General features: G+C 40.5%; 1 protein-coding gene across 2 annotated transcripts; it reads right to left on the bottom strand.

Annotated features, from left to right (window-relative positions):
- Positions 1-1,046: 1,046 nt before the first annotated feature.
- G2E3 (G2/M-phase specific E3 ubiquitin protein ligase) lies at positions 1,047-37,627 on the bottom strand. 2 transcript variants are annotated; one of them, XM_020788450.3, is made up of 17 exons: positions 37,478-37,627; positions 32,239-32,391; positions 29,034-29,086; positions 26,234-26,331; positions 23,292-23,393; positions 18,799-18,923; positions 17,360-17,522; positions 14,593-14,699; positions 14,332-14,448; positions 13,030-13,157; positions 12,813-12,945; positions 11,278-11,409; positions 9,199-9,506; positions 7,683-7,864; positions 7,248-7,420; positions 4,520-4,719; positions 1,047-4,273 (listed from the first exon to the last, which is right to left on the bottom strand). In XM_020788450.3, the coding sequence occupies exons 3-17, from the start codon at positions 29,068-29,070 to the stop codon at positions 4,032-4,034; spliced, it is 2,247 nt and encodes a 748-aa protein (XP_020644109.3). In that variant the 5' UTR covers positions 29,071-29,086; positions 32,239-32,391; positions 37,478-37,627; the 3' UTR covers positions 1,047-4,031. The 2 variants fall into 2 exon arrangements, with proteins under 2 accessions (XP_020644109.3, XP_020644111.3); XM_020788452.3 differs by lacking the exon at positions 32,239-32,391 and having other exon boundaries at positions 37,478-37,605.
- Positions 37,628-60,948: the final 23,321 nt, after the last annotated feature.

The following is a 60,948-nucleotide window of genomic DNA, read 5'->3' as shown; positions in this document are numbered from 1 at the left end:
ATGACCCCAGATCCAACAGTTTTATTGTTTAGTCATGTCTGACTCTTTGTGACCCCATGGACCAGAGCACGCCAGGCCCTCCTGTCTTCCACTGCCTCCCAGAGTTGGGTCAAATTCATGTTGGTAGCTTCGATGACACTGTCCAACCATCTCGTCATCTGTCGTCCCCTTCTCCTCTTCCCTACACACTTTCCCAACATCAGGGTCTTTTCCAGGGAGTCTTCTCATGAGATGGCCAAAGTATTGGAGCCTCAGCTTCAGGATCTGTCCTTCCAGTGAGCACTCAGGGTTGATTTCCTTCAAAATGCATAGGTTTGTTCTCTTTGCAGTCCAGGGGACTCTCCTCCAGCACCACAATTCAAAAGCATCAGTTCTTCAGTGATCAGCCTTATTTCACCCACCATAATTTTTCTGGTTGTGATACTGAACAGTGTAGGATGACCCCAGATCAAACAATGCAACACCAGAACTCAGTATATTCAGAACATTTGCTAAAGAATGAAGTCTAGCTGTGTTTGAATGCATATATATTTAATACTGTTAACTAATAGAACCTTGATTTATTGCACTTTACATAAACACATGACAGTTCTCCCATAATGTAATGCTACAAGTAACATAAGAACAATATGTATAACAGGCTTCAGGAAATAAGAAAAACTTGATATTTACAAATTTGTCACTGTACATGCAATATTTATTCCACACTAGTATAACAATGCCAAGTTTAATTTTCCCACCCATATAAAATGTTTGTTTTTTGTGACTAGTTTGTTCAGAAGTGTGCATTTTTGATTGGTTTGATTAAGGCATCCAGTGAAGTCCCCTTCAAATACCTGAGCTACTTAAAGAATACTGTTGTCTTGAAGTGACATATATGTATGCACGCTCTTTAATTAACAGCATTCATTTTCTGTACTATATAAACTATTAGTCTAGTAAAGATTTACAGATAGCTTATTACATAGTCTAGTAAAGATTCAAGTAATCACAACAAGAACATAAGCTTCCTATATCTTGTGCACACAAGTTTTAAGACAAGAACAGTGGTCTAACAGAATTTTTTATTTTGAATGGGCCAGTTCAACAAAATATACTGTACATATACTGATTCTACTGACAAAAATCTTATTACGTTTTTTAGAATGAGGAAATGTGAAAGAATGGGATGCTGAAGAACAAACTGTGGTTTTCTTATCAGACATATAGTCCAGTGTTATGGTACTGCTTTTTTCCAAAACAAATGAATATCGGACAGTGATAATTTAGCAGAGTTCAGTAATAGTATTTTAGACTAATTATTTTCTACAGACAGGCATGATCCTCTCACAGAAAAAAGGGGGTTACAGGACTTAAGACCACACAGCTAGTCCTGAATTTACAACAAGGCTTTGTGCTATTGTTTCTTAGGCAGCAGTTTGCCATATTTCATGGTAGATCAATAAATGGAACATAAAACCTTCAAAAGATGCTTGCACTAAGGCATGTCAATTTGCTATTAAGAAAGAATAAACATTCTTACTTTGTCACATGTAACTGAGAATGTATTGCCAAAATAAGCTCAGGAGGTTTTAGACATGTGAGAAATTATTCACTTTAACAGTGGATGTCTGAGTGCAGAGGCTTTCTTCTTACAACATATCAAAATCAATAGCGAAACACAGTTGCCTCAGATAAAATATAGTCTTACTAGGTCACCTTAGAGAAAAATATATTTTATCAAGCCTAAGTTTTGTGACTTAAAGTTATATTTACACCTTGTAAAGCATCTCAAAAGAGATTAGTTTGTGTTTCCAAAAATATTTTTTCAAACGGGCACTTGACAGCAATCATTCTTCCTCTCCCTAAGTTGTTTCTTTTCTAACTGAACAATATAGGAACTATAATTTTGTTTTCAAGAATTAATATCTGAGTTGTTTTCCCCCTTTCCTCCCCCTACCCATAAGGCAAGTAATTACTCGTAACATTGCCATTTTCTTTCTTGTGATGCATGCACTTTGTTCTAGTTTTGACATAATAGAAACAAATATGTGCTCTGCCTCTTGTGTCTGAGTTTTTCCCCTTATATGACTAACACGTCTATGCATATCTGGGAGGAAGCATCAACCAAGAAAGTGTATCTGCTTCTGAGTAAACATGCATAAAACTGTTCTGCAAATTGAGTAAGCATTTCAATTAGCAAAATGTTACATGCCAAGTTATAGATACAGTATTTGAACTATTAATACAATAATTTTAGATTTGATTTTAAAAAGTGTACATGTTAAATTTCTCCCAAATGTTGGCTAATAGAAAGATCATTTCCCCTACAGACTGAAAACTTTTGAAACATTTACACCTCTAAGTGCAACACTAAGTAGCTCAAGCTCTCTTCATGAGACACAGAATTGGAAGAGTCCTATGTACTGTTTCTCACCGGAATAAGTTTGTGCACAATTAATTATATTAATATTAAATCAAGCCTAACACTTTAGAATGTTATACTTTAGGGAAATAGAGATGAGTATATTATGTCTACCAGATTTTAGAAGGGCTAACAGGTTATCATTGAGGTGCTGGGCATGTGCTCTGATTTGTTTACTAGAACCAGTCATTCAGATCCTAGCATAATTATTTAGATTTGGCATAAGTAACATGTCTTAGTAATCATTGGAGATAGTGATGAGTATCTTTAAAAGCTGATGTCCAGGAAATGAAGGGTGTTCTTTGGCTGCAGCTGGATATGTGCTTTGCAGTTCCACAGCTGCAGATCCCAGGACTTGCTCCTGGCCTTTCTCTTTGAAGCTTGATAAATTGTTGCTTATGCATGAACCTCGTGACTGCTTTATCTTGATATATCTTATTCTTTTTTCTTTTGAGCAGTTTTACTTAAATACTTTCTGGTGTGGTGGTGTCTATTTTCTCAAAGGTTGAACTTAAGAATTGCTGTTGTCATTAATTGAGGAGTATGTAATGGTGGCTCCTGCTTTCATAGTTGATTGGGGTGCTTACTATCATAATCTTATCTTTAAAATAAAATAGTAATTAAAAATCCAGTGGAACTGTCACCACAAATTATTTGCAGTACGAAATGTTTAAACATGGACAAAACCCAGCTCTCTCTATTCTCATGGGAGGGATCTCTATCATTGTGATTAAATTCAAGGGCCAAACTATGTTTTGGGTACTGACTCACGCTACTCAAGAAGTGACACCAGAGAGTGCCAAGCTCTGTAAGGAACTTTGTTGTTCTCCAGGGGAGGGGAAGCATAAAAGCTCTAGTTGGAGCAGAAGCAACCTTCTGCTACTTTGGATCCAAGTCATTGCCACTTGTTTTATATGATTCTGTTTCATACCTGAGATACTATAAACAGGCAAATTATCCCATCACCTTGTTTATAGAGTTTAATACTCTTTTTGGCCTATGTATGAAGTATCTGCAGGGGAGCTTTAGAAATCAAATTAATTGCACATGTTTTCAAACAAAGCACTGACTGAATAATAGTCTTTAAGCTTGGAATAGTTGTAGAATGGGAACATAACCAGCGTAGCTGGGCATCATACCACAGCTATACTAAACACTGTAAAATTCTAGGTTAAAAATGAGGTAATATCTTTAGCTTCCTGATTCCACATACACAATAGCTAAATACTTGAAATTATTTTAATATGCAAAATAATCTACTCAGCAGTGTACTACATCAACAGGTCAAAATCATAAAAGTATGATTTCCTGGAAATACTAAACGAATTAGAAAGCATTCCTAATTTAGTTGTCAGTAATTTTGATTTATAATTGTTAATAAGGTAAAATGGAATGTACAGTACATACACTAGTGAATGTTACAGAATTGAATGAAAAATTAGATTAGAACCAAGTATCAAAAAATACAGCAATACAAAACTGTTTTAAAAGCTTTGTTTGCTCACCATTTTCAAACATGTTCAAAATGTAAAGACTGAAGTCATGTCCATGATCAACTTTAGACCTGTGAGGATGAATGCTTGTGTTATCCAGTAGCAGCTAGCATGCTTCATACGTGCTTCATTGTTCAACTTTTAGTGTCTGTTGTATTGACAAACCTATTTCTGATGGAGAAATCAAGAATTCTTTTAAACTTCTTATAAGACTCTGTTATTGGAAGCTCTAAACAGTTAATGTGTCTCTTTCCAATGGGGCACTTTATGTGCAGAAAATTAACTGAAGGCTCTGGATCAAAACCAATAGGTGGAATATTACGGACGCCAGTTGCAAACACTAAGATGTCCTCCAGAGTTACAGCTGACTCGCCAACTAGGATCAAGAAAAAAGGACTGGTTAGCTGCAGAAAGCTTTTACAAGAGATTCCACATTACTTCAGAAGATAACTAATGATAAATTGACTGGCTAACCGTAACTACAATAGAAAAATGAAACAAATAAAAAAAGTAGATTTAGTAGTTCCATAATGTGAACTTGAAAACTTTTGAAAAAAACCCATATCCAATCCAGATTCTTGTCTCAAATTCACTGAACTAAGTTAATGTCCTTTTTTCTTACCTTCTGTCTCCTGCAAGTAACCCATCCAGAAATCAAGACTTCTGGCTTTGTCTGTTCCTGGCAAACAGTGAATTGTAAAGAGATCACCAAGAAGTTTTGCGGAAAGCTTTTCAGGCTTGTAACATAATATGCTACAAAATGCATCAGGATTCATCTGAATTTTTTCCAAAATACCAAGTGTTTTCAAACCTTGCTGAAAGCTGGAAGGGGAAAAGACAGGGAAACAACAAAAAAATAAAGTGAGACTTTTGATTTGTGTTTTTTTTTTTTGGGGGGGGGGGCAGAAAAATAAAACTTTCCCACAGATACTGCCAAATTAATTTTTCATATTATAATTATGACTTAAAATTTCTAAAAGCATGAATGGCTTGATATGCATTTGCTATAATAACATACATTTTAGATATAATACATATGGGTAGACTATAGCAAGGGTCCCCAACCCCCCGGTCTGTGGCCTGGTGCCAGTCCATGGCCTTGGCTGGACCAGGCCGTGGACACAGATCTTCTCCCCCCCCCCACAGCCCCTTTGTGCATGTGAGAGTGTGCCATGAGAGCACCCCTCACCCCTTCATGCATGCATAAGTGCATGCGTACAAGCGAACACCACCCCTTCATGCATGCGCGGGGATGCCCCCTCCACAGACCCCCCGTTCCCCCCCAACTGGTCTGTGGTGTCAAAAAGGTTGGGGACCACTGGACTACAGGATACACTTAGTGGATTCCTCATCCTTCTAACTGGTTGTTTAAACTTACAAAATTCTCCTGGATGCTATGCCCAACAATACAGAATACTTTCTGTTGTGCCATTTTTCATGGGCTATTTAAACTCTTACAGTTGAAACCAGGGAGATGAGCTGGCTTCAGATAGCTGTGTATAGGTAAAGGTTCCCTTTGACATTTAGTCCAGTTGTGTCCGACTCTAGAGTGCGGTGCTCATCCCCGTTTCAAAGCCATAGAGCCAGTGTTTGTCCGAAGACAGTTTCTGTGGTCATGTGGCCAGCGCGACGACATGGAATGCCATTACCTTCCCACCGAGGTGGTAACCTATTTATCTACTCGCATTTTTACATGCTTTCGAACTGCTAGGTTGGCAGGAGCTGGGACAAACGATAGGAGCTCACTCCATCGTGTGGATTCATGTATACATGAACCAAATCAGGAATATTTTGCATTTCAAGAACAAACATGGGGTGCAGCAAAGAGCCCAAACGTACTGATGGGACATAGCATTAACTCCCACAGATCCCTTGTGTTATATCTGGCATTCATGTATATAAAAAAAGTCTACCAAAAACTCCTTCATAGTAGAATTACTAGTGGGGGGGGGGAAGAAAAGAGAAACTAAATTGGAGCCAGTGGAAAAGGAGAGCATGCTTTTTTACTTCTGAAACAAAATTTCTTTGCCTTTCCTGCTGCAAAGTCATGGATTAAATAATCAAAGTCCGTATTAGTCACGTAACAACCTGCATCACTGCACAAAGAGCTGCAGGCAGAAGGCACCACCACTACTAATTTCAGTTGTGGGGGAAGAGAAAGGAAATAAAGTACGGAGACTGCACTGGAAGGTTTCTTCTACCATTCTTTCCCAAGATAAATTATTCTCCCCCCTCCCTTGAATAAACCTGCTTGCTGTGTTGATAGATGGCAGAATCCAGGGCTGAGGGACAGGATGAAGTAAAATTCCAGTTAGTGTGAAGGAAGAACATGTTCCATGAATTTCTCTTTTAGACTCAAAGATAACTTATGTCAATTGCCCGTTTTAAAAAAATGCACATGGGATTACAAGGGGAGGGGCAGAAGATAGTAATCTCTCCCCCACCCACTTTATAGTTGCCTTAAGGAGTTGCTCTCTTTACTATAAGGTTTGGAATTTTCTTTGGCTGATGAAAGAAGGAAGAAAAAAGAAACAGAAGGCCCGGCTCTGCAGACAGCTGTTGCCATGCCAAAAGCTTTTGTAGCCTGGATGCATCTCAGGGACCCTAAAAAATTATGGGGCCTGCCGCAGCTACATTATTTGCTGAGACAGCCTTGCCATTTGCACTTATTGCAGGAAGTTTTTCCCCCTGGAGATCTACAAACAGAGAAATACCACTATAACGATGGACAAAGGTTGTGCCGGATTGGCCAGTATGCTGTTACATAGCTCCACTTATGCGATGGGAGTGACATCATGGGTCATGGCAGTTTGCGGCTAATTAAGGAGTTACTTTTTACAATTTTAGAGTGCACAGAAGTCATGCTCAATGATCCAAAGTTGCATACATCCTAAAATTTTAAAAAAGATCTCTTTAAGCTGTCATGGCAGGTGACATCAATCCCATTGTGCAGGTATAGCTATGCAACAGGATACTGGCCAGTGTCTCCAAAAGAGCACTTGATATTTAGGCACAGGCTTTTGTAGTGGGTTCAGTATACATCCCAGATTGAAACTGTATTTCAGTCCTCGTTTAGCAACTCTATTATTCAGAATAGGTTCCAGTACTCCTTAAGAAGTTTCAGACATTAGCATGTCACTCAACGATACTTGATTTTGTTTTTGATACTGATAAATTCAGAGGAGAAAGCAATTTGGTGAAAACTGCCACTAGGACTTCCTAACAAATGAAACATAATATGAAAACTTTTAAATAATACAGGCAGAACATAATTTGCACAATTTCCTTGTGAAATTGTTCTCAATTATAAACTGAAAAGGTTATAACAATGAGTTCCACAGCCAACAAACCTTTCCAAAGGTAAGTGAGTTCTCTTGATGACATGGTAATTCAGTATCTCATTCACCAGCACATCCTTATCATATAAGGCTGCTACAGGCTTTAAACATCCAGCAGTGTTGAGATAGTCAGAGCAATCACTTAATGCTGATTCTAAACTGCTCACAGTTGTTGCAGATTTTATCTAAAGAACAAAACAAAACATTAACACTGGATGAGGAAGGAATTAATTTCAAACTAATTGTGTACTAAACTATCTCCCATTCCTTCTGAATTTTGTGCTTAATTAGCTTTGGATTTACCAAGAATGTGCAAATGTATTCCACCAGTTAATTACTGATTTTGGGGAGCAGAGACACCCAGCTGTGTTTAAAATAAAGATGTTAGAAGATATCTGGAAATTTCTGACACCACCCACCATACTTCACAAGTGTACAGCAGTGTACCTTCTCTATAGTCTGCAAAACATTAACATCTGCAACATCTTCTATGGTTGGTTTCACATTCTCTGTGCCGTAAGCAAGGAGGTTAAACAAGGTTTTGGAGAAGAAGCTAGGAGATGGACCTCCATGAACCAGAGAAACTGCAATAATTCTTCCAGCTTCATAGTATAAATTATCTTGAAGAGCTGCAAACAAATAATGCAAAATAACCTGTTTTTATCAAATAAAGCTGAGATGAGCCTGAATTGAGCGAACCAGAGTTCAGTGTTCTGTCTCATTGGCTTTGGAAATAAGATACCATTGGAAATCCACTAGCAGGCCATAAATGCAATTGTGCTATTTTTTCTCCACCAGCTGATTGCAGTTGTTCAGCTAGCATGGTATATAGCTACTAATGAACTCATCCTCCATGAATCTGTGTGCCCTTTAAATATATATGAGATAATGGACACCACATCTCATCAATGTACTTATAAGATACAGGGATTGTGCTGTCTGTACATTTCTGATTGAGCACCAAAATTCCATTGGTGTGCTTTTACATTATGCCCCCCTCCACATAGTCATGAAAATTGGTTTTTGAAAGTTTGGAAATTGTATGGAGAAGTTTCTGACGTAGCATGAAGAAGACTTGCACAATGAAATACCTCCCCTATTCTCTCTCCTCAAATTAAGATTTCTGAACCATTTAGAACAGGTTTTAAGAGTATGTATGTGGAAAGCAGAACTGATCCACTATTTCTGATGGACATTTGCTTTCTAATGCTGTATGAAGCTGAGAATAGAAGCTCATCTTCCTATTATCATCTGTGTTTACTATCTGGATGGAGCCAATACAAACTCAAACACCACCACCCCACACAATTTTGTTCTTCATCTGGATAATTTTAAATGCTATAGCCAACAGAGCATCTGTACATCAAAGGGCTAGACTTAGTAGTAGACCTCTGCCAGAGTAATAGTAGAATCCAGTGGGACTGGAATGAAGAATTTACCACTCCCCAATGCAACCTCCCAGGTGCCCCTAGTCTGGCTCTAGGAAGCTGGGAAACCACTCAGAACTAGCTTTCGGGCAGTGTGGAGAGCTGCAGAAAGAGAAAAGGCATGTTATCCCAGTCAAATGCTGGACTTAGCCTAGCTTTTCTGTAAGGGTCCATAACATATTGGAATAGTCAGCGAATAGAACTTTTATTTAATGAAAGTATTGGTAGCCAGATCAGAATACAGGTGAATCTCACATCAGACGTATCAGATAGAAATCCTGCAGCTGCTTTAAAAGCTAAACTCATTATAACTGGTGTGTTTGAGTTAGGCTGCAAAGACCTGGATTGAAGTTCATGCTGTTATGCATTTTACTGGATGATGATAATCAAGTGTTCATCAGCTTGGGTTCACAAGTTTGCTGTGCAAATAAAATGGAACATGACAGGTATATTTTCCTGAACTCATTAGAGAAGGGAAAAGAAACAGATCTGTATCAATCAAAAATATATGGCATATATTTATAGATTTGGCTTACCTTGAGAATCAAAAGACAAATTCTTTGAAAAATTGCCTTCAAAGAGTGATGAGTTCTGAAGGTGACACATTAATAATTGAAAAAAATCCTCCTTTGATGAATAACTGTCCATCTCTATTTTAGTCCTTTTGTTCACATACTTTACTTCAATAGTATTGGCTGGATTGAAGTTCCGTTTCTGAAATCCCTTTAAGGCACTTTCCCAGATGTTTTGTCTATTAATATTTAATCTGGTTGGTTTGGTATTAATTTGTAATCTTAACTCCCTCAGAATATTGGAGACTTCTCTTTTCTGCACTCCAAGTTGCCTACACAATATAAAACAACTATTTTATTTACCAATCCTATTAAAGAAAAAACAGCAATAATTCTTAATCTGTATTTCTGCCTGTAGTATAACTTACAGATGCTGAAGTTTTAGACTGAATTAGTACTAGGAACATGATTCAGTTCAGTAAAATTTTAAACTGACTAAGAATTCAAAGAGTTTGGAATATTTATAGTAATTCACAAATATTTAAGTGAGAAAAGACTATGATTATTTTGCAGCATAACAAAATTTCAGAACAGGTCAGATAGCGTATAGATTAAGTACTTTATGTTGTTGTCATATTTTTCAGATACATTAAATACCTTGATACCTGAAGGACTGCCTCCTTCCATATGAACCTACCCGGCAGTTAAGATCTAGCCAGGGGGCCCTTTTGAAAGAGCCATCCCTTAAGGAGATAAGATGGAGGGCTTGTAGAGAAAGGGCCTTTTTGGCAGCTGCCACCAGACTATGGAATGCCCTCCCGACTGAGATTTGTCTGGCGCTGACGCTGATGACATTTCGGCGCCAGGTAAAAACCTTCCTGTTCCAGGAGGCTTTTTTTAATTTTTATTTATTTATTTATTTATTTATTTATTTATTTATTTATTTATTTATTTATTTATTTATTCATTCATTCATTCATTCATTCATTCATACCCCGCCTATCTGGCCCACCGGACCACTCTAGGCGGCTTCCAAATATAAAATCAAATAATAAAACATAATAATCAAACAAGAACAGCAGTAAAAATAAAAAGGAAAAGTAAGAAAAAATCAAGAGTTGGCTGGAGGGAAGGCCTGAATAAACAGCCATGTTTTAAATTGGGTTTTAAAGGTGCCCAGCGTGGGGGCCATGCGAATCGCCAGAGGGAGATTGTCAGATTATCAGATGTGGATCCGATGGCAATTTTTAGAGTATATATTTTAATTGCATTTTAATTATTTTGTCTTTTATTGTATTTTAAATGTTGTAAGCCACTCAGAGACCTTTGGGTAGTGTGGGCAGCATATAAGTTTAAATAAATAAATAAATAAATAAATAAATAAATAAATAAACAAACAAATACTATGCTCTCTATTGCAAAATCAATAGGGCCAAGGATTCCCAATTTGCTTCTGCTGGTGGTAATGCTATTTCCATGTAGAGTTCTACCCAAAGACACTCTCATGAGTAGCATGGGACATCATGACTTTACTGATAAGGATTTCACTACGTAGCTGCTGTTGTACTATGAAAAACTGTCTAGAGTACTGGGAGAACCCTCTGAAACTGGTGAATGGAAAAAAATTGCATCACCCCTGAGGATTCTCCTGTGGATCACAGTCCCACTATGAGTAGACAAAACCCTTCTGTTTGTGGAAAACCAGCTGGGATCTACTTTAGTAGTAGTAGTAGTAGTAGTAGTACTACTACTACTACTACTACTACTTTATTACGGTCAACGACCAGTAAATGGGATCTACTTTAGTATCACTATTCTTGAAACGGATAGAAAAATCCAAAGAACCACAGAACTAGTTCCACAATCTTAATGTTAGTTTACCTGTGGTATCCATTGTCTCATCTTGTAAAATGTCCCCAGTGCTACATAGCAAATTGTTGTTGAAGTAGAGAGGTGGAGAAGCAGTCTGAGATGTGATATTGATGCCAACTACTCCAAGTCAACAGTTTCACAGGACCATTAAACATAAACTAAATTCAATCTCAATTTTAAATTCAAACATTTTTCTTTAAATAGACACTGGTAGATTGCTTATTAACTTACGTTTTTCTTAGCGACAGATTCCTCACTGAAGGACTGATCAAGGAGGGTGGGGATAACAGTCTGTTTTCAGAAGAGGGAAGATCCAGTTGAGAACCCTGAGTAAAGGCACTGGGGTATATAATCTTTGGGGGCCTGAGGAAAGCAGGAACAAGAATAGTTTGGGTTTCTCCTTGGGAGAGAGTTAAGGGACATGTATTTATGAATCAAAAATCACAAGTAAACAAAGTTTAGGGTTCCAAAAACACTCTTCTAATTTGATGTAAATTCTTCTGTCTCTAATATACAATGCATAAGGATGTACTGTGTTTTCCCCAAAATAAGACAGGGTCTTATATTAATTTTTGCTCCAAAAATGCATTGGGGCTTATTTTCAGAGGATGTTTTATTTTACAGTCGTGTCATCTTCTGGTTGCCGCACAATAGCGAAGGGCGGCGGTTCACTTAACTGGGGCTTATTTGGGGCTATGGCTCATATTACGAGCACCCTGAAAAATCATACTAGGGTTTATTTTCAGGTTAGGTCTTATTTTCAGGGAAATAAGGTAGTTAGTAATGGGATTTTACCAAACGGGGAACTATTACTAAAAATTTTAAAAAATAGACAAACCATCTACTCATGAGTTAAAATTTGTTGTGCAAAGAATTATCAGAAAGCAATTGAAGCAATGAACCTAATGGGATTTGCATAGTGGCAAACAAAATTACATGTGAGCATACTTATTAAGTAATTTTATCGGACTATACTTTGATTATTCTTTAGAAAAGGTACAAGGGTTTGTTTTACCCACGCCAACCCAGTCATTTCTGAGTTCCCCATCACAGATGACATAAGGAGTTTCTTCGGGAAGACACTACAGAATGAGGAATTCTCAACGTAGCTTGTGGATAAAAGTTTCTATTTTAGGCTCAAAATATAATTTTGCTATATTTGAATATCAGGCGAAGTCACAGTTCAGCAAAATATAAAAGCCAGAAGGAACTGGAAATATTCACTGAAACGGAATATGAAACAGAGACATCTCCTCAAGATGTGGAAGAAATGGGTTTATTATACTTCAAAAACTGCTCAACATGCTTTGGTCAAATCAATCTGTGGCCTTCTTCCTGGGCAATTATTTAGCAATACATAATGAAAATCTCTATCACTCTGCTGCCCACCTCCAAAAACCTGTGAATGACTGGACAGTTTTAAAAGGATAATAAAACTCATTTCTTCAACATCTCGAGTCACCAGCAAGGAGGCGGAAAGACAAGTCTCCCTGATCAGCTGCTGAACAAATTGGCTGAGGAGAGAGGCAGGGAAGCACCAGTGGGATTATGTCCACAATTGGCGTGATGTTGCTGCTGCTGGGTAAGCACGTTGAGGAGCCCAGTAAGTGGACCAAGACCACTGACGGGCCTCATATTTGTTTCTCTGGAAAACAAGTATGAAACTCCCATGTCTAGTCACTTTTGTGCTCCCTGCAGAACAGAAAGGAGGTGGAGTAAATACAGCAATTGTGTTTGTAGGTGAAAAACAAAAAGAAACTACATACCTAACAAGGTAGCCAAGATGAGATCCAGGAGATAATCTTGGACATTTAGGGGATGGATCTTCCAGTAAATTGTCTGCAATATCTGTTTTTTCTGATATACGCAAAGAACGCTTTCGCCTTTTGTGACAATTCCCTGTGTAATGAAATAAACAGATTATCTTCGTAAAATGTTGCTAAGTTTCAGTTAAACCATCTATTATTACCAGTACCTTCTTACCATGTGACTTGGCAAGGATGGTTCTACATTCAATGCATTCCCAATTTTGCTCCCAGCTTGCTAGTGAGGAACACGCCAAATGTGTCCCACTGGAACCACAGTACTGACAGCGCTTTATTTCCCATTTACTGAAAGGAGACACAATAAATTTTAGATTGACTATTACTACATTTAAGTTAGTATAACTTTGTTGTATAATTTTAATCTGCCATTAGTTTAGCACCCAAACAGAAAAAGTCAAGTGAAGACATTTGTTGTGCACAGAATGGAAAAGAGAAATAATACTAGCATCTATTATCCCAGATTTGTTACCTTCCTTTTCTATCACAAAGGCTATGCAAAGTGCCTCGTAATAAAATTTAACAACATTCTCCCTCTCAAACACACACATACAAATAAAAGAATCAAACAAAACTGAGTAATAAATACAACCAGAAAACTCTATAGGAACAATATTGGGTTGTTCTCAAAGGTTCATTAACAGAAGGGCCCCTTACATTCAAAGAATCTTTCAGCCAAAACCACTGGTAACTATAGTCTAAAATAGCTCCTGAAGTGTCTAAGGAAAGCCATATTTTAATAGGAAACAAATAATGAGAGAAAGCTCTGTCTATACGCTCATGCACTGAATATCAGAAAGCAGATATAGGCAAAGGCTTCTACTGTTGATCTACGGGTATGAATAGAGATATGCTTGTCTGTTTCTCTTTAGTTTTACAATTTTAAAATTAAAGTTTTATCAATGCCATTATGAGATCTTATCATGGAAAACTATTTACTTGGCACAAATGTCTCCAGTGCCTAAAACTGTAGTGGCAAATGCTCAACGTGATACCATTCTCTTATTAATAGAAAACAAAACCATTAATTTTTTTAAAATGTTGTTTCGGTTTGGTTTAGCATGTCTAATAAATAGAAAGTTTGGAGTACTATTGCACTTTTAAGATGAATAGCATTTATGATCTATATTCAAATTCTTCAAATTCACAGAAGCTCATACCTGAGCAAATCTGTTCTTAAAGATGCTACATGTCTTGTGTGGATGTATGTGGATGATTATGGTGTGATATCGAAGATCCATTACGAAGCTGAAGTTTTTTCTTCTTCTTAAACTTAGAATGTGGCATCACTGTGTCTAGAGGACTCTTATGGGGAGGGGCAAATATGTTGTGTGTGAATATATAGCTTTCCCTCTATTTCCCGTTGCATAATGAATTGTGGATAGAAACATATCTAGGTAACATTTCTAAAAGTGACAAGCATATTCATTATTTTCTCTCACAGAAGAGCTTTTATTACTACCTATCAGGTTCACTGAAATCTCTTCCATTTTTGCAGAGGCATCTTTTGACATCACAGTGTTGGTAACATTGAAGAAGGTCCTGGTATGCATTCTCTTCTAATTCCCAGGAGGCGTCTCTAGAAATATTTAAATGCTTATTAGAACATTTTAAAGATCTGTAATTTAGCTTTTTTGTTAAAATAGTCATTTGTAACCAGAGCAGCATATGCATAAACCACACAGCATAATTATAACATAATAACATTCTAAGAAGTGCTTACTTTTCTGGAATATGAATGCCCATTCTTAACATTTCATTCTGAAATTTCTCTTTATTATTGCACACTGGACATCTGAAGAAGAATACTCCTGCACTCAGAGCTTGACACTGGATCCAACAACAGAAAGAGAAAAGACTGATTAGCAAAACCTATTTATTCTCTGAAGATTAGAGTGCAAGTCCTGTAATACGTACAGGGACAAAGATTTCTCTAGTTTTCAAGCTTGTAAAGCTGGGAAGCAGCTGGCATACTTCTTCACTTTTGCAAATACCTGCTAGATCAGAGCCCATGGAAACAAATCTCCTCTCTTTAGCACAATTCCACATTGTCAATACCCACAGGTAAAATCTAAACAATGCCATACGGCAATGATGGTAAATATTTTTGAGCCTGAGTGCCCAAACTGCAACAAAAAATCAACTTCTTTATTTCAAAGTGCCAACACTGCAATCAAAACTTGAATACAGTGGTGCCTCGCACAACGATTGCTTCATACAACGATGAATTCACACAGTGATGGGTTTCTTTGAGGAATTTCCCCCATCGTTTAACGATGTTCTCTATGGGGGAATTTCACTTAACGATGTCCCTTTTTCGCTCCTGTAAAAGTGTCTTAAACTGTTAGAAACCTGTTTTAAATGCTTGCAATCATTAGCCCACCTCCTGAACCCTATGCAAACTTAATTTGGTGTTGTTCTGAGTTGTTGTTAATTTTTGGTGATTTTTTAAATTCTCCATTGAAAGCCTTTGAATGGTCCGTTCAAAGGCTTTCAATGGAGAAAACAAAAAATCACCAAAAATTAATGACGAGCATTTAAAACAGGTTCCAAACATTGTAAGACACTTAAAAATGAGCGAAAACGGACATCGGAAAGTACTTCAAAAGCACTGAAGCCGGCTTCAGTGCTTTTGAAGCTCTTCCGTTTTCCCCTCATTGAACTCTATTGAACTGTCCGTCCAATGCATTTCAATGAGAGAGAAAACAAAAAATCACCAAAAATTAACGAAGACTCAGAACAACACCAAATTAAGTTTGCATAGGTTTCAGGAGGTGGGCTAACGATTGCAAGCATTTAAAACAGGCTTCAAAAAGTTTAAGACACTTTTGCAGGAGCGAAAAGGGAGATCGGAAAGGGCTCTTTGATCTCCGTTTCGCTTTTAAAGATCTTTCCGATCTCCCTTTTCGCTCCTATAAAAGTGTCTTAAACTGTTTGAAGCCTGTTTTAAATGGTTGCAATCGTTAGCCCACCTCCTCAAACCTATGCAAACTTAATTTGGTGTTGTTCTGAGTCTTAATTAATTTTTGGTGATTTTTTTCCTCTCTCATTGAAAAGCATTGGACCAAATTACAGTGGGGTCTTGACTTAAGAACGGCTTGAGTTAAGAACATTTTGACTTAAGAACCACTCTCATAGGAAAATATTGACTTGACTTACATACTTAGATTTGAGTTAAGAACTGAAAAAAACCACGTGGGAGGCAGGGAACGTGCAAAATTTGAACTTTCAGTTAACTGTTGGCCAGTGAAAAGGGTGCCTGTCTGCTTCCTCACTCCTCCCAGCATTTAGAGAGTGGATTGGGAGTCTTCAGACTGCCTGGTACTGCCTGGACTGTATTTTCCCTGCCTTCCCTGAACCTTTCTTGACCTAAGAAAAAAAGAAACAAAATATCCCCCTCTAGTGGTCGAAGGCAGAATAGCAGCTTCCCATTAGTTTCTATGGACGGAAAAGAGCAGATACGGATCAAATGGTTTTCAATGCATTCCTATGGGAAATGCAGATTTGACCTGAGAACTTTTTAACTTGAGAACCGCCTTCCAATACGGATTAAGTTCTCAAGTCAAGACCCCACTTGTAAGTTTGCATAGGTTTCAGGAGGTGGGCTAATGATTGCAAGCATTAATCTGTTCCAATTGGAACGGGTTAACCGGTTTTCAATGCATTCCTATGAGAAATGGTGTTTCACTTAACGATGTTTTCACATAACGATTTTTTAATGGAACCAATTAACATCATTAAGCAAGGCACCACTGTACTGAGGTTTTAGTTTAGAAAAAACTGCTCCTGTACTGCAAGGGTTAAATGCTTGCTTGCTTCCCCCCCCATGGGCGGTATTAACAAAGAAATACTGGTCCTCCAATCCCCCATTGGGCTAGACTGGTAATGATCACCATTGCACCCCTCCGCTGGACCATTGCACCAGCAGAGGGGAGTGCCAAAATCCGGGATCAGAAGATGGGTAAGTATTTCTCAATGGTGACTTATGGCTCGGGTGCCCACAGAGAGGGCTCTGTGAGCCAGCTGTGGCACGCGTGTCATAGGCTCGCCATCGCTGCCATACAGCATAAAGTGAAACTTAAAACAGCACTCATACCCAGGTTGCAGACCTCTATTCGTTTAAATTATTTCCATACTGGATCTGGTTTATCCTGCATAATTTTATACAACAGGTTTTTGCACAGAATAATTGCTAGAATAATATTGTATTATCAGTAATGTTATAAAGTATTATATAGCCAAAACAGGCACCCAATGGTTACAGAAACATAAAACATTATTAGAAAAAACTGTCAGCGAAAAGCCCTTCCAAAATATTAATTAGATATCGATAATAATGCTCACTGAAAGCGCAGATTGGACTAATATCCTAAACAGGACCTCTCTGAACTCCAATAGTTTCTTAGATGCTCCATTTACATTAATCTGTATATTGACTATTTCATCACATGACAGCACATTTCTAGTCCCAGTATTAAAGTATTCCATACCTGCAAGCAGTCTCTGTGAAACCAAGCATTTTTACAGCATGGACTGGTCAAATTGTTGTACGATGGTGCATGTTCAACCAGCTCCAAACATATTGTACATTGTGACAACCCGTTACTATTAGAAGGACGTTTCTGAGTGGGACGATGCTTCCAACAATATGATCTTAAATATACAGAATTAGAATGGAATATAATCACACTTCTTTCATGCTATTCATGTATAAACTCATTTAAGTACTTAAAGTTAAAAATTAAAGCACTATATCATAATACAGTGGTGCCTCGCTTAACAGGCACTCCGTTTAGCGACGAAACCGCATAGCGACGAAGATTTTGTGATCGCAAAAGCGATCGCATTGTGATGTTTTAAATGTTTTTTTTCGCTTTGCGATGATCGGTTCCCTGTTTCGCTTACCGATCATCATAAAGCGATGATTTTTTAACAGCTGATCGACGGTTCCAAAATGGCCGCCAGGTTAAAAAAAAAGGCCGCCCGCTGTGTTTAGGGACGGATTCCTCCCTTAAGAGGCAGCAAAAATGGCTGCCATATGGAGGATCTTTGCTTTAAGGTGAGTTTTAAGCCCATAAAACGCAGGTTTTAATGTATTTCTATGGGCTTTTAAAAATCGCATAGCAACGAAATCGCTTAGCAGCGATTTTTGCTCCACAGATTAACGTCGCTATGCGAGGCACCACTGTATTGAAAAACTACAGCCTTTTAAAACAATGAATAAACTTTTGGAAAATTAAGGCAAACAAATTTATGGTGGTATAAGCCTTCAAGTGCCAGATTCCATTTCATCAGATGCATGAAGTAAAAAATTTTTTTGCTAGATATATGAAATATTGGTATAGAAAGAAGGTTTTAACTAAAGCATGAACATATCTTTCACGAAGTACAAACACAAAGAAAAATTTATTTGCTGACCAGATTTACTATACAGTGAGTAAATACAGTGATACCTTGCTAAACGACGAATCTGCAAAAGGATGACTTTTTGCGATCGCTATAGCGATTCACAAAACAGTCATTCCTATGGGGGATTTTCACTGGACGTCAATTAGGTCCATGCTTCGCGAACTGTTTGTTCAAAAGACGACAATTTTTTGGCTCCGCAAAATGGCTGCCCTGTGTTTTCCGGACCCGTGCTTCGCAGAGCAGCCATTTTTACAGCTGATCAGCGCTCGCAAAATGGCTCCCCTATGGGGGATCTTTACTGGATGACGAGGTACTTTCCCCATTGCAACACATTAAACTGGGTTTCAATGCATTCCAATGGGGAAAGGGTTTCCGCATGATGACGATTTCGCTAAACAGCGATTTTCATGGGAGGGATTATCGTCGTCATGCGGGGCACCACTGTACATAGATAGGCCATTTATAGTTTTCTGAATTAAACCATCCCCAATTCAGTTTACCAAATGTATTAAGAACTTACGGGAAATTGCCCCTGTATTGGAAAATGCATCCGTTCTCTACCCCACAAGGAAAGTGGTAGCTTCGTTTGCACTTGGATACCACACAACCAATTGAGGCACCTTTTTTCTTACAGATAGTACATTTCTAAAAAGAAAGGATGAAATATATTAAACCAAAACACCCCATATACTTACTAATCCATTTCTCTGTAGCTATTTTTTTTAAAAAATAATGGTTACTTTAAGGTTTCATATTGAACAAGGTTTAAATGCAAAGAGTTATATCTCACCTAAAGTTGTTGTAAAGGAAAAGCGGACTTTGATGTGTTGGAAAACTGACCAAAAAAACATTAATTAAAAAATCAAATATTTTATTTTGTCAGAAAAATAATAAAATTAGCAATCATCTAAAGGAGGGGTGGGCAACAAGCAGCCTCCCCAGGGACATATTTGCATTCTACATGTCACCTCACATCCATCCCAAATTTTAAAGTTGTTTTGGAAAAAAGTGTTTTTCTGAGAACTTCTGGGTCTGTGGAGGACTGAGGAATCAGTGTTATGAGGGGCCCCCAAACTATGGCCTCCCAGATCACCTAATTTTCTTTCTTCTGCCGGAACAAGGGATCTTTTTTTTTTTAGCTTAAACAACTTTTTTGAAGGTAACCTCAAATTTCAATTAATAAAAATCCATCTCCCTTTGGAGTGTGAGCTGCTGGCAAATCAGAAAAATGTCCTTTGGTCCTACAATCACCCATCTAATTTCCATTAAAATTTCCTGTTTGCTGTAGCGACTATCTTTTATCATTTGACTATGAAATCAAACAATCCCTTAGTTTACCTATTATACTGTCATTCTATATTTAAGACTGAGAACTCTACTGTGATCATATGTTACCTTCTAGCTTATTTATATAACTCAATCCCAATCGTAATTATTTAATCTTGAAATAAAACTCAATTTTGCTATGCATCTTAAATGCTTTCGTCATTTGTAAAAGTGTATTTAAGTCTAGAGCACTAATTTAATTTATCACTCAGTAATTATTTCTATACTGTACAGCTAGCCATACAAGTCAGTTGGGAAGTATAGTGTGGCAAAAAAATTGAGCAAAATTATAACTGGAATCTTTAGCTTACTACAACTGTTTAGTTTTTTTTAATACACTGGAGTTTCACCTGTTAATATCATCAAAAATATTAAACAGAAGACACTGCTGAACTATAAATTCCTCAACCCAAAGCAAGTTTATTATAACCTGCTTATAATGCTCAATACTGCATTTATATGCATGGCATTTTTTGTTGTATCATATGCTGTCAAGTCAGAACTGACTTAAAGCAGCAATAATATGACTTTCAAGGTAAGTGGGATATATTAAAGTGTGGCTTTACCAGTGCTACTCAGGGTGGATTAAAATTGATAATTTATAAAAAATAAAAATTTGGGGTGATTTTTAAAATTTAAAACCCATTTTTTATTTTAACCAAATTTTAATGAAATGCTTTTGGAGAAAAAATATAACTAAAGAGTTTTCTAATTAGGATACATTATAATTCAAAGTTTATTCAGCATGAAATAGAACTTAGTTATGCAGCATGAGGCTGTATATTCATGCAATATTTACATTTTTAGTAAAGTAATTCAGTTAATCTAAATTATCCAAGCTGAGATAACATGCACTTTTTCACAGTAAAAATGGTATAAAATAAACAAGATTCAGGAGAAGACCTTAATTCCACTACTGTTCTGCAAATCTATGTACAAACAATGAACACATTACTTTAAATGCTAGGTTTGAAGTTCATTTAGAATTAAATACATCTGTACCATGCTAAGTGTGAGGAGGGAGGGGCAAGCAGTAAGAATGAAGGTGAAACCTGAGCAGCTTACAAACCTTGGGATCTTTGTGCACATAGTTTAAATGTTTCTGTTTTTTAAAACATATTTTGTTGAACCACTTCAGTTAATAAACATTGATGTTAAAGCAAATACAATAATGTGTAAGCTATATAATGTTATTGTTTTAGTTAAATAAAACAATTTAAGTTGTTCTCCAAATATGAGTGATTAACCTATTAAATTAACATCAGTTCTGATACAGCTGTTTTACTAATATGACAGGTCATTATTCTAAATATGAAATCTTCATCTGGTTGCAAATATTAAAGAGTGTAACTACCAGCAAGAATCAGTCTTTACTTTTAAAAATCATGATATAAATCAAGTCTTACTGACTAATGATTTAAATCCTTATTTAACTCATGGTTTAAATTGATTTAAATCAAATCCACTCTGGTTCTACTCTCTCGGTGAACGTCCGTGACTCAGTGGAGATTTGAATCCAGGTCTCCGGAGTCCCAGTCTATAACTCTATCCACTAAACAGCACTTGGTATTTAAAAGGTATTTAGCAGACTGATATTCAATTATAGCAGCTGGAATCCTACTTACGTACACTGGCATAACTCATATAGCTTAAATCATGGTAATATATACTGCTAGTTAAGAAGCCAGTGGCATTCCTTGCCCTGTGCCAAGTCACATGACTGTTGGGCAATAAGTAATATAAGTGCTATCTTCTTAATGATTAACTAGTTCACTGATGTAATTTATGCTATTTGACTTACTGCTGGCATATGTAAATCATTGGATTTTATTCAATATCTTTTAGCATACAATGCCCACCTCTAATGAATATGCTTGCACAATGGCAATGGCATAACTGAATTCCTACTTACAGTATATCACAAGAGTGAGTACACCCCCTCACATTCCATAAATATTTTAGTATATCTTTTCATGTGACAACACTGAAGAAATGACACTTGGTTACAATGTAAAGCAGTGAGTATACAGCTTGTAGAACATTGTAAATGTGTTGTCCCCTCAAAATAACGCAACACACAGCCATTAATGTCTAAACCACTGGCAACAAAAGTGAGTACACCTCTAAGCGACAATGTCCAAAAAGGACACAAAGTGTCAATGTTTTGTGTGGCCACCATTATTTTCCAGCACTGCCTTAACCCTCTTGGGCGTAAGAGTTCACCAGTTTCACAGGTTGCCACTGGAGTCCTCCTCCACTCCTCCATGACGACATCACAGAGCTAGACATCACAGAGACCTTGTGCACCTCCACCTTCCATTTCAGGTTGCCCCACAGATGCTCAATAGGGTTTAGGTCTGGAGACATGCTTGGCCAATCCATCACCTTTACCCTCAGCTTCTTTAACAAGGCAGTGATTGTTTTGGAGGTGTGCCTGGGGTCGTTGTCATATTGGAATACTGCCCTGAGGCCCAGTCTCCGAAGAGAGGGGATCATGCTCTGCTTCAGTATGTCACAGTACGTTGCCATTCACTGTTCCCTCAATGAACTGTAGCTCCCCAGAGCCGGCAGCACTCCTGCAGCCCCAGACCATGACACTCCCACCACGCTTGACTGTAGGCACAAAACACTTGTCTTTGTACTCCTCACCTGGTTGTCGCCACACACGCCTGACACCATCTAAACCAAATAAGTTTATTTTGATCTCACCAGATAACAGGACGTGGTTCCAGAAATCCATGTCCTTAGTCTGCTTGTTTACAGCTAACTGTATGAGGGCTTTCTGCTGCATCACATTTAGAAGAGGCTTCCTTCTGGGACAGCCGTGGAGACCAATTTGATGCAGTGTGTGGCGTATGGTCTGAGCACTGAGAAGCTGATCCCCCAGCCCTTCAAGCTCTGCACCAATGCTGGCAGCACTCATGCGTCTATTTCTCAAAGTCAACCTCTGGATATGACGTTGAGCATGGGCACCATGGAGAGGCATGTCCTGAGTGGAAATTGTCCTCTTAAACCACTGTATAGTCTTGGCCACCATGCTGCAGCTCAGTTTCAGGGTTTTGGTAATTTTCTTATAAACTAGCCCTAGGCCATCTTTATGTAGAACAACTACTCATTTTTTTCAGATCCTCAGATAGTTCATTACCATGAGGTGCCATGTGGAATTTCCAGTGAGAGTAGTTAACACCTGCTCCCCCTTCACACCTGAGACTTGTGACACTAATGGGTCGCATGACACCAGGGAGGGAAAACGGCTACTTGGGGCCAATTTGGATATTGTCACTTATGGATGTACTCACTTTTGTTGCCAGCAGTTTAGATATTAATGGCTGTATTTTGAGGGGACAGCATATTTACACTGTTATACTCACTGCTTTACATTGTAGCCGAGTGTCATTTTTTTCAGTGTTGTCACATGAAAAGATATACTAAAATATTTATTGAAATGTGAGGGGGTGTACTCACTTCTGTGATATATTGTATATGCCAGTTGTGTGACTCAATGCATGACGGAGAATTCCACCAGGAACTTGTTAATTAGTGGATATTGGGTAATCCAAGTTATACCACTGCACTAACACAGGCCTAATATTCAGATGGATTCTGGCACTTATTAATATACCATAGGCAACATTCCCTGACTAAACAAGTTTTAAAGCAGATACAACATTCAAGTGATATCCTTACCAGCCTTGCAGCACGATTAACTTCTTTTTGGATGTCTTCAGGTAAAAACCCATAAAAACCTTCTTCATCTTCACCCCTCTGCCAAATCCCACTGGACATTAACTATAATAAAGATAATGGCTTACTGACAACTGATAGAAACATATATTTGCATTGATTGCATAGCAGCTTCCATGTGCACTAATCTGTATTTTTGTGAACAGTTGGTTCACATCATTTACTCAGAACAGAGCTACAGCGGCGCCTTGTTTAGCGACGTTAATCCGTGCAGGAAAAAACGTCGCTAAACGATTTAATCGCTAAGAGATTTTTAAAAGCCCATAGGAACACATTAAAGCGCGTTTAATGCGTTCCTATGGGCTAAAAAGTTACCTGTAAGTGAAAATCCTCCATAGCGGTGGCCATCTTGGGTGCCTCTAAAGCGAGGCAAAACAGCGGTCATCATTTTGTTTTTACGGTGGCCATTTTGGAACTGCCAATCAGCTGTTAAAAAATGGGCGCTTTGCCATGATCGGGTCCCCGCGATCATCGCAAAGCGATTTTTACCCATAGGGGCCATCGCTAAGCGATCGCTCTGGCAATGGCAAAAAGTCCACTGCTAAGCGATTTCGTCACTGCACGGAGCGATCGCTAAGAGAGGCACCACTGTATATCTGGTCATTTGTTCTGCAGATCTTTGACACTGCATATCCTATGTCTAACTAGGTGTTTGCTGGGATGGGAGAACATTTGATTTTTAGTTATGATCAAGAGGATGCACTGCAAACTCCTTTATCATAGAATCATTTGTACAGGAAGTACTTTGTACAACAGCCTTTGGTTTATTTTGCTTCTCATTTATCTCTCTGTTATCCTTTTTTATGAAATTAATTTTTAAAGGAATTCCTTATACAGTAACAGTGCCATTTGTGGCCTGCTCCCTTGCACATCTTCTCAGAAGTAATACTTATTTGATTCTGCTAAGGTTAATTCATAATTAATTGAACAAAAGGTTGCACTTTTGCTATGTATAATAACTTAAGGATAGATCAATACTCAAATATATTGCCAATTTAATTATATAATCTTTCTTTTGAACCTTTATATCCAAAAAGTCTGTCTTCAATTTCAGCATCATATCTGTTGCCAGAAAGGACTTCCACTTTATCTCCATATACATTTTATTTCTCAAACTCTTTATTTTCTGTAATGGCTAGGTGGCAAGAGATGGCTATCCAGGATCAGATATCGTAAAAAATTTTCTGTGCCTATGACTATGGACCTCTCAGATGTAAACACGTCTGTGATATTTTAAGTTTTAACCTATAAAGCACCCATAGTGCTTGCACTAATGCGGTAGTATGTCAATCAGTTAATCAATCAGTCAATCAAACAAACAAATGCAGGTCTGTTTTATTAGCAATATAGGATCATACGACTAAATTGTTGAATGCTGAAACGAAGACTAAAAAGAACAAACAGAAAAATAATAATTTACCTTAAGCTGTCATTCTAGCATAATGGTTTCCGGATTAAAGATACTAGAATTTAGCTTGAAGGAGGGTGAGCGTTTAGACTAATTGCATTAGGAATACAGTATCCTTAAATTTGTTCAGCACTTAAGAAAAAGAAGAATGGACTATCTTACTCTGATTTAGAATTTCCTAAAACTCATGGCTAGAATTTTGTGGGGGTTTATGTTTTAATCTGTAAATAGCCCCCAATAGCACTTGAACTAAAGGGGCAGTATATAGAATCATAGAATAATGAAGTTGGGAGGGGCCTATAAGGCCATCAAGTCCAACCCCCTACTCGATGCAGGAACACAAATCAAAGGGTATCTGCCAGGTGGTTGTCTAAATTTCTCTTGAAAGCCCCCAGTATTGAAGCACTCATGACCTCTCGGGTAATTTCCATTACTGTACTGCCCCAACAGTTAGGAAGTCTTTCCTGATACTCAGCTGAAATCTGGCTTCCTGTAACCTGAGCCCACTGTTGTGTGTCCTGCATTCTGGGATGATTTAGAACAGATCCTGACCCTCCTCTGAATGACTGCCTTTCAAGTATTTGAAAAGTGCTGTCATATCTCCCCTAAGTCTTCTTTTCTCAAGGCTGAATGTGCCCAGCTCTTTCAGTCTTTCCTCATAGGGCTTTGTTTTAGCCTTGCTGCCCTCATCTAAGCTTGTCCCAATTTGTTGACATCCTTCTTGAAGTGTGGTGTCCAGAACTGGAGACAGTACTCAATATCAGGTCTAACTACCGTGTTTTCCCCGAAAATAAAAGAGGGTCTTATATTAATTTTGCTCCAAAAGCGCATTAGGGCTTATTTTCATGGGATGTTTTATTTTACAGTCATGTCACCTTCTTCTGGTTGCTGCACAATAGTGGAGGGTGGGGTTTCATTTAACTGGGGCTTATTTTGTGGGTAGGGCTTATATTACGAGCATCCTTAAAAAATCATACTAGGCTTACTTGCAGTTTAGATCTTAATTTTTGGGGAAACAGGGTAATGCCGAATAGAGAAAACTAGTATTTCACAGGATTTGGAGACAGTACTTTTGTTAATGAATCTAAAATAGTATTTGCCTTTTTATAGCCACATCAACACTGTTGGCTCATATTCAACTTGTATTCTATAAATAAATAGGGAGGCAAGCAAGCAAACTTGGTTCTAGCTTGCTTCAACAGATTAAATGATCAGTAGTCATCTCATTTAAAAAGCAATAGTAAACTCCAGTTGCATAACACCAACAGCAAAGTAATGTCAGATATCTTCTCTATATATGTTGAAACCATATATGGTATCACATTTTTCTTACAAATTATTAGAAGTTAAGAAACATTTGCAGCATAACCTACAGGAATACACTGGAGCCATGTGCAGGTTACAACTGATCCAAAAGCTCCCAATAATTAATCATTGGATTATGTACAACTTTATAGATCCACCAGGAATTACTTACCACACAGTAATAATGAACAGTGATATTATAATCCTTGTAAGTCCTCCTTTCCCCATATTTTTCAGGACAGTCATCAGCCCGTTGACAGAATTCACAGGCTAAAATTTTTTAAAAAATGATATTTGAAGTGTTATAACATATCATTTTATGGTTAAATATTTAGCCAGGCAGCATATAACCTCTATTTAAAAAAGAACAGACACACAATAAACAGATCAGGTAACTTTGCCTAGTATGGGGCCTAATCCTATCCCCAGGATCTGTTGTGGGTCACCTCTGCTATAAATGCATTTTCCACAGTTTTTTTAAAGTAGAAATAACCAGAAGACCACCTCCTTTTTAAAGCCTAAAAAAAGCAGATAATATTCCCACAGCCCGTTTGCTTTACCAAGGAAATGCACTTCCTGGAATAGGAACAGGCTTCCCATTCAATCTGAACTATAAAACTTTCTCAATGGTGGTAATTGGTATGTGTGTGTATGTGCGTGATACAATCTCTGCTGTTCCCTTCTCCTACTATACCCAATGAGCTATAGAGCTAATACAGCTGCTGTTATTTCCACCTTAAAAACAGCAATGTCTGCCAGCTGCAGGACAAAAAGTTGCTGAATTTGTAGTAAACCACTTTTACATTTTTGTCTAAAAACAGGATGCATTTGCACAGGTAGTGAAAACTCCTGTGTAAATGTAGCAATCATTAACAATCCTTGCGTCAAACAAGGTGGCAAGATTTTTCTTCCTTTGGCAGCATATAAAAATCAGTTTGGACACACAGGCACAAAATTTTAAGGGACTTACCTACACTCTGCTTAAAGTACAGTAGTGCCTCGACTTAGGAACGCCCCTACATATGAACACTTCAACTTACGAACAGCTCTGGTTGTAAAATTTTGCTTCGACTTGCAAATGGAGCTTCGACTTAACGAACAGAAAAAACCCCCACAACACGGGGAAAGCGGGAAATTTGAACTTTCAGTGAAGAGGCTACTTGTCTGCTACCTTGCTCAACCCAGCGGTTAGAGTATGGATACGGAGAGAGACTTTAGACTGCCTGGTACATACTGTACTGCCTGGTACTGTACTGTATTTTTTTGGCTTTTTAAATTTTTTTTAAATTTTTGCCTTTCTTTTTTAAAACAGAGAGAGTGCCTGTTTTGGGTGGGTACACTGTATTTACTGTACAGGGGTTTTGCAACTTGGGTTTGGGCTAGGTGGGGGGGGTTATGTTTCTGTGCTCTGATGGGTCTCACAGACCCTTTGTCCAAGGGTCTGTGCTAACTGGTGTGCTTTAAAATGGAATTTAGTATTTTGGTTTTAAAATCAGAATTTTTTTGCAAGGGTCTGTGCTGGCTGGTGTGCTTTAAAATGGCGTTTAGACTCAAGTATCCTCCCCCCCCCCATTGTCTTATCTCTCTCTCTATGCTCCCCAGGTGCTTGGTTTGGTTTAAAATGTGTTTGGTTTAAAAGGTGCTTGGTTTGGTTTAAAATGTGTTGGTGTAAAATGTGTGGGTTTAAAATGTGTTTTAGACTCCAAACTCTCCCTCTCCCCCATTGTCTTCCCTCTCTGTCTGTTCTCTTTTTGTGATTAAAAGCACAAACCTTTGTCTGAGGGGGTCTGTGTGCCCCAGTGATGACCATCTTTCTTTCCTCTTTTCCCCATTGTTCCCTCCCTCCCTCCTTTCCTGCTCTTTTTTAAACCTAAGTCATCTTAGGTTAAACCCCCCCCCCGTGGTAGATGACGGATTAACTCGTTTTGCATTCGTTCCTATGGGAACGAATGCTTCGACTTACAACCGGCGCCTCTAGATAAGAACGAAAAACAGCTGGAATGGATTAAACGGGATTCAATGCATTTCAATGGGAAATGCTGATTTGACTTAAGAACATTTCGACTTGCGAACATCTTCTGGGACGGATTAAGTTCATAAATCGAGGCACCACTGTAATGGGTAAAACTAATGATGTTAGTGCTGCTATATGTAAAATAAACTATACTTAATGGAGAATGTCAGTAACACCAAGACAAGCTAAGAATGTAGGATATGAAGATTTAAACATACTTTATTCTGGCCTTTTACAAATATTTTAATGAAGTTGATCAAAACAGTTTCCAAATTGAAAAAAATCTGAAAGCCAACCTTTATAGAATACTAAACATACTGTAACATCACAATAAAACTCTGAAAATTCCAACTCATTTTCTCCTCCAATGACAAATAGTTTTTTTTCATCCTTATAGCAAACTGTGGTGTACAAGAACATGTACTATCATTCACCTCAAATGAGTTTTTAAATGTGGCAGTTTCTGAGTTTTGCATGACAAAGTTAACTCTAGGAGTTCAAAGATATTCCTAGAGAAAAGGATTGCACTGAAATGCAAATGATGCAGTCATATATACAGGGATGTGTATTCCATTCATTGGACAGGACTTCTAGACAACTTAAATTCCAAATATGTGGATATGGATTATCAGTTTGAACTGTCCATTCCCTCCTCCTGAGCCTGACATACAGGCCTTCTATAGCAATATGAGAGCTCACATGTGTGGTCTTTAGGAGGAACAAGGAGGAACAAGGAACAACTTTAACCGAAACAGACAGGTTGCTCAAAGTGATGACTTCACTTTCAGTCAGAACAGAAGTGGTGTGCCATATTAAGCAATTTTATCCACCCAAATATATTTCTAAATTGTCTTCCTTGAATAACCATTATAGAAATGTTACATGACAACATGTGAAACAAGGAATATTTTTGTGCATATTCAACTAAAGCATCATACACATTATAAAAATTACTTACCCACATTCTGAAGAGAGTCAGTAATGTTATCACTCATCCTAGTATTCTCCCAACTGTAGTACAGGAAAAAAATTAGTTGTATGATACTGATATTAGCCTTTGGTCCAGTAAACTACTTAATATCCTATCTTACAGATTAAAAACCAAGTCCAAAAAACAAAACAACAACAAAAACCAAAGAAAAAAACCACATTAACTACATGATATACTTCTACTGTCAAGTCTGCCAATTTTATCCTCAGGTTTTGTTTTGATCACTAATTCACTAGTTTTCCAGTCTTTTTAATGAGTAGAATTCACTGATAACAAAAACTAATAAACTGAAAATTCAGAAAAGTGAATACATTATCTCTTTGGTGGTAGAAAAGTATCCAGAAGACAATAAAACTTCTAGGGCCTTTGTTGTCAGGTAGTCTTTGTTGTCTTTCTGAACTAGTTGCGTGTCCTGCCTTAAGTTTTTATTTAGGTAAGTAAGATAATGGGCAAGTAAAGAAAACTGAGAGAGAGAGAGAAAGAGAGAGAGAAAGAGAAAGAGGAGGAGGGATAGGGTAGGGGATAGGAAGGGAGTTAAGTGTCTTGTGTCAATTGAGTAGGCAAGCAAATAAGATAACAGATCACAAAGGCTGTTGCTCAGTGAACTTAGGTCACAAAGACTGTTGCTTTGACTCAATATAATTTCATTAAAATACTCCAGAAAAGTATCTCATATGGGACTGTTTACATAAAGTAAACATTTGTATGAATGCCAAATCAAAGAGTCCATTAGCATCAACATTTATTTTTTTCCTTAAAATATTCTAACCACTTTTCTCCTAAAAAACTGACTCAAGGTGTCTCAAATCATTGAAACACGATGTTAAAAGCTAAAAGCAGTAAATTATTCAAATATAAAAAAAGAATTAATATATTAAAAATGTTAAGTAAAAACATTGCTAAAAACAGATTAAGAAGCAACAAAATATAAATCATCCTGTTTATTGTCTCCTAGACCGTCAGTCACTAAGGAAAAGCCTGCCTGAAGAGAAAGGTCTGTAAGTCTGTAAAATCAGACACTCAGGAAATAGGGACCAAGTTGAGTATTAGGACCCACAGAATCAGAATGCAGTTAAGAAAACAGAGAATTCACAAAACATATCTACTGTGAAATTCAAACAACATATTCTTCTCCTAAGCACAACAAATTTTATGTTCCCACTAAGCCAGTGGGCAGGGAAGAGGGGTAAATTACCCCAAATGGGGTAAAAATGAAAATCCTGGGAGTAATGAGGACAGTTGTGGCAGGCACTTTACCCCCAGGCATTTTATTTCCGATGATGCTGTGTGTAGGCAGGCATTCCGTCATAGGGAGAGTGAGCCCCAGTGAGGAACTGCACAGGGCACCCGCCTGCCCTCCTCGCCTCCAAAGTGGGGGGGAGGGCAGTGTACCAGGCCAGTGGGACTCTTTGCCCAGTGGAGCCCTGGCCAAGACTCCAGTGTATGCTGGTGCGGAGGCCACCTTCCCGTCCCGCCTCACCTGAGCTCATGGCGGGTGGACCTGCGGCCCTGTGGTGTGGCAGCTCCAGAACTGGCTGCCTGGGCAGCAGCCGCAGGTCCCCGGCGAGCGCAGAGGTGGGGGGCGGCGGCCGTGGATGGCAAGAGCCGGGGGGGGGGGGTTTAATGTCAACGTATATAAATTTTTTGGGGGGGAGGGGAAGGTAAAGTTCCCTGACCCTTGCACTAAGCAGAGATCAATACAGTAGATTGATACAGCTTAGTGTAGCCAACTAGGTAAGGAGGAAATAAATTCAATATTTTTTTGGAACTCCATCCTGAATCTGACACAGAATATGGAAAGATTAATATCTCATTTCTAGTGATCCAAGAATAAGTTCCATAATAATAATAATTTGGAATCCAGAATAAGCCACATGGAAATTCTGGAGCATTTAGAGAAAAATAAGGAAGTGGTAGAATCAAGAGTATTGTTTCTGCAAACAGAAGGGCACGATCCACTTATGAAAACCACTAAGAGCTAGCAGGAACTCCCAGTGGAGGAAGGAGGAGGAGGTTTTGTCAATTCTCTTTTCCCATGCTATTTTAGAGGGATCCCACACCCTCTGGAACAGATTTTCAAGAAGCACAGAATGAGGAATCTGAAAAAGCCACATAACCTCTCATGTTCTGGTAAGCAGAGATCTGCTTACAGGAACTCTTGAATCTAAGCAAATATTTCCAAGAAATTAACTAGTATATACTTTTTGAAATGGTGTACACCTGAGATCATTATGCTGAGTGATGACATCACTATAAAGCATTAGCCAATTTTTATTTAAAATCCAGCAACTTTTAATGTACTGAGTGACCATGGAAATTTATTTTGCAATCTAGGTTAAGCACAGAAGGAAATGGTGCTTCAGTTGAGGTCTGATTGGGTGCCAACGACTGACCAATCAAATCCTATCCTTTCAGGCAGCCAGATACCAATCCTCTCCCTGCAACAGTTAAAAATACTCATGAAATTTAATTTTTTTGGTCCCAAAATGGTTACGAATAAGCCAATTCCAGTATCCTCCATCTTGTCTGAGGGAGCTACTTATCACCCATTCTTCAGCTAAGTTCTTTCTGAAATCAAAATAGTATAAAAGTAAAGGTTAAGGTTCCCCTTGACGTTTTTAGTCCAGTCGTGTCCGACTCTAGGGGGCGGTGCTCATCCTGCTTTTCAAGTCGTAGAGCCAGCGCTTGTCTGAAAACAGTTTCCGTTGTCATGTGGCCAGCGTGACTAGGTAGTGCCATTCTATCTTCCCACCAAGATGGTACCTATTTATCTACTCGCATTTGCATGCTTTTGAACTGCTAGGTTGGCGAAGAGGTAGGACAAAGTGACAGGAATTCACTACTGACCCACTACTGACCCTGCAGCACAGAGGCTTCTGTGGTTTAGCCCGCAGCGCCACCATGTCCCACCTATACAAAATAGTATAGGTGATACTATATTTTACTGTATTTTTAATCTCCTATAAGACAGTCTTTGAAGGTGACCAGTGTACGGCCAGATTCTTATAATTGCTAAATATAAGCAAACATTTTGAACTATGTATTTTACTTCTGTCAAAATTGGGGGGAAAGCCATTCTTTCATACCAAAGAATTAAAAGACAAATATGTCCTACACTGTGCCAAATATTTCTCTTTTAATGATTTCAGATGACATTTTACATAATCTTTACCTCTTTTGGTGCTTGTTATAAAATACCCTTTTCTAAACAGTGTCCACTGGCATTCAAGTTCCACAAACTGTAAATACTTCAACAGTAATTTCATCTGTACAGGTAGAATTTCCTGGAAGGATTGTTTTGTTTTAATGCATTCGGTAACAGCATCTAGAAGTAAACAAAGCAGGAGTTACAGTCTTAATCACCTTAAATGATTTCTCTGATAGAAAAGAAAGATGTTTACATTACAATCTTGTGCACATGTCTTTAAAAGTAAGTCTTTTGGAGACTGTATTTTCTAGTGCTGGGAGCCAGGCCTTAATAAGTTTTAGACTTTCCTCTTTTTTGTTGAAGCTCTGTTGGTGTTTATAGATTTCAATGGCTTCCCTGTGCAGTCTAACATAATGGTTGCTGGTGTTGTCCAATACTTCATATTTTGAAATAGAATTTCATGTCCAGCTTGTTTTAGGGCATGTTCAGCTACTGCTGATTTTTCCAGTTTTTTTAGTCTGCAGTGTCTCTCATGTTCTTTGATTCTGGTGTGAATGCTGTGTTTTGTGGTTCCAATATATTCCTGGCCACAACTGCAAGGTATCCGCTATACTCCTGCAGTGGTTGGGGTCCCTTTTGTCCCTTGCTGACCGTAACATTTGTTGTATTTTTGTGGTGGGTCTGAATACTGTTTGTAGGTTGTGTTTCTTCAAAGTTTCCCCATGCGGTCCGTGACCCCTTTGATGTATGGCAGAAATACTTTATTTGTGGGTGGCTGTTTTTCCTCTTCAGTTTGGTGTTTTCTTGGTTTGATGGCTCCTTTGATTTCATTCTTGGAATAGCCATTCGCCTGTAGGGCCCAATTCAGATGGTTAAGTTCGGTGCTGAGAAATTGAGCTTCACAATTCCGATTTGCATGGTCTACCAGAGTTTTGATTATGCCTCTTTTTTGGCATAATCTACCCAGCCCCGATTGCACAAAATTTTGTGCAATTTTGATCATTACACAAAAAAGACCAGCTAAAGAAACCATCAGTCAAAGTGACAGATAATTTTCTCCCTCTTATCACAATAATACATCCACAACAAAAACATGCTGATCACCATCATCACCCTATCTCCTGAAAAGGACAAAAGCTGTTCCCACAGCTATAAATACTCAAATATCCAACAAACAGCAACAGAGCATGGACTGAGTTCCTAACCCAGCCCTCTGAAGATGCCGGCCACAGAGACTGGTGAAACATTAGGAAGAACAGCCTTCAGAACACGGCCAAAGAGCCCAAAAAACCCACAACAAACATAGTTCAGCTTTAGCTTATGACTGATGCATTTCATAGATGAAGAATAATTAATTAATATTAATTAAAAGGCAGACATAAAATACATATGGAAGCCACCAGTTATGAACTCCCACAGTATCCTTCACAACATGTACAAATGTTTGCTATAAATTTTGATCTGAGTTATAGTGATCCTAATCGGGTTTTCAAAATTAAATGCTTAAGTAGTTTTACCAGTGCCCCCATGAGTTTTCACGGCCAAGCTGAGATTCAAACCAGAGTGAATTTGATTTAAATGTTTCAAAACCTGATTTTTTGACCATTTAAATTTTTAAAAAATTACATTTAAATCAACTTGATTTAAATCATGATTCAAACCCATGCTATTTTATTCACTATACCACATTGGGTAGAAGTTCCTTCTTAGACAGGATCAACTTTCTATTTCTGCCAGGTAACTTTTGCCTTGAGAATTTGTGTGACAATCATAAATCTAATGATGAGATAAACCACATCCTTTGTCCAATTTCCCCCCCTTACAGTGGGGAGGTAAATGCTCGCAAGCAGGATGTGAAGGCAAGGTCTCCTCTAGGTAAATACTTTCTTGCATAAAACAGTGACAGAAAATATCTTGTGTTTGATGAATTCTTGCATATTGTGATGTTAGAATATGAACTTGCCCACTCTTAAGTTCTATATCACAGGTGCTTGAAGAAACAGCAGAAGGTGCTACAATTACAATGTAGAAAAGAACAACATAAAGTAGCTGGAATCCCAGGAAAGTACAATGGTGCCTCGCATTGTGACGTTAATTTGTTCCGCAAAAATTGCTGTTGAATGAAAATGTCGCTATGCGATATTAAAAAGCCCATAGAAACGCATTAAAACCTGGTTAATGCGTTCCTAGGGGCTTAAAACTCACCGTTCAGCGAAGATCCTCCATAGGTGCCTTTTAAGTGAGGAATCCGTCCCAGAAAACAGCGGGCAGCCATTTTGAAACCACCAATCAGCTGTGTGAAAATGGTTGCTTTGCAATGCTCGGTTCCCGAAGCAAGGAACCGATCATCGCAAAGTGAAATTCCCCCATAGGGAACATCGCAAAGTTCATCGCAAAGCGATTTTGTTGCTAAACGGAGCGCTCGCTAAAGATTAGTCTCTGGTTACATGGAGAACTGAACAACTTGGAAGTAACTTAAAAATGTTATTGAATGGAGTTGGCAGAACCAGGATAGACCTGAGAAAATGAGGGTTGTAAACAGAGACAAATTGTGTTAGACACAGAAAGTAGGTGCTTGTCTCTCTCTAAGAGTACTACAGAAATTCCATAGATCTCCAGGGAAAATCAGAAACCTGTGTTCATCACAGCTGACATTTATACTCTCATGTATGTTTACACAGCTCAACTCAGTTTAATAGCATGTATATCCAAGTGAAAAAACAAAACAGTAATTTAAGACATGCATATGACATTGTATTACTGGCAAAAAATAGTACTGAATTGAATTGACTACTGAAGGTTAAAAAGAAAGTGCAAAAGGAAGAAGATTGTAGTTGAAGATTAGGAGGACAAAAGTTAAGAGAATTAAATCACTTTAATGTTGACTATTTCTTATACCTTTGTTCAATTAGTAATCCAAATTGTGCCTGTTGTTAAGAAATAAAAAAACTAACACTTGGAAGTGCAGCTAACAAGGAAACAGTAAACATCCTTAAATATAAAAATGTGCAACTGGAGACTAAAGCCAAAATCATCCATACTATCGTTGTCGTTTAGTCATGTCCGACTCTTCGTGACCCCATGGACCAGAGCATGCCAGGCCCTCCTGTTTTCCACTGTCTCCTGGAGTAGCGTGAAATTCATATTGGTAGCTTCGATGACACTGTCCAACCATCTCATCCTCTGTCGTCCCCTTCTCTTGCCTTCACACTTTCCTAACATCAGGGTCTTTTCCAAGGAGTCTTCTTTTCTCATGAGATGGCCAAAGTATTGGAGCCTCAGCTTCAGGATCTGTCCTTCCAGTGAGCACTCAGGGTTGATTTCCTTTAGAATTGATAGGCTTGTTCTCCTTGCACTCCAGGGGACTCTCAAGAGCCTCCAGCTCCAGCACCACAGTTCAAAAGCATCAATTCTTCGGTGGTCAGCTTTCTTTATGTTCTAGCTCTCACTTCCATACATCACTACAGGAAAAACCATAGCTTTGACTATGCGGACTTTTGTTGGCAAAGTGATGTCTCTGCTTTTTAAGATGCTGTCAAGATTTGTCATCGCTTTCCTCCCCAGAAGCAGGAGTCTTTTAATTTCGTGGCTGCTGTCGCCATCTGCAGTGATCATGGAGCCCAAGAAAGTAAAATCTGTCACTGCCTCCATATCTTCCCCTTCTATTTACCAGGAGGTGATGGGACCAGTGGCCATGATGTTAGTTTTTTTGATGTTGAGTTTCAGACTGTTTTTTTACACTCTCCTCTTTCACCCTCATTACAGTACAAGGTTCCTTAATTCCTCCTCACTTTCTGCCACCAGAGTGGTATCATCTGCATATCAGAGGTTGTTGAGATTTCTTCCGGCAATCTTAATTCTGGCTTGGGATTCCTCTAGTCCAGCCTTTCGCATGAGGTGTTCTGCATATAAGTTAAATAAGCTGGGGGACAATATACAGCCTTGTCGTACTCCTTTCCCAAATTTGAACCATAAAGTTGTTTCATATCCAGTTCTAACTGTTGCTTCCTGTCCAATGTATAGGTTTCTCAGGAGATAGATAAGGTGGTCAGGCACTCCCATTTCTTTAAGGACTTGCCATAGTTTGCTGTGGTAACACAGTCAATACTATAGTATTGACCATTAAAATGTATGGATGCGAAAGATAGACAATAAAAAAAGGATCATATTTGAAATATGGTACTTGAGAAAGAATGTACTTTCAGAAGGACCAATCAGGTTCTAGATAAAATGGAGCATGATTACTAAGTGGAAATTAAAATACATAAACTGAGTCCCTCCTAATGTGGAGAAATAATGAAAAGACCAGAGTCACTGGAAAAAGCAGTAACGCTACTACACATGGAAGGGAATATGAAATGAGGATATTGAATATGAGATGTGTTGACTCAATGAAGGAAGTTGCAGCCTTTAGTTTGCAAGATCTAAGCAGGTTCATTCATTAGGCATTTTAGACGTCCAACTGTAAGGTGGCTATAAATCAGATGCAACTCAAAGGCACATAACAAAAAATAATACACAAGATTAAGGCTCCAATTCAAATCAGGCAGAGATTATAGGCTAAAAACAAAATAAAAATATTAAATAAAAAAATGTGGTGCCACCACGTTTTTGTCTTTTTTATTCATTCTTTTATTTTTACTTATATCTCTGCCCGAAACGTAATTCGGATTGGATCCTTGAACTATAATTTTGTGTGTTCTTATTTGTAGTCTTAACGTGCCACCACATTTTTGCCTTTCTTATTTGTCCTTTTATTTTCATTTGGTTTTCCCCTATAACGCTTGCACAGCGTAACACGGCTACCTTTTCTACAACTTCGGACGGAGAGCCTAGCTGCGAGTAAACACCTCCCCAACGGTCATTTATAAAATAAATCGGTTTTACGGCGCCGCCTTTTTAAACATTTCCTATTGTTTTTTTTCCCCCACGATAAAGGAGACTCACACGGGCACCGTTTTCAAGTCTAAGCGGTAACTCGCCCGCCTTCGCGGTGCCCCAAGAGCGTCTTTAGTACTACAGACTAACGAGAGCTTCCCCTGCGGGATGTCCCTCCTCTGGGACAGCGGTAGCACCGCAGCCCGGCTAACTGAGCGGCTCTGAGTTCCATTACTTACATCTGTCCCCCTCTGCTCCGCCGTTACCCCTGCTCGGGAGTCACGTCTCCCTGAGGGCAGCGGGGCTTCTTCCCAAGGGACCCCACACAGCGGGCAGCACCCGCTTAACCTGAGGGAAAAGGTCGGTCTTCCCACAAAGTCCTTACCGCAGACGCTCCAAGGGGCTTCCAGCTCCCGGGGGAAGGGGAGAAGAACCGCCTGTCTTTAGAAGAGAAGACGCAAGAAAGGCGCCGCCGCCGCCGCCACTACTTCGCCCTGCTCCGTCGGCCCCTCGTCGCCCTCACTCAGTCATCCTCTCCACGCTCGCGTCCTCTCCAAAATAACCGCCGGAGCATTCAAACGCCAACATCCGCTCACGTCACAAAAGGGACGAGACTGGAGCTCCGCCCTTTTGTCGTTCCATCCGTTGATCGAACGCTCGTCTATCGTGGCTTTCACGACATTTTCCCGATCTCGTTGATGGGACTTTTGACTGCTACTGTCTTGCGCGTGCGTGGGGGGGGGAATACGCAATAGTTTCTCGGTTCTGTAGGGTTGGGGGCGCTGCCTCGGAGAGGCGTTGAAACCGCCTGAAGGAGAGTTTTGGGGGGCGGCGGCATTGCTGCGCGCCTGGCAGAAGGGCACCGTTTGTTTCCCGCTCCAGTTAGCACTTAGGCATGTTAGGGAGGATCCCAGAAGGGAAACAGGCGTACGAAATATATGTCGTCGTGGGTAGTTAATCCTGTACTCACTTAATTCGGAATAAGGTCCACTTGATTTATCGCAGCACATTTATGAATGGACATACATAGGGTTGTGTGGCGATCTGTTAAAGGTGATCCTATTGTGCATGCATTTTTGTTACGTGTCGGTCAAGTCGCCTCCGAGTTATGGCGACCCCATGAATGAGCGATCTCCGACTAGTCCTGACCTCAACAGCCTTGCTCAGCCCTTGCAAACTCAAGCCTGTGGGAGTCAGTCCACCTCGTATTTGGCCCTCCTTTTTCCTGCTGCTTTCCATATTTCCCAGCCTTATTTGTCTTTTCCAGAGAACCCCGTCTTCTCACGATATGCCCAAAGTAGGACAGCCTCAGCTTTAACATTTTTGCCTCTAGAGATAGTTCAGGCTTGATTTGATCTGGCATGAATTTTAGCTAGTAAATAAAAGTATAAGAAGTTTGCTGGATCAGACCACTAGTCCATCCAGTCTAGCATTCTCTCCCCCAATGACTAGCCAAAACAAAATAAAACCTGTTTCTAAAGTCCAGAAGCACAAGAACTAGTGGCTCATCTTCACCAAAGGCCTGGCATTCAGTTTTCTGTAATAGTGAAGCCAAAATACATCTTCATGAATAACTTACTACGAGACATCAAGTCATATCCAGTTTATGGTCATTCTAATAGGAATTTTCAAGGTACATGTGATACAGTACTTAAGAATTGACTTTACTACTACTGTATTGCAACCCAGTGAGTTTCCATAGCTGAGCAGGGATTTGAACCCTAGTCTCCTGAGTTGTAGTTCATCACTCTAGCTACTACACCACACTGCCTCTAGTCATAACTAGTAGCATATACAGGTAGTCTTTTAAAGCTGTTCAAGTTGGCATCCAGCACTGCATCTTATGGTGCTGATGTGATATGGCACTTATGGTACAGTTGATGTGCATAGAAATAATTACTTTTTATCTGTCCCCAAGCTCACATCCTTCAGCTTCAGTGCATGACACTCAAATTAAGGTGGCCATATGTGCTGTTTTAGGGAGAGCAGGCTTTAGTTTGAAGGGCTGCCAGAGGACAATCCCATGGAAACTCTCCTCCATTTGAAGAGGTGTCCAGTTAAGAGTCTGATTTAAAGGTGGAGAACCGTAAGGAAGGAGGCCAGGATCCCTGAAGTTACCCAGTGACCTATCTAGACCAGTGGTTCTTAACGTGAGCAATAATGCCCCCCAGGGGGCAATTTCATTTTTCAGGGGGGCGGTAGAACGAAAAGGGGCGGTGTGGGGGCGCTGGAGCAGAAGGGGGCGGTAGGGGGGCGCTGGAGCAAGTCAAACCTGTGAAGATGGCTGCAGCCTTTTTACAATGTGCATGAATATATATTTTCCTCCAATCTTAATTTAGTTTCAGAGTTTTCGTCTTGAAATTTTCAGTTCCTGCATTGCGGTTTGTTTTTATGCCCTTTTTATATTTCTTTTTGAGTCTTAAAATTCGCTTGCAACTAAATCATTAAATGTTACTTTTGGGGGGCATTTCATTTTCTTGGAATTGAATTTTGTTTTCAGGGGTCATTGGATTTAAGTGTAATAAACAAACAAACAAACAAACAAACAAATAAATAAATAAGATATCATCACCGCGGGGAGGGGGGCGATGATAACTTCCTCAATGGCTCAAGGGGGCGTTTCTTTCAAAAAGGTTAAGAACCACTGATCTAGACAATAAACTCAGCAGGTACATAACTCACATTATCCCGGTCTCCATCACATAAGCAAATATTGTATCTTGTACATATATACAGTATTAGGATAGGTAATCATTGGCTGAAGTCCAGTAGTAGGTCACTGTCACGTTCCCGCCTGTCCCTTGGTTCTTACACCAAGCAAAGGATACAAGCTACATGTTGTGTCGCTGCCACCAGTTGATTACATCAACATTGTTCATTATTAATGATTGAGGTCTAGGCAGTGTGTCATTTAAAAAGAAATAGAAGTTGTTAATTATTACAGGTGATGAAGGTACAGTTGATGTCATTAACTCTTAAAAAACATCCTACTTCATCCATTCTCAACCGCCAACCCTCTCTATCTACTCCAAACTCTAAAAATCCCAAACCCTCCCATCTCCCCCTCCTGCAGCGACTCTTTATCTGGTGACTCTGCCTCTCCAGCACTCTCATTGGTATAAGCAGATAGCTAATTAATATTTATGACCTGGGCAGACGCAGTCACAACTAGAGTAGGCTAGAGATGGGCACCTGGAGGAGGCAGGACAGGGAAGTTGGGATGCTGCTTCTGAGTGGGCACCTGCGGGACGCCAAACCACCAGACCTGTTGTGATGGTAAACTAACCAGGATATTCTAGAGTAGCCCCATTGAATCAGCAGGGATTTGGTGAATTAACACCTTTGTAAGTTCCACTGATTCAATGGCCTTCTCTACTTACAACTTATTATTGGAGTTCAGTCAGTGTCTACCTAGGGTCTCTTTTTCATGATGTGTGTGCTTTAGCGTAGTGAGGAGAAACATACTGTATTATGACACTCAGCCTAACCACAGACCCCTACAGAAGTCCAAAAATGCATGTAGCTAGATTGGTCAATATATACCAAATGAAGACGAATCTCCTGTAAAGTTAATGGCTTTTAAAAGTGCATTCAAAACCAAACCATCCTTCAATACTTTGCATTATATCAGGAATCATTTACAACAATGTACAGTACAGTTCCTTGGAAAATCTATCTCCCAGCTTCTGTTGGGATTGTAGCTAAACTGAGAAGGAACGGGAGGGGGTGTGGCCGATGATGTCACTGTCCTTGTTACTCCGAAAGTCCCATCGATTTGCCACTGTGAGCCTTGGCTCCATGACACTACTCTATACAAGTGGTGATGCTATCCCAGATACCAGTGTTATGAGAGAGGATGAAAAATGTAGGAACTTAGGCAGCTGCATTATACTTAATAACATGATTGATCCATCTAGCCTGCTACGTTGGTGTAGTGTGGGTTGCCAGCATGCCTCCTTGAGATCACCTTGGGTCTTGGTGCCAGCAGAGCCCCTTCCCTGCACTGCTCCCTCCAAATGGCCTGCCCATTTTGTTTATGCCAGGGGAGGGAGGCTGGACTGCTCCTGGTGGCCTTTAACCCTCCAGACTGCCCTCTCCAATGAGGCGGGTCTGCTCAGCCATCAGCAAACCCCATCGCCGCCACCACCTACCCAGAGGACGAAATTCAGTGAGTGGGGCAGGCGCAGGCAGAAGAAGGGAGGAGAAGGGAGACGGGGGTCATGTGCATTCTCACCTGCTGTGTGCTGTGCCTCACCTGATGGCCCCATGGCAGGGGTGAATTTTTGTGCCCCTAAGAATTTTGCACCCAGGGCAACCACCCCTGTGACTCTGACCATACTACACCACTGGCCTGCTATTGTCAACCAAGAGTGGCAGCAAAGCCCCAGGGCTTCAGGAATTAGTCTTTCCTAACCTTATCTGGAGATTCCTCTAAGCATTCCTCTTGAAGTACTGTAGTCATACTTGGTGATGTTTAGCTTACCTAATAAGATGACATTCATATGTTCAGAATGGCATGGCTTCTCTATATTCCATTTTTAAAAAATGCACAATGTTATACATTTGTTTTACATTCTCCGCTCCACCTAATATAATGGCACCAAAAGATGTGGCTGGGCTTTAGGACTGAGATACCAAAGAGGTGTCACTGACTACCTAGACACGTGTAACTCACTAGAGTGTGATACTAGTGAGAAGGCGAGCCTCCCTGGGGATGCTACATTAAGTTCTATGTGACAAGGATTAAAGTCTATACTCCCTCAAACTGGTTCTTCTTGAGGTTTCCCCTAGAGCAGGGGTCTCCAAACTTTTCAGTATGAGGGCCACATCATATTCGCGGGCTGAAGAGGAAAAAGCAGTGTTATAATGAATGAATAAGTTTTATTTGGATCAACAAACCTGGATCAACAATACTACAGTATTCGTTGCCAGCATATTCAATGCAACCCTAGACATCCCTACTCTGATTTAAAGCCCCCTGTTAATGTTCCCTGGCATTGACTCCCCAGGAAATCCCCTCAGCCTTTCCTCAGCCAACACTGAAGGCTCCACCATCCCTCTTGGGGGTCTATCTTTCCAGGCTCCCGTCACCACCCAATGTACCCAATAAGAAGCATCCTTTCAAGCCAGACAGAGAGAGGAGCTTGAGGAAGGGTGGGAGCTTTGTTGTTTCCCTGCTGGGGATAGGCTGAGAGAGTAAGTGAGAGAGAGTGCATGTTAGGGCAGGGGACAAGCAAGAGACCAATCCTGTTGCCAGGCACTGTTAGGGAAGGCGGGGGCAGGGTGGGAACGGTCCCAGAGTCTCTACCATCCATTCTAGGCAGCCATGGACCCACAGCATACTTGACCGGGCTGGATAAAAAGGCAAAGCGGGCTGGATGTGGTCTGTGGGCTGTAGTTTGGAGACTAAACCTATTGCAATACTAGAGATACTTACTTGGCAGTAAGCCTCAGTGAATTTGAAAGATCTTCAGAGTAACTAACCTAGGGCTTTACAACTGATTGACTGGCTGCCATTGTCCCTTACCATTTTTTCAATGTAGCAAAGTAATATGCATTATTTTTACTGTATGCTTTAAAAATGGAAATTATTTGCCAGAGTGCTTCTGATTTCTCCCCTCTCTTTGAGCAATTAATTTGAGAGTTTCTGTGTAAATTTATCACCAAGTAATCTTCAGACAGGTAAAAATCTAATTTTATCCACTTTCACATCTATGGTTACTTCTGAGAGATTATTATCAGAATGTTGCTCTTCTAATGGTTAGATATCTTCATCTTATCAAATTTATAGAGCAATTAGTGCCTTTGCTGAGTTAGCACCCCCTACTGAGCAATTAAAAAAGATCTCTGAAGTCCTTCTAGTTTGCTCTGCAAAAACTCTCCACTTCTTTTCTTCCTGTCAAATACAGTCCAAATGTACAGAAGCAGTGTTCATTGGGGTCCTTTATTGCTATTACCCCCCTTCATGGATTGCTGCCTTTTGCGGCAAAGGGGCTTGAGTAACTCAGAGAAGCTATAGGCTATGCCGTGCAGGGACACCCAAGACGGACAGATCATAGTGGAGAATTCTGACTAAACGCAATCCACCTGGAGTAGGAATTGGCAAGCCACTCCAGTATCTTTGCCAAGAATACCCCATGAACAGAAACAAAAAGCTAAAAGATATGATGCTGGAAGATGGGCCCCTCAGGTCGGAATATGTCCAACATGTTACTGAGGAAGAGCGGAGGACAAGTATAAGTAGCTCCAGAGCTAATGAAGTGGCTGGGCCAAAGCCAAAAGGACGCTTAGCTGTGGATGTGCCTGGAAGTGAAAGGAAAGTTCAATGCTGCAAAGAAAAATATCGCATAGGAATCTGGAATGTAAGATCTATGAACCTTGGGAAGCTGGATGTGGTCAAACAGGAGAGGGCAAGAATAAACATTGACATCCTGGGTGTCAGTGAACTAAAATGAACGGGAATGGGTGAATTCAATTCAGATTATTATTGTGACAGACAGCTCTCAGAACACTCCTGTCAGTCAGGTTAGAGCTCTGGTGAGGGAGCATATGACATAACAGGAGGGATGGAACCAAGAGAAAAAAAGGAGATGAAAAGACAGTTAATGACAGTTTAAGGCAGTTAGGGCCGTGGTTGTGTTAGAGAGAAGAGAAATAGAGAGAGAGACAGACAGAGAAAGAGATAGAAATAGGACAAGTCTTGGAAAGTTTGGATGGTTAATAATTAAATGAATTAAAAGTGATAATAATAAAAGAAACTGAATATAGTAACATTGTGATTAAAGAAAATCTAGCTACTCAAGCATATCTCAAATCAAAAGAAGATATACTGAATGAATAAAAATAAAATAATACCAACTTTGATTTCCATGTATGATTGAACTGTTATAAATAAACCCTGTTAATGTTGACAGCTGTGACTCATTATTAAAATTTGGTAGATAGAGGAAAATATCCTCTGGTGGCAGCGTATAAAAGGTGAAAATTGTAAGTAGCACCCAAAGGCAAATCTGGGAGTTAAGGAAAACAAACATAGGAACTGGAGGGTTGCTACAATTATCATGTCTACTATTGTGGGCAAGAATCCCGTAGAAGGAATGAAGTAGCCCTCATAGTCAACAAAAGAGTGGGAAAAGCTGTAATGGGATAGAATCTCAAAAATGATAGAATGATTTCAGTACGAATCCAAGGCAGACCTTTCAACATCATAGTAATCCAAGTCATGCACCAACCACCAACGCTGAGGAGACTGAAATTGACCAATTTTATGAAGACTTATAACACCTCCTAGAACTGACACCAAAGAAAGATGTTCTTCTCATTATAGGGGATTGGAATGCTAAAGTAGGGAGTCAAGAGATAATAGAGTTTTGTCAAGAGAACAAGCTGGTCATCACAAACACTCTTTTCCAACAACACAAGAGGCGACTCTACACATGGACAATACTGAAATCATATTGATTATATTCTCTGCAGCTAAAGATGGAGAAGCTCAGTCTATACAGTTAGCAAAAACAAGACCTGGAGCTGATTGTGGCTCTGGTCATCAGCTTATAGCAAAACACAAGCTTAAACTGAAGAGAGTAGGAAAAACCACTGGGCTAATCAGGTAGAATCTAAACCAAATCCCTTATAAATACATACTGGAAGTGAAGGACAGATTTCAGGAACTTGATTTGCTGGACAGAGTGCCTGAAGAACTATGGATGGAGGCTCGTAACATTGTACAGGAGGCAGCAACAACATTCAATATGCCAGCAAGTTTGGAAAACTCAACAGTGGCCAGAGGACTGGAAAAGATCAGTCTACATCCCAATCCCAAAGAAGGGCAGTGCCAAAGAATGCTCCAACTTTACTTTATTACTTTATTTAGATTTATACCCCGCCCCTCTAGACAAAGTCTTCTCGGGGCGGCTTACAAAAAATGATAAAATACAATAGAATAATATACTTACTAAAACCTAATAATACAGCCAACTAACTAGTGGATATATGCATTCTCAAGATGGGAAATTAAAGAAATGAAACAATTAATTGACTGGAGGGAAGGCCTGCCTAAAGAGCCAAGTTTTAAAATGGCTTTTAAAAACACCCAGCGAGGGAGCCAGGTGGATTTCTGTTGGTAGAGTATTCCACAGCCGAGGGGCCACTGCTGAGAAGGCCCGGTTTCTTGTTCTTTCTTTCCGGGCCTATCTCGGCGTAAGGCCCCTCAGCCGTCCCTGCTGGCTTTGTCGAGTGATTCAAGTAGACCTGGGTGGGAGAAGGCGATCTGCCAGGTATCAAGGTCCCAAACCGTTTAGGGCTTTATACGTCATCATTAAAACTTTGGAATCAATGCGGAAACAAATGGGCAACCAATGCAAAGCTGCCAGGGTGGGGGAAATATGCTGATATTTCCTCACCCCACTAAGGAGCCTGACTGCCGCATTTTGCACCATTTGAAGTTTCCGCATCAATCCCAAAGGCAGCCCCATGTAGAGTGCATTACAGTGGTCTAATCTCGAGATTATGAGTGCATGGACAAGAATAGTGAGCCCCCCCCCCCATCAAGATATGGTTGTGTTAACACCCGTTTTAGGTTTCAATTCTCCGGCAGGGAATAACAGATAAAGATCGTGCATCAGTCAGACTATATGTGAGTCAATTGCTATTTTTACTAAACATATAGCTGGACTTCCGTCTTAAAAGGCAGATCGGGAGTTCCATCATGCATGTGATACAGCATTTTTATAAGATTCTTACACAAAATACAATAAGCACAGCATCCCCTTATTGGTCTTCTGAATCCTATGTGTGCCTGCTGAGTCATTCTCTTGGCTGTGGTAGATGTGAGAAAAATATCCAAAAATGCATCCCAGGGTTAGTGGCTGCCAAGTTTGTGAATGTGTGAGCCATTGTGTATTTTGAAACATGTTACAGCCGCCTGAAGCGCTGTGAATGTTATTCTGAGTTGGCCTTGGGAATGTTTCTGTGAGCGGCAAGCGGGAAGAGACAGTTACTTTGAGATGAAATGAGGATACAAAAATGCATTGACTATACAAAATGCCTATAAGGTACAGATCAAAAATGCATATAGAGAGTATCATTATAGTAAGGAAAGAGTGAAGTCATATTTCAGTTACAGGTACAAGGTATGATTACTTGTGTAAGTACATGTGAATCAAATAGCATGTGTTATCTTAAATTGTAAATCCAGTACTTCGTATATGTTATATCAGAACCCCCATCTATCAGTTGCAGCTGGGCAATCCGCCACCGGTAGGGTTGCCAGACATCCGGCAAAAGGAGGACATGTCCTACTTTTCAGGATCATGTCCTCCATCCGGCAGGCAAGACTAAAAAACTTCAAAATGTCCGGCTTTTGTATCTCTACCCCCACCCCACCCCCTCCCCCACCCACTGCAGCCCAACCTAGCCCTGTTACTTCCTTGGTTGCGGCACTTGTAAATCCTCCAGTTTTTTCAGAGATCGGATGGCGATAAGGTGGCTTGAGTGTTTAGGGCTGTTCTAGCCCCGGGCAATCAATCCCTGGCTTGTGGATGGCTGCTTCTGCCTGGGAGCTGAATAAGGCAGGAAGGAGTGAGAGAGATGGATGGAAACCTGGACAGGAGTGAAGTGAGTGCACCTGCTTGCCTGCCGGAGGGGAGGCTGTTCTGGGGCTTGGGGTGGTGGTGGTTCAAAGCCAGGGAAATGGGGTCCTGCCAGTCCCTTCTTCCTCCTAAAGCCGGGCAACAGGAGGCACTTTTATCCCCCCTTCTGCCCTGACTCCCCTAACCCTGAGGCATGTGTAGAGTGTATTTCCAGGTCCAGGAGCATATGCAGAGTTATCCCCTATGCTTGTGGGTGCTGGCACATACATGCACAAACACAAGTGGATATCTCTCAGCTTGAGAAATTGCAAAGATTGATGAAAATGGCTGTGTGTGTGTATGTGTGTGTGTCTGTGTTTGTCAGTCTGCAAATCCATTTTCTCCACCCTTTGCATTTCTCAAGCTGAGAGAAATCCACACCTTCTGTTTTTTTTCCTGATTTTTATAAAGTGTTTCAAATCTGTCACACAGCTTTTTAAACTTTTTATTTCACTTTATTATGTTTTTATTAAAATGAAAAAATTAATAAATAAAACAAGGGGATGGGTCTCTATTAAAGGAAGGAATAGATTGTCTCCATTGATCCTGGGAGCCCAGTAAGTGTATATGTAGATTTGTTTTGTTTTGTTTTTAAACATTTTTTAAAACACGAAAACACAGTGGCCAGTGGATTCTGAGTTTTGTAGCCCCCAAAAATGTAACTTTCCCAGTCTTGACCTTTCAAGACTGAGTAGGTTGAATGGTTATGGTATTGCCCCATGATCAAAGAGCTATTCTCCTCAATACCTAATTCCAAAAGTGACATGCCCCCCACCCCGTGCACAGAGGGCCTCCCCCAATATGTCCTCCTTTTTGGCTTTCTATGTCCTCCTTTTTCATACACATGTATCTGGCAACCCTAGCCACAGGTGAAAATAGGCAGAACGGACCACGGACGCTACCTGGGTTTCCATGGTAAATGCCGGGTCCAGGTGTATTCCCAAGCTGTGAACCACTCTTTGTGGTGAGGGTCGACCCCCCAACAGAAAGGGAGTCACCCACATCGCTGATGGAAGGACCACCCACCCACAAGACCTCCGTCTTGTCCATACAATTGCACTCATTTCACATGCTAGCAAGGTTTTGCTTAAAATCCATAAGGCAGGCTTCAGCAGCATGTAGACAGAGAACTCCCAGAAGTACAAGCTGGATTTCGAAGGGGCAGAGGAACTCGAGACCAAATTGCTAACATGCGCTGGATTATGGAGAAAGCCAGAGAGTTCCAGAAAAACATCTACTGTACTTCTGCTTCATTGACTATGCAAAAGCCTTTGACTGTGTGGACCACAGCAAACTGTGGCAAGTCCTTAAAGAAATGGGAGCGCCTGACCACCTTGTCCATCTCCTGAGAAACCTATACGTGGGACAGGAAGCAACAGTTAGAACTGGATATGGAACAGTTGATTGATTCAGAATTGGGAAAGTAGTAGGACAAGGCTGTATATTGTCTCCCTGCTTATTTAACTTATATGCAGAATAGATCATACGAAAGGCCGGACTGGATGAATCCCAAGCCGGAATTAAGATTGCTGGAAAAAATATCAACAACCTCAGATATGCAGATGATAGCACTCTAATGGCAGAAAGTGAGGAGGAATTAAAGAACCTCTTAAATGAGGGTGAAAGAGGAGAATGAAAAAAACATTCTGAAGCTCAACATAAAAAAAAAAAACAAGATCATGGCCACTGGTTCCATCACCTCCTGGGAAATAGAAGGGGAATATATGGAGGCAGTGACAGATTTTACTTTCTTGGGCTCCATGATCACTGCAGATGGAGACAGCAGCCATGAAATTAAAAGACACCTGCTTCTTGGGAGAGAAGTGATGACAAACCTAGACAGCATCTTAAAAAGCAGAGACATCACTTTGCCAACAAAAGTCTGCATAGTCAAAGCTATGGTTTTTTCCTGTATTGATGTATGGAAGTAAGAGCTGGACTATAAAGTCCAGCTCTTATTTCCATACATCAAATCTGCCCAACTCCGGGAGGCAGTAGAAGACAGGAGGGCCTGGCGTGCTCTGGTCCATGGGGTCACGAAAAATCAGACACGACTAAACAACTAAACAACAACAAAATTGCTATTACCACTTCAATACCCCAACTTTAGACTTGGGACAACAATCCCAAAATTTTCTTCAGCTGGCAAAACTTGTAAATGTAGCAGCTTTTTATTATACAACTTCACAGGATTGCATAGTGAAGCTGATTAATTCACTGAACTATTCTTCTATGCTAAATACATATAGGATGGCACCTTTAGTGACTTTGGCTGGTGTCCTATTCAGAGTGGAAGAGCAACTGTGCAAATTTTCCTCCCATTCTGGCAGCCCCCCCCAAATATGGCTGATCATGAAAATGGTTGTGTGATCAATCTCACAACCAGCACAAGATGGGGCATGAGATGGAAGGAAGACACAATTTCCCTCATGCTCTAGGTTTTCTTAATAGGATACTTATATCTGCATTTATTCACCTTTTAGTTTATGACTTTCTTGTATTTATTTCTTGCCTATTGGGTCGCATCCAAGATCCAAGCATTGGCATCAGCTCGATCTAATCCTCACTAGACGTTCTAGCCTTCCTAGTATTACGATCACACGCAGTTACCAGAGTGCTGATTGTGATACTGATCACTCCCTGGTGTGTAGTAGAGTAAAGCTACGAACAAAGAGAGTATATCACACGAAAAAGGAAGGAAGACCACGTATTGACATCAGCAAGACTTGCGATCAAAGAAAAGTGAAGGAATTTGCCCAAGCACTTGAGGAAGTCCTTCCAGGTCCAGCTAATGCAAATGCACCTGAACGATGGGAATACTTCAAGAACACTGCCTATAACACGGCCTTGTCCACCTTTGGCAAGAAGACCAAAAACATGGCTGACTGGTTTGAAGCCCATTCAGAGGAGTTAATGCCAGCCATCGAGGATAAGAGAAGAGCTCTAGCAGCATACAAAGCCTGTCCTAGCGAGTACAACTTGCAAGCTCTTCGAGCTGCTCGCAGTCAAGTCCAACAGGCTGCCAGGAGATGCTCCAACGATTATTGGCTCCAGCTCTGCTCTCAGATACAGTTAGCAGCGGACACAGGTAACATCAAAGGAATGTATGATGGTATCAAGCAGGCCTTAGGTCCAATACAGAAGAAATCTGCTCCCCTGAAGTCTGCTACAGGTGTGCTCATCCAGGACCGAGCACAGCAGATGGAACGCTGGGTACAGCACTACTCTGAGCTATATTCCAGAGACAATGTAATAACCGAAGAAGCATTAAATAACATTGAGTGCCTGCCTGTCTTGGCAGAGCTGGACAGCGAACCAACCCTAGCAGAAATAAAAGCGGCCTTGGACTCCCTCGCCTCCAGCAAGGCACCTGGAAAGGATAACATCCCCGCTGAAGTGCTGAAATGCTGTAAGGAGATCATCACCACCGAACTGTAGGAAGTCTTTTGTCTCTGCTGGAGGGAAGGTAGAGTACCACAGGACATGAAGGATGCAAACATTGTCACATTGTACAAGAACAAAGGAGACAGGGGTGACTGCAATAACTACCGTGGCATCTCTCTTCTTAGTGTGGTAGGGAAACTGCTTGCCTGTGTTGTGCTGAAGAGGCTCCAGGTGCTTGCAGATAGAGTCTATCCAGAATCACAGTGCGGATTTCGAGCTAATAGATCCACCACTGACGTGGTATTCTCCCTCCGACAGCTGCAGGAGAAATTTAGGGAACAACAACAGCCACTCTTAGTGGCCTTCATAGACCTTACAAAAGCATTTGATCTGGTTAGCAGGGATGGCCTTTTTAAAATACTTCCCAAGATTGGATGTCCACCTCGTCTCCTTAACATCATCAGATCTTTCCATGAGGGAATGAAAGGCACTGTAGTTTTTGATGGCTCAACATCAGACCCCTTTGACATCCAAAGCGGAGTGAAACAGGGCTGTGTCCTCGCACCAACACTTTTGGGGATCTTTTTTGCTGTCATGCTGAAGCATGCCTTTGGAGCTGCAACCGAGGGCGTCTATCTCCGGACTAGATCAGACGGAAAGCTCTTTAATCTCTCTAGATTGAGAGCAAAGACCAAAGTCCAACTGAAATGCATGCGGGACTTCCTCTTCACAGATGATGCAGCCATTGTTGCCCACTCTGCTGAAGACCTCCAACAACTCATGAATCATTTCAGCAAGGCCTGCCAAGACTTTGGACTAACAATCAGCCTGAAGAAAACACAAGTCATGGGCCAGGGCATGGACTCACCTCCCTCTATTACCATCTCTACACAAGAATTGGAGGTTGTTCATGACTTTGTGTACCTCAGCTCAACCATCTCTGACACCCTCTCTCTAGATGTCGAGCTGGATAAACTCATTGGCAAAGCAGCCACCATGTTCTCTAGACTCACAAAGAGAGTATGGCTCAGTAAGAAGCTGACGATACATACGAAGATCCAGGTTTATAGAGCCTGTGTTCTAAGCACACTCCTGTACTGCAGTGAGTCCTGGACCCTTTGTGCACGGCAGGAGAGGAAGCTGAACACCTTCCATATGCGTTGCCTCCGACGGATTTTTGGTATCACCTGGCAGGACAAAGTTCCAAACAGTGTAGTCCTAGAACGAGCTGGAATTTTCAGCATGAATACATTACTGAAACAGCGATGTCTACGTTGGCTCGGGCACGTCGTGAGAATGGCTGATGGTCGGATTCCAAAGGATCTCCTCTATGGAGAATTAGTGCAGGGAAAGCGCCCCAGAGGGAGACCACAACTGCGATACAAGGACATCTGTAAGCGAGATTTGAAGGCCTTAGGAATAGACCTCAACAGATGGGAAACCCTGACATCTGAGCGTTCAGCCTGGAGGCAGGCGGTGCATCACGGCCTCTCCCAATTTGAAGAGACCCCTGCCCAGCAGGCCGAGGCAAAGAGGAAGTCACAAAAGCAGCAAAACCAGGGAGCTGGACAGGGGACAGACTGGATTTGTCTTCAGTGTGGAAGGGACTGTCACTCTCGAATTGGCCTCCTCAGCCACACTAGGCGCTGTTCCAAGCCCTCCATACAGAGCACGCTACCATAGTCTTTCGAGACTGAAGGATGCCTAACTAGAATTGGGTCTCATCTCACTCCTCAATGCCTCTTTCCATAATGTCTCTTGTGTTGTTGTTCATGCTGCCCTTATATCTGTCTGCCTTTCATGGACTTTCCCCTCTTCTTTGTGTCAGTTTTTTCTCTTTTTCATTACTGCCTGCAGCTTGATGAGGGACTGGGATTTTGTAGACGACTAAATGGAAAATATTCAGTAGCTTAGCAAGTTCTGTAGTTAGCTGCATATTAACAGAGACAGGCTATAGAGGTTACAAGGAAGAACTCCTAAGATGCATTGCATGCACATCCTTCAACATCTGCAACAGCTGAATGGCCAAAGAGGTTTGAAGAGCTGTGCGCTGAAATACAGCTGAAACAAGGGCCAAATGTGTTACACAAGAGACAGTAGGAGGTCTCCGCCTGTGTGTTTTCAAAAACACAGCTGTTGGGGGGGGGGAATAAAAAATTAAGTCAAAGCTGTGCGGATGGGAGAAAAAGCAAATAAATTCTTTCTGTATATAGATCCCTGAAAGTGCTGTTAGCCCTCCTTTGGGGGGGGGGAGAGAACATGTTTTTAAAGGTGTGATCACTAGCAGGTTGATATGTAATTGCTTCAATCAGGAAAACAATGAAGGAGATGGTCCAGTACTAATATAGCCCCCTCTCTTATTTAGAGACAGCAATGGGCAATTTGCAACCTTCTTGTGGTTTTTTATAGTTTCACTTATAGCCATGGAGATGTTTTTAGATTGCAGCTCCTAAAAAGTATAACCAGCATAGACATTGGAGGGGCATGAAAACTAAACTCTGTTCCTGCTTTTTTTAAATGCTCCTCTCTTGTTGACGTTTTGACTTTGAATGAGGCAGTTCCAAACACTAATGCTGTGTTGCACCCAGATCAGTCTCACTCCAGTATTTCTCAATAAATTATCTTTCCGATATTTCTTCTCCCATGGAATGTTAACATGAACAATCAGCAATAAAAGCGTGTGGTTTTTGTTGTTCCTCATGTAACTGAAGTATTCCCTTTTTCTGCATTTTTATCCATTTTATGATTTCTTGGTCTTCATTCAGTTGCTTTAATACTTTTTTGTTGGTCAGCTTCTCAATCCAAGAAATGCTGAGCATGCTTTAAGAAGTTTTTCTTTCTTTCTTTTTTTTAAAGTAGGAAATTTGATCATGTAGTTGGCAGACTTTTGGTCTTAGGAACACAGATGTAAAAATTTCAACCAGACCAGAAAGCTGCTCAAGACAATAGCCTCCAGAGGGCTTACATCACCTCTCACAGACATATGTCATCAATCTCTGGACTTTTTCTACAATTTTGTTTCCCAGTATCCATGGGGGCGTTGTACTAAGCCTGAAGAAGTGGAATTTTATCCATGAAAGCTTGCAGTTTGTTTAATTTTTATGGTCCAATAAAAGACATCACACACTTTTACATTAGTTTTTATAGCTGAACTGTGGAAAAGATGATAGAGGTAAGGGTGGGAACCAAGGGGGCTGCAGATAGACATTTGGTCCCTGAACAAACTTTCTCAGTCAACTGGCTCTTTTAAACAGAAGTACTTAGAGCACAATGTGACTATTTAAGCATTTATGAAACTGGGTCTTTTGTCACACTTTAATTATTCTTAGCCTGACATATGATAACTTGAGATGACTGTGGGATCTTGTGTTTGTTTTCTCATTTTATCTGCATAAATTCAGCCATGCTTTATCCACTTAATTATATGAGCTATGCATGTAATTTAAGACCAAAGCAAGGAGGTGCCCTACTGCAAATGGGACAGTGAGCCTCCCCGCTTAGACCAATAGACCACAAGCTGCTGCCACTATGATGAGCATAGCCAACTTTTACAAAGCAGCTTCGATCCAAGTTTCAAGCTGTGGATTAGAGTCCAAGCCTGATAATCATGGACAATTGAAGATAAATGTGGATAGCTGAAGGACCCTGGGGTATTTTTTGTTGGTGTTGTTTAGTCGTTTAGTCGTGTCCGACAGTTCGGGTATTAGTTACAAGTGCTACTGCTCTTATACTGCTATTTATTGTTAGTGTTACTGGACTCATTCTTTATAACTAGATATTCAGGAGAACTGCTACAGACCTGCTAGAATCCTAATGACTTTCAGGCTATGTCCAAAATCCTCTAGCCAGAAGGGAAATGGCATAACTCTCGGTAACAAACCACTACTGATTAACAAACCCCTGCTTGGATTCCTCATTTTGCATTGTTTGCGTGACTTGCTACTTGACCCGGAATCCAAGCAGAGACTTGTTTAATTAGCCCCAGTTTGCTCCTGCCAGGTTTCACCATTTCCCTTCTGCCTGGCAACTTACACAAGAGGATTTGGGCCTATTCTTTTTTTTATCAAAAGTTCCTTCCACAGTATAGTTATTACTGAATTTGTGCATGCCCTCTCTCTAAAAGTTCAAAATCTAGACAAAATATTATTTTGTGCAGTTGTATTCTAAACTTAATTCAGAAATTAGGTTATAGAGCATCCTATCTAGCTTAGTCCCAAATAATAAAGAAAAGGAGAAAGGATTGCAGCTGTAGTTATAAAAATAATAATACATGTAGTATTTTAAGAAGAAATAAATGTTAAGCTGACTTATCTTATGCCTTTATGGTCATTGAGTTTTCACTTTTCTTAACTTCCAACTTGCCAGTTCTAAGATGTACTACTCTAAAAAAAAAAAAAAGAAAATCTGTTCTATTATATTCTTATATCCTTTGGTTATTGTTTTGATCCAGAAATAAGCTTTAGCTGTGCTGGGTGTCTTTTAAATTCAAACATGCCACCTTATTAGCAGCGGGGTTCGCTCTTCACAAAACATCAATTTCAGGTCTCTTGGTACAGGGTTGTTTAGATAATAAGCAGCTACATGTCTAGGAATGATATTTCCCCTGCTATGTGGTTTCACCAGACCATGTGGTTTCACCAGGGAGAGCTCAGATGTTACTTGTAAGTCTGCGTTACTTTGTTCTAATTTATTTATTTATTTATTTATTTATTTATTGGACTTATATACCGCCCCATAGCGCTACAAGCACTCTCCGGGCAGTTTACAATTTAATTATACAGGCTACACATTGCCTCCCCCCAGCAAGCTGGGTACTCATTTTACCGACCTCGGAAGGATGGAAGGCTGAGTCAACCTTCAGCCGGCTGCCTGGGATTTGAACCCCAGGTCGTGAGCACAGTTTTAGCTGCAGTACAGCGTTTTAACCACTGCGCCACGAGGCTCATGGGTCACAAGTATAATGTGTTTATATGAATGCAACATCATACTGTGTGGGGGTGCCATTCCCAAGGTTGCTAAGTCACATGGGTGTTCTAGTGAGGGAAAACTCGCCTAGCATCCTGTGGCTGCTTCTGAGGGAAGGAGCTGCCATCATTCTCCCTCCTTCTCATTATCATAGAGAGCTTGGCATAGAGGCCTTTCCTTAGGCCAATCAGAGGGCTTGACTAATTGCCTTTCTCCAGACCAACCCTAATGTAACCATTGTCCTATATGGACCCTGTCTACTATCTGTAATGCTGTCACTACCTGTGACCTTGTAATGTTAATAAAAAGACAGTCTCCTGGTGGCAGAACAGCAGAACATAGGAGAACATCAGAAAATGTCAGAGCGATCCAGATGACTTCTCATTCTGCTTCCTTGCTGAGTCGCCCACCAGGAGTACTGCTGGCAGACATCCATCTGTGTGTGTGGCTGACTTCTTCTATCTATTGCTAAGAGACTCTTTGCTATCCATTATCTGGTGATCATCACAAAACCCATCAGCCTGCTCATTGCCTGAACCCCAACAATCCTGCTACATTCCTTAGTCTTTGAAATCAGTATAAACTCAATTGTTCTTCATTTGATTTTTCCCCCTTGGTTCATGTTTTTAATGGTTCATCTTTTATCATGCATCTGAATAGGAGTGTTTAGATTCCTCAATTAAATGTGAAACAACTGAGCACAGAATCCAGCTGTTTTTGAAACCAAGCAAAAATATTTTCTTCCACGCATGCTTGGACTTAGGCTCCAAAGCTAGTTGGGAGTATTGAACTCAGAGGATTTGTATCCAAATAGACGCATAGGATTGGCCAGTAGCCTGTTCTGCAATTAAAGAGTTCCTGCATTGATTTCAGGTTGTGCATGTGTGACTTCATCTGATTGCATGTAAGTTGTGTGGCAGCACAGCTACCAAACGAGGTACAGTGGTGCCTTGACTTACAAACTTAATCTGTGTTGGAGCAGTGGCCGTAAGTCAAAACATTTGTAAGTCAAAGCACCATTTCCCATAGGAATGCACTGAAAACTGATTAATCCATTCCGGCCAAAGAAAAAAAATACAAAAAAAAAAAAAACCACTGCAAGTCCCATGCCAAAAAAACCAAAACAACACAGAAACATACCGCCCAGACCAAACCTACCCTCCAAAACCCGCCCAGAACAACTTTTTTAAAAGAAAAAAAGCAGTACCTTACGGGTCCAAAGCCTCCCAGGGGTTTCCCGCCGCCACGATGGCCACAATCGCAGGCCTCCTGGGGCTTCCCCGCCGCCACCGGAGGTCTCTCGGGGGTCCCCCGCTGCCTTCCCCGCTGCCGACAGAGGCCTCTCGGGGTCCTCTGCCACCGAAAGGGCCCTTGGGCCTTTCTCAGCTGGCACGGCGCTTTGCCGCTGCCATCAGAAGCCCCTCTGACTTCCCCCGTGTTACAGAAGCAGCGCACCGGCTGAGAAAGGCCAAAGGGCCCTTTCAGTGGCGGAGAAAGGCAGCGGGGGAAGCCCTCCAGTGGCTTTTCCAGTTTTTAAAAAAGAACATCCTTTTTTGTAAGGAAAAAAACTCTTTGAGGAGTGGGCATTTGAGAACGAGGTCCAAGGATGAGGTGTGGAGATCTTTGGAGATTTCTCTCTCTCTCTCTCTCTCTCACACACACACACACACACACTCTCTCTCTCTCTCTCTCTTCCACACACACACACACACACGCCTTAAAGGATAAACAGCCTTCTCTACTCAATCTCAGCTAGTACCCCTGGGAGGCTTCGGACCGGTAAGGTGCTGCTTTTTTTCTTTTAAAAAAGGCTGAGCCTCCCTTTCCCTAACGGCTGGGGTAAAAGAGCTACAAAAAAGCAGCCTCTTCACCACCAATAGTTAGGGTTTTTTTTTTTGAATTTCCCGCCTTTTCCCCCTGCCTTTTTCCATTCATAAGTCAAAGCTCCGGTGCAAGTCAAAGCAAAATTTTGCAGCCGGAGCTGTTCGTAAGTCAAATTGTTCATAGGTCAGGGCGTTCGTAAGCCAAGGCATCACGGTACTTCCCATTATATTATAAGTGGAGTTCACTGAAAGATTTAACTAGTCAAAAATCAACAGGAACTTGATGTAATGCTTATGATACACCACTCTGACAGTTTTGATAGAAAGGTAGCATACATATGCTTAAAATAAAGCAAAAAAAAAAAAAAAAAAAAAAAAACTTTATTACCAGAAATGGCTACTAGAGAATGCCAGAGACAGTGCTATGTATTCTTCACTAACAAATATCCATAGCATGGTATCTGCCTCTCTTTAGTGGCTGGTTCTGGTAATACATGTGAAAATAGTTTTTTTTCTGGATTTTTTTCTTTTAATATTTTTAATATTTGCAGACCGTGGATAAGCAAATCAGTGGATGCTAACCCCATGGATGAGGGGGTCCTGTTGTATTAGGACATTTTCTTCTCAACTTCCAACTGGCTAGCCATGGAGGGCAACCTACAAATGTGGCTACTAGGCTTTGATGAATTTGTCCTCTATACTGACTCTGCTAATGTTTTTAATGACCAACTTCCATTTTGGAAGACAGTAGATACAGTTTGGTAAATTGGCAGGGAAATTGCATTTATTTTCTCATGTTATGCTGTGTAAATTAGTTCAGGGATAACTCACACCGCAATCAGTACCTAGGTACTATCTGCATGGAATTGTAAAATTAGTTCTTTGCCATGTATACATTTCTGATCATATATTTTCCATGGTCAGGTTTCCTGGAAAGTGGTTTTTTTTTTCATCCTATCTTCTAGTTGTAAATGACTGGCCGCAACTCAGATTACACTCAAGAAGATGCATGTCTTTGCATGGGAAAGTAGAGAGTAACCTCAGGTGTCCTAGACTGTTCTTTACCTATGGTGACCTGTGCTGACCTTTCCTTTGCCCTTAGAATGTTGTTATTAGGGTTTCTGATGTCACTTGCTTCCTCCTCACATTTCTCTCTTGTACCTCCAGGTAGGAGGAATCTTGTCTTTCTTCCCTAGAGACGAAAGGGGCAGCCATGGCTCTTCATGTCTCCAACTTTGTTAGCTAGAACTAGCTCCTCTATCACCTTTCCTATCCCAAGTGTATTTCTCTAATAAATAAAGCTTTCTCCACAAGAAGTGTGGATGTGATTCTTTTATAAGTCATTCCAAGTCTCAAAGGGCTACATCCACAAGTTAATGTTGCACCAGTACTGCTGCATGTGTACTCTCTAACACTTTGCATACAGGACCTAGCTTTATCTCGAACTGAATATCAGATTTGAATGTGTACCCACAGGTTTTATGCAGTCTTCACCCCGCCCCTCATTTGTTCCTCTCTGATGATGCCCATACATTGGCAGCTACCACTGTCAGAGACAACAGTGCTGCAAGAGAAAGGATGAGCACCAGGAAGGTTGGAGACAATAGGATACTTGTACAGCCAAAACCACTGAGAATGACAGCTTAAAATGACCGTTTGGCATGATAGTCCAGGCACCACCCTTGATGGTTTGACCTTACAGTTCATGCACAGGCCCATCTGTCTCCTGAGTACTGGAAGATGAAATTAGAACATGCTCAACGTGTGTTTCTTTTTGACTTCTGCTGTAGACAACATGCTGGTGCATATGCATTAATGAGGGTGACCGGTCCTGCTGATGAGTGCATGATTATTGACTTAAGCTCTGTTCTCAGATACAGATAGCAGCAGACACAGGTAACATCAAAGGAATGTATGGCAGTATCAAGCAGGCTTTAGGTCCAATACAGAAGAAATCTGCTCCTTTGAAGTCTGCTACAGGCCTCATCGTCCAGGACCGAGCACAACAGATGGAACGCTGGGTGCAGCACTACTCTGAGCTATATTCCAGAGAAAATGTAGTAACCGAAGAGGCATTAAATAACATTGAGTGCCTGCCTGTCTTGGAAGAGCTGGACAGTGAACTAACTTTAGCAAAAATAAAAGTGGCTTTGGATTCCCTCGCCACCAGCAAGGCACCTGGGAAGGATAACATCCCTGCTGAAGTGCTGAAGTGCTGAAAAGAGATCATCACCACTGAGCTGTATGAAATCTGTCTTTGCTGGAGGGAAGGTGGAGTACCACAGGACATGAAGGATGCAAACACTGTCACATTGTATAAGAACAAAGGAGACATGGATGACTGCAATAACTACTGTGGCATCTCTCTTTTCAGTGTTATAGGGAAGCTGCTTGCCTGTGTTGTCCTGAAGAGACTCCAGGTGCTTGCAGACAGAATCCATCCAGAATTGCAGTGTGGATTTTGAGCTAATAGATCCACCACTGACATGGTATTCTCCCTCCGACAGTTGCAGGAGAAATATAGGGAACAATGACAGCCACTCTTTGTGGCCTTTATAGATCTTACAAAGGCCTTTCATTGATTAGCAGGGACGGCCTTTTAAAAATACTTCCCTAGACTGAATGTCCACCTCGACTCCTTAGCATCATCAGGTCCTTTCATGAGGAAATGAAGGGCACTGTAGTTTTTGGTGGCTGAACATCAGATCCCTTTGACATCCAAAGTGGAGTGAAACAGGGCTATGTCCTCGTGCTGACCCTGTTTGGGATCTTTTTTGCTCTCATGCTGAATCATGCCTTTGGAACTGCAACAGAAGGTGTCTATTTCCAGACTAGATCACATGAAAGCTCTTTAATCTCTCTAGATTGGGAGCAAAGACTAAAGTCCAGCTGAAATGCATGCGGGACTTCTTCTTCGCTGATGATGCAGCTGTTGTTGCCCATTCTGCTGAAGACCTCCAACAACTCATGAATCATTTTAGCCAGGCTGTCAAGACTTTGGATTAACAGTCAGCCTGAAGAAAACAAAAGTCAGGGGCCAGGGCGTGGACTCACCTCCCTCTATTGCCATTTCCACACAAGAATTGGGGGTTGTTCAAGACTTTATGTACCTTGGCTCAATGATTTCCGACACTCTCTACCTAGATGTCAAGCTGGATAAATTCATTGGCAAAGCAGCTACCACGTCCTCTAGACTCACAAAGAGAGTATAGCTTAAGAAGCTGGTGACATATACCAAGATCCAGGTCTATAGAGCCTGTGTCCTGAGCACACTCCTCTACTGCAGTGAGTCCTGGACCCTTTGTGCACAGCAGGAGAGGAAGCTGAACACATTCCATATGTGTTGTCTCTGACACATTTTTGGTATCACCTGGCAGGACAAAGTTCCAAATAGAGTAGTCCTGGAATGAGCTGGAATTTTTAGCATGTATACATTACTGAACAGTGATGTATACGTTGGCTTGGGCATGTCGTGAGAAAGGCTGATGGTCGGATTCCAAAAGATCTCCTGTCTGGAGAATTAGTGCAGGGAAAGCGCCCCCAAGAGAGATCACAGCTGCGATACAGGGATATCTGCAAGCAGGATCTGAAGGCCTTAGAAATGGACCTCAACAGATGGGAACCTTTGACATCCAAGGATTCAGCCTGGAGGCAGGTGGTGCATCATGGCCATGGGAGACCATTTTGAAGAGACACTTGTCCAGCAGGCCGAGGCAAAGAGGCAGTCCTGAAATCAGGAAAATCAGGGAACTGGACAGAGGGCAGGTTGTATTTGTCTTAAGTGTGGAAGGGATTGCCACTCTCAAATTGGCCTTCTCAGCCACACTAGAGGCTGTTCCAAGTCCTCTATTCAGAGCACATTATCATAGTCTCTGGAGACTGAAGGATGGCTAAATCAATTGGCCAAGTGCAGTGGCTTTGTGTAGCTTCTTTGACTACTGAAGAATAATAATCAAACTGGGAACTAGCAATAAGGCAAAAATGAAATTCACTGTTTATTATTGAAGAAATCCATTTCAATATATAAGTGTAAAGAATGTTAAGCTTAGTTACCC

This window comes from Pogona vitticeps, chromosome 1 (assembly GCF_051106095.1).
Source record: "Pogona vitticeps strain Pit_001003342236 chromosome 1, PviZW2.1, whole genome shotgun sequence".
NCBI lineage: Eukaryota > Metazoa > Chordata > Lepidosauria > Squamata > Agamidae > Pogona > Pogona vitticeps.
This window is presented reverse-complemented; position numbering and strand designations above follow the sequence as displayed.

Excerpts from the sequence above, each read along its gene's own strand:
- G2E3 (XM_020788450.3), bottom strand. The coding sequence starts at position 29,070 with ATGAGTGATAACATTACTGACTCTCTTCAGAATGTGG. Across the intron at positions 23,394-26,233 it reads CTGTTCATTATTACTGTGTG|TTAATGTCCAGTGGGATTTG; the intron begins GTAAGTAATTCC and ends TCTTTATTATAG. Across the intron at positions 18,924-23,291 it reads TTAATCGTGCTGCAAGGCTG|AAATGTACTATCTGTAAGAA; the intron begins GTAAGGATATCA and ends CTTTCTTTTTAG.